Below are 60,948 nucleotides of genomic sequence, written 5' to 3' on the forward strand. Positions count from 1 at the left end.
ATTTTCCTACAAAGCCTAGACTTGACGTTTTTAAAGGGAGCATGATTCCACAAGTCCATCATTATTTCTTTATGGCTTATACAATATTATTTCAATATTGTTTAAGGTATTTTGAAGTGTTAATGAGTAGAGAATGTTTAGATGGTGGAATCCAATCTAGATAATTAGTATTAATTCTTATGAAGATATTTTTTCTTTCAACTTTTTACATTAAAAAAAATGCACCCCCTATGTACACGTAGACTCCCATATGTCAGTTCCAGGTAGTGTCTGACCCAGCTGGCTGTCCTGGAAGACAGTTCACCAAAAGCAGTGAGGGACTTGCAGACAATGTGGAGTGAACCTGATGAGGTCAATCCAATGGAAGGAGCAAGAACAGAACAGAAAGGCTGCAAGTACTTTAGTGATAGTGATACGAAACCAAGGCCAGACTGGCTGATAGTCATAGTCTTTTATTCTCTGGCATTCAAGACTAATACAAGTCTTTATGATTCTGCACCAGTTTATTAAATGGTATAATAGACTACTTCTCTGTGACCTTTTTTTTCATTCATCATCATCTTTCCCAAGATGTAAAACACATAATTTTGATATTTGTCTGATTTGATGTTGGACGTGGGAAAGTCAAAAGCCATCTCATGATAGCAAATATAGCCTGCACATTTCAGTGTTTATGGGTAGAACACAAGTTGATTAGGGCTCATAGAAAGATGATACAATGGGACTTACAAGGCCAAATTTGGGAGAAGGAGGTAATTCCTCCATCACTTCTGGCCAGTGTCAAGTTTATCAGGAACCATAAGCTATTAGGGTGATTGGGGAACAAGGGACTAAACTTGGAAAACTGCAATGAAGGGGATCGGGAGCCTTATTGTATGTATATGCCCTGCAATCAAGCCTAGAGACATCCATATAGTTGCTTCTATGATATGGCAAGCAACAATAAAATGTCCTGTGATTCTCCAAATGAGACTGGTGTGTTTTCTCCATGTTGTGCCAGGCCTCCTAGTTGCCTTGGATGCTCAAAATGGGGTCTTCATACTGGGGTAACCCCTAAAGTCCTATTGCAGAATCGTTCCTGACTGAAAGCTGAATGAAATGGAATGGTTTGGGCAAAAACTTTCTCTTGGCCCTGTGAATGTCTTGAAATGCAGTGTGACTATACATGGTCAACTGATCTCCATAAATAGTTAATACCATCCCCTTTCACTTCAAAACCTATCCTGGATTGGGTAATAAAACATATGGTCACCCTAGTGGTAGGTCTCCCTAACAGACATTAGATGTTTATTTCTGAAAACATTTAATGCAGTTTTGCTTTCTGAACACACGTTGAATTATACTTGTGATTCTGGACACTTAGACTTAGAGAAGAAAGTACAAAACCCCTCAGTCTTTGTTACTAAAAGGTCCTTTGCCGTCTGTATGGTGTGAAGGGCAACTCATTCTCCATCTGCATCTGTCCATCTCAATGGCGAGTACTAGGTGATAAAGTTACATGCCCATCATACCTCTACTGCAGCTGATTTGGGTTCTTTTAGTTTGTTTTCTTTTTTCAAATGTGGAACTTTCCAGGTGTCCTGATTGCCCATCAAAACTATCCCAGAACATTCCCTAATTTGTGGAAATCAAATTGTTTATTGTTTGAACTCTTTATCTAAAGGTCTATCAGCCCCAAATGAAGCTAGATAGACAATCTAGTCTTATCTCTAGCCATAGATAATTTAGTCATTTTTCTAAAAGATACAGAAACTGCTAACACAAGGTTTAGAGGACACCAATAGGTTTGTCTGCCTCTTCCCTCTTTTATAACAATCTCCTGCCCCTTATTCCCACTGTGAAAGCAGCCCTTTTGTTAAATGAAGGCCTGTCCAATGGCCACAACTGATTGGTCTAGAGGCAGATGCTTGACACAGCCTGGGCCAATCAGAGCAAACTAAAGTCCTGCCCAAAAATTTACTGATTGAGTCTCAAAGAGAGTCCTTGATTCTCTGGGTAAGTGAAAGCTCTAAGGTATAAAGCTTTGGAATTGTTGGTGGTTGTGTTCTGACCTAATGGAGGAAGACAGAGAGAGGAAGGAGAGAAAAGGAGAGGGAAAAAGTAATGAATGAAGCCAAAGACAGCAAGAAGCAAAGACTGGAGATGAAGAGAAAGCCCTGGTGACCTTCGAATTCCTGCTGCTTGTCATTTCTGAGCCTAGCTGCCTCCCTCTCTTTCCTGTCACTTGACCATTTATGTCTGCCACAAAACACCCAGATTCCTGCCTATAAATTCCCACTTTGTCCTTAAGTGGAAAGATTTTGCTTTCTGTCACCTTTGATCAAGGAGTCCTATTACAAGAGGTTAATGTATGTGTCCCATTTAAGAAGAATCTTATGACAGGAAGTTCACAGAAAAACTACATAGTTAAAAGCCTTTACTTTACAGTTGAGATGCCCTTGAGCAATCTGCTGCCATTTCCCTCTTACAATTTAGGAATCTAAAGGCAATCTTTTTATATCCCCTCCTCACATTCTATGTATCCCTAGAGTCACTCAACCACCCTCATCCTTTCAACTGTTTCCATCAGGGGAAGTAGCAGATAACTTTTAAAGAAAAGGGTGTTTGACCTCATAATCACCCTGATTAAAATCTTTTTTTTTTTCCTATGTAGGCCATTTCCAGCATTCACTTTTAAACTATCAAGGCCTGATTTTGAAAGACTCTGGACTCCATGCAAAATGTCTTAGCTATGGGCTGAATTGTGTCCCTACCCCTACCTTTAAATTCCTATGTTTAAGTCAACCCTCAGTACCTCAGAATGTGACTATATGTGGAGCTAGGGTCTTTAAAGAGGTATAATTAAGTTAAAATAGGTCACCGAGGTGGGCCCTAATCCAGTGTGACTGGTATCCTTATAAGAAGAGAAAATTAGGGCATAGACATATACAGAATTGAAGATGATGTGGGGATGCAAGGAGACAGTGGTCATCTACAAGCAAAGGAGAGAAGCCTGGAAGAACCAGTCCTGCCAACATCTTGATCTTGAACTACTAGCCACCAGAACTGCAAAAAAAAATAAGTTCCTGTCATTTAAGCTTTTTTCTGGCAGGCCTAGCAAACTAAAACCATCTGCATTAGTCAAGGTTCTCCAGAAAAACTGAAATAATAAGATGAGCTGTAGTCAGCAAGTTTAAGACCCAGAGGAAGAGTTGATGTTTCACTTAGAGTCTGAAGGCAGAAACAAACCCCATGTCCCAGCTGAAAGACAGGCAAGAGGGGCTTCCTCTTACCCTATGGGTTCTGTGCAGGCCTTCATCTGATCGAGTGAGGCCCACCCACATTAGGGAGGGTAATCTGCTTTACCATATATTCAAATGCTATCTCATTCAGATGCACCTTCACAGACACACTGGAATAACATTTGACCAAATGTCTGGACACCCTGTGGCTCAGTCAAGTTGATGCATAAAATTGACCATCATACCATCTTACAAAATGAGAGCTATTAACCACCTAATAGCCCAAATTATTGAAACCAAGTCCCATCCAGGCTGTCTACATGTGTATTAAATGAGGCATAGGAAATAGAGTCACCTCTGACCCCGGAAAGATCCATAGATTATGCTACCAAATTACACAAAGTTCCAAGTGCAACCGTCCTGCCTGCCAGTAACTGTAAATTTCTGATTCTGACCCCATCAGGACGCATCAAAGGTAGCCAACCTGTGGGGTGAGCTCTCATGCAAGGGCAGTGCTTGGAGGCACTTCACTTTTTAAGGTCCTGCTTCACTCTCTTTCCTCTAATATAGTGCAATTTATGAGGAATGAAAGGAGATTCTACATTAAAGTCATCATTCAGCAACTGGAGGTATGCCTCACTGCAGAAAAGGGCAATCCGCAAAGCTGTTATCCATTCCACATGTCCCTGTGGTTTGTCAGCACTCTGTCAGCTCTGCTTATTCCATGTATTTTTGGCAGTCAGCTCCCTTCAGGGTTGGCATGTGTTATGGTAATGGCTATACCAACTGTAGTCCATGAAACATGGCTGAGTGTAACATATGGGGCTGCATAAAGGAAGCTTTGGGTGGGAACTTTGTGAATTATCAGAAAATAATTATACCCGTGCTTTACAAGTTGAAAGTGTCTGAGACTTTGACAAAATGGGAAAAGAGAAAACCAACATCCTTTCCTGCACTCATTACCTTCTTCCCGTTAAATATTCTAGATGTACGTCTTCCATCCCCACACATTAAACTACTTTCTCCATCCTCCAAGTATTTACACTTTGAAACTTCTTTATGAAATAGAAAAATAATCAATTGTTAGAGATGCTCATTTTGTTTTCAGATTCTACACAAGTATATTCAACTCTGAGATACCTGGGTAAATGAAAGATTATTAAAAATAATTGTCAGGCAAATATAGGCAGGGATCAAGGTATACAAAAAGAGAAAGGATGGTTAAACAGGCCATTAGCTCATCCAAAAGATCCTGAAAGAAATGAGATGGTTTCGGCAAAACTTTCCTTGGCGCTATGAAGGTCTCGATATGTAGATGGCGTCTGCATACTGGGTTGTCTGGACAGCCCTGGTTTACTCGCTTGCTCCCTTTGTAATTCTTAATAGAGCTGCATTTTACTCTCAAGATTTCCTGATTTGGATAAGGTAGAGTTGCATTTCCCTCTCAAGGTGTCCTGCTTTGGATAAAATATATGGTGGCCCTATGATTTGTCACCCTCTAATGGAACCCTTATGGAAATTAGGCTCTGAAGCAAAACAATGACCATCCTGATGGGAATTGGGGGCTCACTTCAGACAAGACCCCCTGGATGTCTACACTTTCCAGCTACTCATGGGCCAGATTTAACCAGTCTCAGTAATGCAGTGGCAAGAAATATGTGGTGACCCTGCTAGGTTTCTGACGTGGAGAGAACTATGGAGCCATGAAACAAACCGTTTCATGAAGCTCCACTTCCTCTGTCTTCCCAGTGTGAGGCTCCCTCAGTGGGTACTGCCTTGACTTTTGCTGTCCTCTCTCTCTTCTGAGAGCACTCCCTATTTATACAACCAGAGTCATTACTTCTGTGCATCTCTCTGTATCACCACCCCTTAGCAACATTTCCAGTCTCCCTCTGCAGTTACAGCCCTGCAGCCAAATGTCCACAGGACTTTCCTACTTGAATGTCCCAACAGCACTTTAATTTTCAACTTGCCTACAACTGAACTCACCCTCTCCCACAATACACCCTCCTCTCTTTTTAATGTGTTTCCATTTATCCTCCTTAAGGTTATCTATGATTTTTCCTCCTCTTTTATCTACGGTCCCCAGATAACCCCTTACGACTTTTCTTTAGTGAGGTTTCCCGCACAGGTATCCTTCCTTTCTTTCTCTTCAAGGCTAGCACACTGGCTGTATTAGTCCGTTTTGCATTACTATAAAGCAATACCTGCAGCTGGCTCATTCATAAAGAAAAGAGGTTTATTTGTCTCACAGTTCTACAGGCTGTACAAGAAGCATGGCACCAGCATCTACTCATGGCAGAAGGCAAAATGGGAGCAGGCATGTCTCATGGTATCAGAGGGAGCAAGAGAGAGAAGAGGAGGTGCCAGGCTATTTGTAACAATCAGACCTCACAGTAACTAATAGAGAACTCACTCATTAGTGTGGAGATGGCACCAAGCTGTTCCTGAATGATCCATCCCCATGACCAAAATACCTCCCATCAGATCCCACCTCCAACATGGGATTGCATTTTTACATGAGATTTGGAGGGGACAAATACCGAAACTATATCACTGGCCCAGAGCTCCCCTTCCTCCACTGCCTCTGCCCTCTTCCCATTCCCAAGCAAACTTGTACTTAAGCATATCTTGACCATGACATCCACCTGCTCAAAAAGCTCAACCACAAATTCCATCTGTCCATGAAACAAAGTTCAGGGTTCTTACTCAGGGAGCTGAGAGCTATAACAATCTGGCCCAGCTCCTCTCTGGCATTCCTAAATTCCTGTCTTGCATACAGGAATGCTATGACTTGTGTTAAGTGAGGGGCAGACTGCAAATCACTCTCACAGCCATGACTCCATTCACTCAAATAACAGCCCTGAGAGAATAAGGGATTCAAGCAGGGCCTCAAACCCAGGCCTCACAAAGTCTCTTGTTCTTCTCAGCATAGCCCCCATCAACAATATGTGGGGAATAAAAACTTTTCTTTTACAAGTTACTTAGCTTTAACTATATATGATACTCTTTATTTACAAAGCATGACCTAAAAAGAAAAATAATTACTATTGCTTCCATGCCACATTTTTCTCTTGCTGCTTCACCTTCAAAGTAGAATTCAGAAAAACTCACAATGGACTGAAGAAAGTTTATGTGTAAATAATTCATATTTTTAGAACAGTTTTAGATTTACAGAAAAATTATGAAAATGATATGGAGTTTCCCTATACTCCACATGCAGTTTCCTCGAAAACTAACATCTTATATGGTGCATTTGTTAAAATTAAGGGACAATATTGGTAAACTATGACTAACTAAGGCCCACACTTTATTCAGATTCCCTTAGTTCTTATCTACTGTGCTTTTTCTGTTCTGGAATCCCATCCGGGACACCACACTGGACCATGTCTCCTTAGGTTCCTCTTGACTATGATAAATTTTCAGACTCCCCTTGTTTTTTATGACCTTAATGATTCTGTGTAGTCCTGGTCAGGTATTTTATAGAATGTCACTCAACTGGAATTTGTTCGATGTTTGGCTGATGGTTAGGGTGGTGTTACAGGTTTTTGAAGGAAGACCACAAAAGTCAAGTGCCATTTATCTCACATCGTTGCTCTTAGCATGACTTATCACTGTTGATGTTGGCCCTGATCACCTGGCTGGAGTAATGTTTGTCAAGTTTCTCCACTGTAAAATCCTCCTTTTCCCCACGTTTCCATACTGCTCTCTTTGGAAGGAAGTCACCGTGCATGGCCCACACTTAGGAAATGAGAAGCTATATATTCCACCTACCTCCTTCAGGACAGAGAATCTATATAAATTTTTTGAATTCTTCTCTGTGGGCAATTTGTCTCTTCTTCCCCATTTATTTAATTATTCAATCATTTATTTATGTCAGTATGGGCCCATAAATATTTATTTTAAGCTTTGCATTATGATCCAATAGTACTTTAGTTATTTTTTTTTTCATATTGTTCCAGCTTTGGCCACTGGGAGTTCTTTCAGTTGGCTGTGTCCCTTTGACACATTCTCATCATAATGGTGTGGGTTTTTTCTTTCGCTTTGTTTTCTAATCACTCCCTGGCTTTCTAATGCTACAAGGTGACCCATGCTCATTCTCTGTGTCTCCTCTCCAGTCCTAGAATAAGCCATTTATCCAAAGAGCCTTGGTTCCTTTTATTGGAGAATAGTACTAGAAACCAAGATTTAGGCACTAGGAATGCTCCAAATAAATTCCGATTTATCCAAATCCAACCAAATTTTTAAGGAGTGTTTGAATATATGCTTACTTCTTACACATAAGTGGTAATAAATAGGCCAACTAATTTCCCATCTTATTTACAGACATGGGTCATTTGGGGCCTTTTTATAAGAATGCTTTAATCCTAGCTTCTACTGATTGAATAACCTTAGTGAGGTAAATAGAATTGAAATGGTCATAATAATGATAATGGTTATAGCTATGAGAAAGACATTAAGTACTATATACACATTATCTTGTTGTATCCTAATAGCATCTCAGAGACAGAGGCATTATTATTATCCCATTTTATAGATGATGAAAGTGATGTCTGCCTTGATTGTCATACTGAGAACTAAATGAGAAAACACTTGCAAAGCCCCGAGTATGGAGCATGGAGAGGGAGCTCAATAAATCATTATTTTCTCACTCCCTTCCCTCTAGAAAAAAATAAAATAGGCAAACTTCAGCAACATATTAGCGGTAAAAATTCAGCTCATGGTCTGTGAGATGAAAAATATAGGGGTTATATGAGCTCATTTGTTTTCTTTGTTGCTATATAAATGTGATCTGATTCACAAGAGCCAAAAATCAACCTGCTTCATGAAAGATCTCAAACAAAATGAAGAGGTATTTATCTTGAGAGTCAAGTCTGTTTACTGAGTTGTCCTTTACATCACTCAAATTCTCAGACTTCAGCAAAACTCAGATGACCCTTTAAATGTCTTTTTGAAAATTTTCTTAACTTTTATTTTAGGTTCAGGTGAACAAGTGAAGGTTTGTTTCATAGGTAAATAGCGTCTCATAGGGTTTTGGTGTAAGATGATTTCACTACCCAGGTAATAAGCATAGTATCTGATGGGTAGTTTTCCTGTCCTCCCCTTCCTCCCTCCTTCTCCCCTCAAGTAGGCTCCAGTGTCTTTTGTTCCCTTCTTAGTGTCTATATGTACTTTTTGGAGCTATCTGAATAATCTAAAGCACTTTCCCAAAACTTTAATGTTTGGATTAAGATGGAAGAAACATTAAATAAATCCACAACACCTCCTAAGTTTTTAAAGCTAACGAAATGACACAAAGTTACCAAAATACCTATATAATATGCAGAAAAATTCTGGAAGCTTTGCTTCTCCAAGGGAGTAGTTCCACTATTCTTATAAATCTTGGGCAAACAGGTTGAACCATATGCAAATTTGCAAGCTTTCTTGCACAGATTTCGACAGACTGTTCTGAAAAATAAAAGGTTTGTTTTTCATTCTCTATTGTTTCTTCTAAGCATTCCTTCCTCCTGTTAGTATTTTGGGAAGATGAAAATTGAGAGTTGAAGGAAAAACCAAGGACATGAGTCTTATAAGCAGCAAAGACAGCAGCAGAATTTATATCTACTCTGAGAACACTTTCTAGCCTCTCTACTGCCTTCACTCCAGCTAGAAGTTTTAGTCGCTGCAGACCAAATTCCAAACCTTTGCTAGTGACGTTCTTCCACTTGAAGAGCCTTTGACTTCCTTTCTGCCACTCTGGATCACAGATTACAACTGGATGTAATCCCCATGTACCCTAAAAGTCACCCCCATGTGCAATCTACTTTTGTGTTCAGAACTCCCCAGATTTTACACTTTGAACAAATCTGCAGTACTGCCCATTACAACACAGGTGTGCCCAGTCTCCCCAGCTGAATCATAAGCTTTCTCAGACCTGTTGCTTTCATTCTCTCACCTGCTAAGCCTAGCCTAGATAGTCTTAATAAATATTTCTGAGTTCTTTTCATTGATTGATTATGTCTAGGGGCAGCTATAGCCTTGGTCTTTGGAGAAAAATATCAGAACAAGGCTGCTTCCCTCCCTAACCCTGGGCTGGCAGGGGTTTCAGAAGGCACCTGTCCTCAGTAAAGGCATTCTCCAGGCCAGCATTTTGGGAGCTCCAGAGCTCTGAGATTATTCCTTTGATCAGATTCCTTTGCAAGGGGATAATGGAGCTTAAAATTTTTTTTTTAAATAAAAGAGCATAAAAAGTGAATTTAAAAGCAAATGGGCCAAGGTTTTTCCCTAGGAAGTCTTTCAATTTCACACATAGCAAATTCCTATGGTATGGACCTATTAGAAATGCTTTTTTTAGCCCCTTTATGCATATTTATTATGTTCCTCTATGACTTTGTTATCGCTTAATTTGACACCAAGCCTCTAAAGCCACATCTTCTTTCTTCCCAAACTATAGAAAGGGGCAAAATATTTTAATCATGAAGTTCTGTATAATTTAAAGATTGTCTTCTGTCTGCATGAGTTACAGCAATAATCAAAGGAGGCTGGGGATTTGTAAAACTAAGGCCCTAATTTTTTGACAGATGTTCTGCTTGGTATGGAATTAACCTCTTTTTACATCGTATACATACATAAGAGCAAATTATTAAATATATCCTTAGTACACACAGACAACAAAGAGGCAGAATCCACTAGGTGAGAACTACCCTGCCTCAGTCTTAAGTTCCATCATTCATTAATAACAGAAAAATAAATGATGGGGGTATTCTATTAGCCGCACAGTCTGAATCTGATTGATCCATCCACCTGGTAGTCCTGGAGGGACCAGGAGTCTTGATCCAACTATTAGTTACATTCTCCATTGCAGCTAAATGAGAGATTGGAAACGGCTACCAGGCCCTATATTACCTTCCAATGCCCAGCCATTTAGGTCAGTGCAGTGATTAAACGCAGGGCAACTGGAGTCAGACAGAACTTGGTTTAAATCCTTGAGCAACTACCTGCTAGCTGTATGTCTTCTAGAAAGCTATTTAAGCTCTCAAAGTTTCAGTCTCCTCAAAGTCTGTTTATATGACAGAGACATTAATTACATCTACCTCTAGGGTATTGTAAATGAAGTAATGCATGGACATAATACCTGAAAAATAGCAATTGCTCAACTAAAGAAATTTCTTCTCTGGGAACCTGACTGGTATCTTGTTATCCATTCATTTGTTTTTATGCTCATATAACAAATATTTTTGAGCCACATACAAGTACCATATGAAGAGCACGTAGCAGTAAATAAAACAAGCCTTGTCCCTATCTTCATGGAACTCACAGTCACCAAGGTATACATGCAGGAAACAAGTAAATAAATAAAGTTTGCAATTATATAACTCTATGTGCGTGAAGAAAAAAATAAGGGTCAGTGAAGAAGAGTAATGGAGAGACATATTTAGATAGGGTCGTGTGTTAATTAGGGCCCTGGCAGGAAGAGATGGCAATCTCAAATGTTGTAACTTAGAGAAAGACTGTTCAGTGAAAAAGTGTGTAGAGGATTGAGGGAAACCAGCAAGAAATAGCGAGGGTCCTTGGAGGGAAGCAAAAGAAAAGCTAGCAATTGCTGAGAGTCTTTTCCAACCTCAAAGGATGAGAGGAGGAAGCTGAGGTGGCAGAGAGCATCCTCTTGACAGAAGCTTTCAGTAGAGGTACAGAGGCCACCAACATGACTCTTCAGAGAGGGAGCCCAGGGGATAAACCCCCTGACTTCTCTCCAGCCTCTGACCTTCTGCCCCCAAGAAGAAACTGGAGTCATGAAGAACTGTCAATGCCTCTCTGAACACAGGACAGGGTGAAAAGTGGATTTCAAGTGCATTTAGAAAATATCCAACACAGGCAATCAAGAAAGGTTTTTCTGGGAGGCAGATCTGTAAGTGAAGGACAAACACTGGGGAAGGAGCAAACTGAGAGAAGTCAGGGAAGGGCATTTGAGACAGTGGTGACTGCACGTGCAAAAGTCCTGAGGAAAGAAAGAGTTCAGTGTGACAAGAGACAGAAAGGAGGTCAGCAGGGCAGGAACACAGTGGATGAGGCTGTGGAAGAGCAAAATGAGTTTCGAGGTGTTCTCAGGGGCCATTGATCTACCCAGGTCCTAAATCAAACAGGGACATTTTTCTTCCCACCAACTGAGTGCTGGCCCCTGTTTTTCGACCCCTCCCCTCGACTAGTGTAGGCTAAACACATGTATTTAATGTAAGTTAAAACCTAGGAAACCTCCTGAAACTTCTGTGTGTTTCCATATACCATTCCATTTGTCTGAGATACTGATTCTTCTGCAGCCTACACCCAGTGCTAATGCCAAGATAAAGCTTGACTATCACAGTTCCTTGAAATCAGTATATTGGAGAGAAGGAGGGTTATCTTAAGCATTGCCAGGTATTGACATATTGGAGAGGAGTATTTTAAGCACTGCCATGCTTGATATTTTCAAGATAAAGCTTGAAAATCACCTTTCCTTGAAGTCACCATATTGGAGAGAATGAGGGGTATCTTAAGCATTGCCATTTACATTATCTCCCAATAAATATAATGTAGGCTGCCTATACCTCCCTGCCTCTTTGTTGTTGAGCTTGGCCATGTGATTTGCTTTGGCCAGTGGACTATTAGCAGATGTGATACAAGCAGAGGCTTTAAATGGGTTTGTGTGATTTGGCTTGGTGGCCTGCAGTCCTATGATCTCCCATGAGAACAGCATGTCCCAAGGATGCATGAGTCAACCTGAACCCAACTGGAGTCCAGCTTGGCCCTGCCATATTCAGCCTAGATCAGCCAAACTGCGGCTGACCTGCTGGCCCATGTTTGTCACACAGCATCAGCTGAGATGTTTGTTTCTCAGCAAAAACTGACTAATACTAAGTTTCTGGCAGATGTGTGGGAGACAGAGGCTGGGGCTGGTGAACAAATACAGGCAGGCTGGAGTGATTTCCAGCATATCAGACAACACATACCATTGTGTCAGAAAATGACTGGCTGTCAGCTTCCTGGTGCTTCATCGTTTTGTTTTCAGCAAGTTTGTGCATGTGAGAGGGCTGCACTTCACGGAAAATGACTATTCCAGAGCCAAGGAGATTTTACTGGCATCAGAAATATTGGATTCATGTTTTTCTTTTTAGTTGTTGTCCAAATTGTTAATTCCAAGTGTTATAAAGTGCCAAGATCCTGCTTCCTCCTCAGGGTCCCCATGTGTTGGATAACTGCAGGTATTTGTATACATGCCTTTACACCCTCAATGCTTCTCTTTATAAATCAGACGGGCTGGCCCTTTGAGCATTCTTCACATCACTTTTGCCTGCCCCCTCTGTAGCTCCCAACCCATCTGGCTACATCTGGCTCACACTTCACCAAACTGCTTCAGACATGAGCTCACCAGAGTTCAAGAGAGATACCAGAAACCCTCCACTGGATGTTTGAAACAATACATAACTCAGGTGAAATGCCACATGCTTTCCCTTGGAAACACCTGTAAAAGAAATTGAAAATATATGTAAATTATCTAGCTTCTCCATGTTTCCACTGAGCCCAAAATCCATATAGCCAAAGAAATGGCTCTAATAGCTTCAGAAAAAAAACCATGCTAATGTACTACTCACGAGCTCCCTGAAAAGCCTACTACGCATCAGACACTGTGCCTGGGACTAGGAGGAATATTTTTTAAAACCACCAAATTCCCCCCTTGAACAGTTAATGGATTACAAAAACGAAAAGTCTTAAGCAAAGGCTACTACTGAGGACAATGATTGGCAGTGAAAATTGGCTCATCAACTGGCCAAGCTTTTTACAGTATGTCATTGAATCCCTGAAACAGTACCCATATTATAGTCGGAACGACTGAGTCTTGGCAGCATCTAAAAAGTCACCTAAGGTCAAGCAACCTGTAAGTGGTTGATGTGAGACTTATCCTGGTTCCTGACTCTGTTTGACCCTGAAGACCATGTACATAGCCACTGCCCTTACTTCCTCTCCAAGGTCATAACGCAATTACAGAGCCCCAATAAAAGCATTTACCAAGCAAGATAGCCTTACAGTGGAGAAAGTGGCTTTCTAGGGGAGGAGAGAACCATATATCAAGGAAGATGAACAATGTGCAGGGTATTAGAGAATGCACCAGGTTTTACACATGGAAATGAAAGGAAAAGGAACGGTATTTGCAAAAGCATAGAGTTGAGAAAGGGCATGGACCAGTAAAGGAGGTTACAGAAAAGGATGTGAGGTGTATGGCAACAAAGAGGAAAGGATGATGGAAAAAAAGAGATAAAGAGCTACATTGGTACCAACTAAAAAGGACCCTGGAGCATCTTGCAAATTAAGTGAGTTGTTAGTGCCCTTATAGGAATCATTTTTTTCTTTTATTTTGTCACCTGATCTCTCCCAGTTTGCATTTTTTTGAAAATGAATCTCATTTTGCTGTTTATTACCCATATATTGAGGCTGTCTATATCTCTTGGAATAAATTCTATCCATCATTCTTATTGAATTTATTCCAGCACCACCCCAGTTTGTATAATTTGCAAATTTCATTAACATTCTCTTTGCTTTGTCCTGGAAACCATTAATAACATTGTTGCATATGATCAGGCTTAACACCAATCTCTTTGGCACCCCTACTAATCAACTACCCCTTGCTGGATGTCATGCTATTCATCACCATGCCTTGTTTACAGACCCCCTGAAAATTATCAATCCCTATGACATTGTTCACATCCAAGCCAGTGTCAGTTAATTTCATAAGTAAAATTTTGTGATGTGGTATCAAATGCATTACCAAAATCAAGATGTATTGCAGGGACTTTGTTCCCCTTCACTATGAATTTTAAATAGCTTTCAGGTTGCTCCTGGATGATTTATTCGTGGCAACACCAAGCGGCTTATTCACTGATGATTCCATTACTTCTTAGATGTTCCGGGCTATTTTCCTCCATACACTTAAACTTACTAGAGGTAATCCCAGTATCATTCCTCTTTTGAAAAAATAAGTGAATGTATTTGTTGTTAGCATGGACTTCTATGGTCTCTACAAATATATGAAGTAATTTTAAAAAGCAATTCCTTTTCTCCTTGACTGGCAGCTTTTATGAGGTAGGTAGGTGCCTCCACCAGCCTTGCTGCTTATGGATAAAACGTCATGTTTTAGGGTGCTCCTTCTGGCCTATCTACCCCGTCTATCTTGGAATTTCCTCATTAATTCATCCCCGGGTGCAGATAGTATACACTGTGAAATACTCCAGCCAATGTACCTCACTGCCAGCTAGTGACCCTAAATGCTGCTTTAGGGACATAAATGAATCCAAATGCAGGTGACTAGGTCTAGAAATCTGCTGTTTAAAAATCATAATGTATCCAGAACCTGAGCCCATATAGCATCATGGGGTTTTTTTTGTTATTGTTTTTGGTTTTGAGACAGAGTCTCACACTGGTGCCCGGGCTGCAGTGCAATGGCACAATCTCGGCTCACTGCAACATCCGCCTCTGAAGTTCAAGCGATTCTCCTGCCACAGCCTCCCAAGTAGCTGGGATTACAGGTGCCCACCACCACACCTGGCTAATTTTTTTGTATTTTTAGTGGAGACGAGGTTTCACCATGTTGGCCAGGCTTGAACTTCTGACCTCGTGGTCTTGAACTTCTGACCTCATGATCCACCTGCCTCAGCCTCCCAAAGTGCTGGGATTACAGGTGTGAGCCACCGTGCCTGGTCAGAATGTTTTTTTTTTTGCACTTTCTGCTCATTTGTCCCTGCCTGTGACTCCTCACCTTCACTGCCATTGACAGGGCATTTGACAGAGAATAAGATCTAAGTATGAACATCAACAATTTATATCCAAATGTCCCTTTTGCCTCAAAACAAAAAAGGAGAAAATAAGAGTGGGAAAAGCAAATGAAGAGAGAGAAAATGAAGCAGCCATTGGTTGGACACTCTTGTGAGAAGGAACAGCTTATCATGAATTACACCAAAACTCAAAGTGGGTTTTGGTAGGGCTTCAATGATTTCCAAAAAAACAGTCTGAAATGATCCAAGTTACATCTCCCAAGTACTTTACACAAGCACTTGGCTGCCTGGTGGACACAGATACGGGTTTTCCCATATACATCTGCAGAGATCAAACTGCAGCAGGCATTTGTTAAGAGCTGCCCTAAATGCTTTTTTGAGTAAGCTTCATATATTATTCAGGGTTCCAATATCCTTGATATGGTTTGGCTGTGTCCCCACCAAAATCTCACCTTGAGTTGTAATAATCCCCAAGTGTCAAGGGTGGGGCCAGGTGGAGATAATTGAATCATGGGGGTGGTTTCCTCACACTGTTCTCGTGGTAGTGAATAAGTCTCATGAGATCTGATGGTTTTATAAATGGGAGTTCCCCTGCACACACTCTCTTGCCTGCCGCCATCTAAGAAGTGCCTTTGCTTCTCCTTTGCCTTCCACCATCATTGTGAGGCATCCCCAGCCACGCGGAACTGTAAGTCCATTAAACTGCTTTCCTTTATAAATTACCCAGTCTCTGCTATGTCTTTATTAGCAGCATGAGAACAAACTGATATAATCCAATTGGCTCTATTTCTCTGGTTCTCTTTCTTTCTCTCTCTCTCTCTCCTCTCTGATTTGTTATGAGAAAATGGATCATATAATTATGGAGGCTGAGAAGTCTGACAATCTGCCATCTGGTAGCTGGAGACCCAGGAGAGTCAGTGGTATAGCTGCAGTTGAGTCTGAAAGCCTGAGAACCAGAGAAGCTGATAGTGGAAGTCCCAGTCCCAGAGCAGGAGAACACCATTGTCCTGGCTCAACAAGGCAGGTAGGAAGGGGACAAATCCTCCCTCCCTCTGCTTTTTGTTCCATTCAAGCCCTTAATGGATTAGATGATGCCCGCCCACACTGGGGAGAGCCATGAACTTTACTGAGCCAACTGATTCAAATGCTGATCTCATCTGGAAACGCCCTCATAGGCACACCCAGAAATAATGTTTAATCTGTGTACCCCATGACCCAGTCAAATTGACACATAAAATGAGCTTTCACATTGGCTTTCCTCTACTCCATGATGAACAGCTGTGGGGCCTCAACCCATCCTTGGGAGACTCTGAGATGAGTCAAATATGTTTTTTAAAAATTATGGATACATCTTTATGCATGTATGTAAGTGTGTTTATGTATTCTTGACCTCTAGCTACCTATAATGCACTGTGACTGTGTTCATGGTGACTGAACTTTTGCCAGGGCTGAACCATAGAAAATCTCAAATGAGCCTCTCTCATTCTGGTACGTGAAGTATATGGTTTTCACTTGAACTCAAATCTTCCAGCCTAATTCTTGCCAGGGGACATGGTTGTCCCCATGGTGATGTCTGTGGTCTGGGGCCACTTCTTGATCTGCTGGACTCTCTAGGGCCACCTTGGCACACTCCACACATACTTTGATCCCAGATCCTGTAATGAGATCAAAGTACTTCACCTTCACATTCACCCATTCATTTATTTTTCAGCTGTGTATCAAACATCAACATGCAAGTCATGGTACTAGACACTTCGGTGCTCCCAAAGATGAACATGTTTTTGTGTCTGCCCTCCAGGAATGAGAGTTAAGATGGGAAACCTTACACAAATATACATAAAACACACACACACACACACACACACTGCCAAATATGGTGCAATGGGTATTGCAGACACGAGACTGTGAGAATTCAGAGGATGAAGAGACCACAGCTGGTCTTGGAAAATCCTTCTAGGCTTCATGAGGGAGGTGAATTTTAAAGGAACAATCTGGAAGTTGAGATGGGGAGGAAAGTTTTGCAGCTGGATGGGTGTTGGTCCATGTCGACTCTGGAACCACTCAGAGAACAGTGAGCAGGCGGATGAAGTGGCCTGAACTTGAACAAGTGCCATTACAGGGAATGAGTGGGGCCGGGATCTGGAAGGCCTCGAAGGTCAGGCTGAGCTTGAGTTTCATTCAAGAGGCATAAATGGCTTTGAGGAGGTGTGTAATTTAGTCTGTCTTTAGAATTGACCTGTTGAACAATGTTTCCAAATCCTGTGTAAAGTTTTGCTCTTTATGCCCTTTATGAATTCATTCATGAATGCATAATTTTATAGCACTTTACTAAGTGAAAGGTGGCATAAGGGAACCCATACAAAGACAAATCATATACATGTAGAATTTAACCCAGTTGAACCTGTTTCATTTACTGACATCCCCCTCTCCCTTGCCTTCTAGCAGGACACTCTCCCCTGGCCCTCCTCTGGCTCTCCTCTGGTGTCCTTGAATACCCTTCTCTGTCTCCTTCCTCCTTTTTTGTCCCTCTGCCTGCCTTTATACCTTAGTCCACTCCAGAACTTGCCCCTTGCTCCTTCTCCTTTTACACTTCATTGTCCGTTTGAAGAAGCTCTTCTATTTCCACAGCTTCAACCACCACTTACATGGCAATAACTACTGTCTGGCATCAACCTCTCCTCTGACCTCCGACTGACATTTTCCAATGACTCCTAACTACATCCACCAGTACACACTTCAAAAGCAATATGTTCAAAGCCAAGGTCATTTTCATCCCCTTCCAAAATCTACCCCTGCCTGACCCCATTCTCTGTGTGATTCCCTATCTTAATTAACAATATCACTGCACACTACAGTGTTCACACTAAAGATATGGAAAATTTTCTGAATCCTACTTCTCCTTTAATCCCATATGCTACTGATACTACTATTCAAACATCTGTGGAGTCCATACTCTTTCTCCATCCCAATCTGAGTGTGTCAACATCAGTTTTCTAGAGAGTCAACTGAAGATTTCGAAGAGGGATGACATCCAATCTGCACTTTAAAGAATGTGTAGCCACCCAGTAGAGAAAGAAAAGGGAAAATGGCATTCCAGATATTAGGAGCAGTATAAGCTGGCCCAGTGGTATGATGAAGCAGGGTCCTTGAAGTTTGATGTGGAAGTAGAGATGGGCTTGTGTGTAGGAGAAACAAAGGCTGGGACTACAGAGGGGACAGCAGCCAGGTGAGGAAGTGTCTTGTTCACTAGGCTAAGTAGTTTGGATTTCTGCCTCTTTGTCACTGCCACACTAGTTCTGGGAGGGGGATAATGTCTTCTATCAGAAAAATCATACCACCCAGCTTGTACTGTGACAAGTGTGGAATTCAAATTCACTTTAGATACATGGTTCAGAAATATCAAACAGGGAAATTAACATCAAACTGGTCATGGAACAGTGAAACTTCTGGGTCCTCTAGGAAAAAAAGAAGGTGATTGTCACAATCAAATATACAGCATTTCCACAGAAAAACAACCACCACTGGAAATAAGTTCATAATCAAAACTTTAAAATCCCAAGACATATACCATCCTAAGCAGAATCAGCAGTTGCAATAAACAGTAGAACTGGCACTCCAAGACCAGTAAGTGCCTACAATACCTAAATAACTATAATTGGTATGTTTAAAATCATTGAAGAGAACAAACGAAAAAATTAATAACAAATGTTAGAATAGAACATTAGGTTTTTTTAAAAAAATGGATTTCTAATAGAATCTAATAAGACTGCAAAAATGCAAAACACAGGCAATGAAATGAAAGATGCAGTGGGCAAATTAAACAACAGATTAATGAACTAGAAGGCATTGCTCGGTAACCACGCAGGATGTGCACAGGCATCTAAAGAGATGGGCAATATAAACAAGAGGGTCAAAAATGGAGTGAATTGAATGAAACCATCTAATTTATATCTAATAACTCTAATTTACAGGAGAACATAAAGACAGGGGAAAGGCAATAATGAATTTCCTAGGATTGAAGAAGTTTAAGTTCCCAGATTGAAAAATTAAAGTGACTTCTAATCTTTATCAATAAAAACAATTACAGGAAATTATTCTTTTCAAGCATACATTGATCTAATTTTAAAAATTGTCCCGTACAATTTTGCAAAATGGGATCTCAACAAATTCCATAGACTCAGTATCATATAGACCAAGTTCTTTGCATTTTTTTGACAATTACATTTAAAAAGACAGCAATAAAAAAGAGAGTTAGGCTGGGCATGGTGGCTCATGCCTGTAATCCCAGCACTCTGGGAGGCTGAGGTGGGCGGATCACTTGAGGACAGGAGTTCAAGACCAACCTGGCCAACATAGTGAAACCCCATCTCTACTAAAATACAAAAATTAGCCAGGCATGGTGGTGGGCACCTGTAATCCCAGCTACGCGGGAGGCTAAGGAAGGAGAATCTCTTGAACCCGGGTGGCAGAGGTTGCAGTGAGCCGAGATCACACCACTGCACTCCATCCTGGATGACAGAGCAAGACTCCGTCTCAAAAAAACAAAAAAAGAGAGAGCTAAAGGAATTTGGACTTTATATCAAAAGTGTTTTCTTTGGAGGTGGGGAACCTTGGAAGTTTGGAGCAGGAGAGTGTCCAGATTTCATGTTTTCAAAAGTTCTAGCTAGATATAGGTGGAGGATGGCTCTGCAACTAGAGACCTCATTGGAAGTAAGGAGGAATCTAGGTGAGAATAAATAATCAGGACTAAGACAAGGACAGGAGGAATGGGGAAGGGAAGTTGTATTTGAAAGGTTGTAAGGAGCCAGAAAGTGGTGACTTATTAATTGGATGTGAGGTAAGTGAGGGAAAGGGATTAGAACTCAGGTTTCTGATTTGGGTGAATGGATTTGTGGGTCTTTCATAAAGGTGGCAACCATGGGAACGAGTGGGAATCCTGTCTCACCACAGCTCAGATTCTACATGGTACTATTTCTCCTGCAGCATGTAAGCAAAAGCCCTGAGCACGAATGAGGTCACCAAGGAAAGCATATGGGTGAGAGGGGCAGAGGATACTGGAGCGCCTTGGGAAACACCAACATTTGAGGTCTCAAAATTTAATGTTTCTTTCTTCTTGAAAGAAACTATGAAGAAATAGCCAGATTCATAAGTAAGACCAAAACATAATAGGTGGGGAGAACAAGTGTAAGGAAGGGGGAAGGGGAAAACAAGGCCTATTGTCAAGAGAAGTCACACAAACCAAGAAGAGAGTGTGTCCATTGGATTTTCAACTATGAGAGTCTGGCCAAACTTGGCAGGAAGACTTTCAGCAAAATGTCATAAGTGGACATGGAGTTTGTTTGGATTGAAGAGTAAGTGTGAGGTGGGGAAATATAAGTGGAAATTGAGGCTATTATTTTATGAGACATGGCTGTGCAAGGAAGGAGAGAGACAAGATGGTAGCCTGAGGGTTACCTAGCTCAAAAGAGCAAGGAGTCTTTTACATAGGTAGAACTGAATATAGTAATTTGTTGAAAGGAAAGGATGTAGGGAAGCAGAGAGGAAAGAAAGAAAGAAAAGAAAAGAAAGAAGGAAAGGAAGAAAGAAAGAAAGAAAGAGAAAGAAAGAAAGAAAGGGAGGGAGGGAGGAAAAGAAAGAAGAAAGAAAGAAAGAAGAAAGAAAGAAAGGGCAGGGCAGGGAAGGGATGGGAAGGGAAGGGAAGGGAAGGGAGAAAGAAAGAAAGAAAAAGAGAGAGAGAAAGAAAGAAAGTGAGAGAAAGAAAAAGAAAGAAAGAAAGAGAAAGAAAGAAAGGGAAAGAAAGAAAAAGAAAGGAGGGAAGGAGGGAGGGAAAGAGGGAAGGAAGGAAGAGGAATAAGTGATTATCATTTCATTGAGATTTAGCTCCTGGTAGACTTACGTCTCTGCAGACACATTTGTATCTTTCAAGACAATAGAAAAATTATATAACTCATCTCTAATCTTAGTCTTACCTTGCTTTAAAAAATACATGAAAGTCATCCTATTCCAAGGTTGTCAAATATTACAACATGGGTGGCTGAAAACCTCACTACTTAGTTTCCTTCCAATCTTCTAACCCTTGTTTTATTCTTCATTGTGTTTCCAATAAACATCTTTAGAGCTCTTATTAAGCGGACAGCAGAGTTCAAGCCAGGGAAAGGATAGCACTCCAACCAAAAAACAACATCTCAGCAAATTAACAAAATAATTTATCTAACATCCACCCCTCCCAGAGAAAACTGTGTTGAAGGGATTCAAACATAAAGTGGCCTGCCTGACACTCTCAGTTACAGATTCTTTTGATGGGTAAATGTACAGGGCTTGATTCTTTGCCTAAAGCTCTTTCTATCAAGTATGATTAGCTAAATTCAACAGATAGTCACTCATTAAAGCTCAGGGAATTGTCTTCATTTTTGTTTTGCTTGTTTGTTTGCGTGTTATAAGGAGAGAAGCAGAACAAAGAGTTCACCCCATTTGATAGTGACTGAGTGATATTTATTTATGAATACAATAGGGGCTCAGGGAAGAGATTTTAATGGGAGAAGCAGAAAAATACAGTATTAAAAACACCATTTAGAGTCATGATTTATTTCCCTGATTAGGATTTTCTGCCCTTTCCTGGAGAAAAGCGTTTATCACCTGAGATGCACCATTTGGAAAAGAAAACAGGAGAATGTATTTTTAAACCACAAATTTCCACCATGTTCACCCCTCACATAAATAAGCAGCCCTAGACTTTGCAAGAAATATTAAAGTTCATTTAAATTGCAAATCTGACCTTATTAAAATGGCTTTCTCAAAGAGCCATAAACAAATAGAGAGAGTTGGTAATACTGCCAAACAAAAGAATACATTGTCAACCAGTTCTGTAATTAAAGTGGTAAAACAGAATTTTCACAGTTCTGAATGACTCAGAGATGGACGAAGAAAACATGTTATGACAATAACTTAAGGTGGGGAGAATGTATCCATCTGGAAGGTCCCTTCAATAAATGTCTCAGTACAATTACTCTTTGAAAGTCAATAAAAACTCTTATGAACAGCTTGGAAATGTTATTATATTGTTGCTAATTTAATGTGTTTTGAATGCTTTTCCTTCAACTACCACCTTCCCTCTTATTGTTGGAAGCACAACCATTAAGATTTACTATGTTTGCGGTAAGCATAAAAATGAAACAATTAAGAATAAGCTTAAATCTGTGAATGGCTCAAAAGAGCTGATAAATTTCAAAATTAAAAGCCAAACAAATAGGCTGGGCTGATTACTGAGTTTATGGGAAATCCATACCTGAAGGTATATTTAAATCAGTGGATTGTCACCAAGCAAATGGTTTCCTTTTACTTAGAAAAATAATCCAAAGTGCAGAAGGCCACACAAATCAGATGGGGTTTAGATGGATCTTAACTTGGATTTAGCTGAGTTTAGAAACTGTGGATTTACGGCTAAGTAAGTGCTTCCACAAAGATCCAGGGAAGAGTGATGAGTTTTAAAAAAAGACAAAGTGAAGATGGAGATGGACCACAAACAATTCAAGCTCTCCACTGACTTGATATGAGATCATCAAAAACACAATAACTGCTTTACACTTCATTATGTTCTATTTAGATGTGATTTTTGGTTTATTCATGGATTCATTCAACAAATGTTTATAGAACACGTACTGTGTAATAGACACAGAGCTAGGTACTAAAGATGTAATAGGAATAAAACAGACACTATTCCTGCCCTCACAAAATTGAAGACTAGTTTAATACATTCTGTTTCAGAAAGCAGGATAAGTTCCAACTCATTTTTGAAACATTGCTACTACTATTCAACATAGTATTGGAAGTTCTGGCTAGGGCAATCAGGCAAGAGAAAGAAATAAAGGGTATTCAATTAGGAAAACAGGTTTTCTTCTAGGGTTTTTATGGTTTTAGGTATTACATGTAAGTCTTTAATCCACTTTGAGTTAAATTGTTTGCAGATGACATGATTGTATATTTATAAAACCCCGTCACCTCAGCTTAAACATCTCCTTAAGCTGATAAGCAACTTCGGCAAAGTCTCAGGATACAAAATCAATGTGCAAAAATCACAAGCATTCCTATACACCAATAACAGACAAACAGAGAGCCAAATCATGAGTGAACTCCCATTCCCAATTGCTACAAAGAGAATAAAATAGCTAGGAATCCAACTTACAAGGGATGTGAAGGACCTCTTCAAGGAGAACAACAAACCACGGCTCAACGAAAAAAAAAGAGGACACAAACAAATGGAAGAACATTCCACGCACATGCATAGGAAGAATCAATATCATGAAAATGGCCATACTGCCCAAAGTAATTTATAGATTCAATGCCATCCCCATCAAGCTACCAATGACTTTCTTCACAGAATTAGAAAAAAACTACTTTAAATTTTATATGGAACCACAGAAGAGCCTGCATAGCCAAGACAATCCTAAGCCAAAAGAACAAAACTGGAGGCATCACGCTACCTGACTTCAAACTATACTACACGGCTACAGTAACCAAAACAGCATGGTACTGGTACAAAAACAGATATATAGACCAATAGAACAGAACAGAGGCCTCAGAAATAATACTACACATATACAACCATCTGATCTTTGACAAACCTGACAAAAACAAGCAATGGGGAAAGGATTCCCTATTTAATAAATGGTGCTGGGAAAACTGGCTAGCAATATGCAGAAAGCTGAAACTGGATCCCTTCCTTACACCTTATACAAAATTTAACTCAAGATGGATTAAAGACTTAAATGTAAGACCTAAAACCATAAAAAACCCTAGAAGAAAACCTAGGCAATACCATTCAGGACATAGGCATGGGCAAGGACTTCATGACTAAAACACCAAAAGCAATGGCAACAAAAGCCATAATAGACAAATGGGATCTAATTAAACTAAAGAGCTTCTGCACAGCAAAAGAAACTGTCAGCAGAGTGAACAACCAACCTACAGAATGGGAGAAAAATTTTGCACTCTCTCCATCTGACAATGGGCTAATATCCAGAATCTACAAAGAACTTAAATTTAAAAGAAAAAAACAACCCCATCAAAAAGTGGGTGAAGGATATGAACAGACACTTCTCAAAAGAAGACATTTATGCAGCCAACAAACATGAAAAAAAGCTCATCATCACTGGTCATTAAAGTAATGCAAATCAAAACCACAATGAGATACCATCTCACACCAGTTAGAATGGCGATCATTAAAAAGTCAGGAAACAACATATGCTGGAGAGGATGTGGAGAAATAAGAACGCTTTTACACTGTTGGTGGGAGGGTAAATTGGTTCAACCATTGTGGGAGACAGTGTGGCGACTCCTCAAGGATCTAGAACTAGAAATACCGTTTGACCCAGCAATCCCATTACTGGATATATACCCAAAGGAGTAAAAATCATTCTACTATAAAGACACATGCACAAGTATGTTTATTGCAGCACTGTTTACAATAACAAAGTCATGGAACCCACCCAAATGCCCATCAATATTAGACTGGATAATGAAAATGTGGCACATATACACCATGGAACACTATGCAGCCATAAAAAAAGGATGAGTTCATGTCCTTTGCAGGGACATGGTAGAAACTGGAAACCATCATTCTCAGCAAAGGAACACAAGAAGAGAAAACCCAACACTGCATGTTCTCACTCATAAGTGGCAGTTGAACAATGTGAACACATGGGCACAGGGAGGGGAACATCACCCACTGGGACCTGTCAGGGGGTGGGGGGTTGGGGGAGGGATAGCATTAGGAGAAATACCTAATGTAAATGATGAGTTGATGGGTGCAGCAAACCCACCATGGCACATGTATACCTATGTAACAAACCTGCACGTTGTGCACATGTACCCCAGAACTTAAAGTATAATTTTAAAATGTTTAAAATAAGCTTTTGATGCTTAAGTTTGTCATGCCTCTAAAAGGTGATGAGGTAGGTCTGTTTGTATGTGTGTGTGCACGTGTGCATATGCATCTATATTTTGAAGGCATTTTATTTTTCATATGTATTCTCTAAGATATTAATGATTCCAAGTCCCTTTTGCAGGGAGGAGTTTGTACCTCAGACAAGCTGTAATTCAACCCACAGACTTACATCTCTTGAAAAACCACTGCATTTGCCCACCAGCTCTTGGTAAACAGACCTGCTCCCTGAAGGATGCCATTTGCCAACTTCCTATGTTGTCCCAGAATAAAGAGCATATGAGGCCTGTGTTAGTCCATTTTGAATTGCTATAAAGGAGTACCTGAGACCGGCTAATCTATAAAGAAAAGAGACTTATTTGGCTCACAGTTCTGCAGGCTATACAAGCATAACACCAGCATCTGCCTGGCTTCTGGTGAGGCCTCAGGAAGCTTTTACTCATGGTGGAAGGCTGACGGGGAGCAGGCGTGTCACGTGGCTGACAAAAGAGGGAGCAAGAGAAGTGTGAGGCCCTTTTAAACACCTTGCTCTCATGTGAACTAATAGAGCAAGAGCTTCCTCAGTACTGTGGGGGTGGCACCAAGCCCTTCATGAGGGATCTACCCTTAGGACCCAAACAACTCCCACTAGGCCCCACCTCCAACACTAAGGATCACATTTCAACATGAAATTTGGAGGAGACAATCATCTAAACCATATCAAGGTCAAAATTCTAACATCAAGTTCAAACTTTACAATATACAGTCCTAAGTCAACTTAGATATGTTCCTTAACCTCTCTGTGTCTCGAGTGCTTTATCTGAAGTGAGAAAAATAACTCCTATCCCCTGTGGTTTTTAGAAGAATAAATGAGATAATGCAGGAGAAAGCTTGAGTAAACTGCAATCTGTAGCTGCTGTTGCTGCACCTACCACTTTCACAAACCATCAGAGTTACCACGACTACTACCACTACCTCCAATACTATAAGTGTCATAACAGAATCCATAAGAAACCTTACAAAATGCTCAACTAAATTAGCCCTGAGAACTTTAAACGAGTTCATTTGCAGGAGCAGCCAACTCTCTGACAGTCAGTGCAACTGGAAATTATACAGGTCAACTGGAAATTCATGACAGATCTATAATCCAATGTACCCTATCAGAGCAGGAGGACAATGACTCTTCAAATCACCCAGCTGTAGGTACATGGCTTCTGAGAGTAGCCTCAGATTAGGCCAAGGTTGCAACCAGGTCACATAGCAGAATGAATCTTAAGTGTGTCTGTCTTACACCAGCACATGTAAAGATAAATCGATGCTTTGAAATTCCTGAGTTTTTGGAATATCTGCCTGCATTCATGTGGAGTTGAGCTTTTATTGCTTTATCCCACTCAGTTCAATAATCAAACACTAATTGAGCACCTTCTTTGAACCATGATAGGGAATTAAGTTTTATTATAGGTGCCACAGGGACCCACTGGAGAGTTAACGTGTACACATATGTACCAAGCACATCATGCATTCAATTATCCTTAGTTCCCACAAAATTAAAGATTTGAATACAACAAGGCTACTAAAACAGAAATAGGAAATAGAAAAAGAAGCAAACCCTAAGGCCAATAAACTTACTGAATTTGAGCGTTTCACTTTGTTACATATACAAGCAATTCAGAGCAAGGAATGCATGGTAGTTCTTGTCATTTTTTCTCTCTGTAACACCAGGAGAAAAAGAAAGTTTCACATGACTAATGACTAAAATGCCCCCAGATTCCTCATTCAGAAAGGACCATTTTCTATGTTTGAAATGTAATGAAAAAAATATCCATCAATGCTAAGCGCTTGAGTGTGGCTGTTTCCAACTAATAAATCACAAACCTTGATCAATCAGTTGATCCCAAAGCCTGACCTGGGAGATAGCTGCACTCCTCCATTTTTCCAGTCTCTCCCCCAATTTCTGCACAGTCCTAGGCGTCTCAGACAATTGTCACTGTGGAGAAGTATGGGTGGGGATGAGCTCCCACTTCAATATCTTCAGCTATTTCTATATCTACACACATCTATGGCCCACAGTAATATTACTACATCAAATTACTATCAAATTGTAGCCACCACCCCACCTTAACAATGCCACAACTCTCTCCTCTTAACCCAACCAAATAATGTCAAGACTCAAGGAAACTGAAAGGAACGCACCATTAGAGAAGGTTAAGGAAACTATTTGAACATAATTCCAAGCAACCTGGGGATTAGCATTCAAGTTAGGGGAAACTGTCTCTGCTGTAGCTTGCCCAAGAGCTGTGGGAAGAATAATCTAAGTTAATGATGGGAGGAGGTGTCTGAAAAGATGTCAAGCCCTCCTTGGGCATCAGTTACCCTGGTAAACAGTCTATCCTATTTTCTTCACTGAGGTTATGCATGTTCCCTTCCGCCTACTAATTCCAACTCAGGAAATAAAATCAAGAGACTGGAACTGAGCAAAAACAAGAAGCAAACTTGATTTAAGCTTCAATTTTCCATGTAACACAGCTTGAAAATAGCAAGCTGTATGACTCCTTGTGGGGATAATAAACAATGCAATGCATTTCTCTGAAGGCTTCGAAAAGGGCTCAGCACTCAGCTCTATGTTCTAGAAATTGTGAAGAAAACACCCTTCCCATCCATGCCATTTTGCTCGAACTTATGTAACTTCCTGGAAATGCCTACTAAGCAATACCTAAAGGAAAAGGCTGTGGTCTAGTCTGAAAGTTAGTTGGATAAGCAAGTATCTATCACCTGCAGTATGCATTGTCAGATGCTAGGCAAGGTTGAATTTACAGAAGAACCTGAAACATTCTTCTTCCTAAAGAAGTTAGTTAAGGGTGGAGAAGCAGCATCTGCAAACATAAATACAGAGATTGAAAGAGATGGGTGAAGAATCCAATGCTGGAACATCACACAAGGTCTATATGCCATAAAACAAAGATGGTCAGGAAAGAAGGAGGGGAACAGGAAAGGCATCATGCATGGGCCAGGCAAAGTCTGGGCAGGCTCAGAAGAATGGGTAGTGTTCTGCTGGTGGGATTCCAGGCACTATTTGAGGGCTACTGAACACTGTGCTGTGGATTTGTGATCTATCTACTGTCACGCAGAGTTAGTCTTAGATTTCCGGATCCCAGACACATGCTATTTGTCTGCCCAAGAACCTGTCCAGATCTGTCTCTGGACCACAAAATTCCTACTGACTCAAAAATCTCAGGGTGAGTAGAAATGGGCACACTCCAGCAAATGGGGAATGTGTAAACTGGGAGAAATTATAGGAGACAGTGAGAGCAGGAGAGTTGGTAATTGGGCAGGATGTTTCTAAAACCTCGAAAATATGTCTTTTTCAACTCCATATACCACTCGGAAGAATTTATGTTAGGGAAAATATAAGGCTGTGCATGATGATGTAGCTTTATGTTTGAATATAAAATGAAAATTTGGAAGCAACCAAAACAACCAAGAACTGGAAACCAGTTAAAGAAAATTCTGCTACATTGATATAATAAGGTACTATTTAGCTATTAAAACGGAAACAGGCAAATGTTCATTGGCATGAAAAGATGTTCATGACGGCCAGGCGCAGTGGCTCACACCTGTAATCCCAGCACTTTGGGAGGCCGAGGCAGGCAGATCACCTGAGGTCAGGAGTTTGAGACCAGCCTGGCAAATAGAGATATTTTTGTCTCTAGAAAAATACAAAAATTAGCCAGGTGTGGTGGCTCACACCTGTAACCCCAGCTACTTGGGAGACTGAGGCAGGAGAATCACTTGAACCCAGGAGGTGGAGGTTGCAGTGAGCTGAGATCATGCCATTGAGCTTCAGGTTGGGCAACTGAGTGAGACTCGTTCTCAAAAAAAAAAAAAAAAAGGAAAAGAAAATATGTTCATGACATGTTAAGCATATTGCAAAATTTTATGTATGAGATGATTTTAATTTTGTAATTAAAAAAGTGTATAAAACACAGACACACATCCCTCACACACCTCACTACTATATATCCTTGTGTATCTATCTCTAATTGTAGACATAATAAATCACCAAAGTAGTTATGTCTGGATGGTGGGATTAGGGATGCATTTTATTTTCTAATTTTCTGCATTTTTTAATTTGCATATGACTCACATATATTGCTTTGGATATTAAAAAATGTCAAAAAAATCAAACTCTTCAGGGAAAATAGCAGATGAAACAAGTCTAAGAGCCACAGCAATGGACTCACCATATGATCCTGGGGGGCCACAAGTTGATGTATGACTGTCTTTCAAGCACAACCCCAAGCAAAAAGTGCAGCAGAAAAAACAAATGCATTTCGATTATCATTCAGTTGGCTTGGCCATTTTATCCAAGGCTTACCGAAGATGGCCTGGAAAATAAAGTTTACAGCCATGCGAACTCAGCAGTCTTGACTGTCCTCGAGTTATTGCTGATGAATCAGATAGAGATGAGAACAGGAGACACACAGCAGGTCCAGTCATACATGAAGGCAGCAAGGGGAAGCTTGTATTTGTCTGACTTTAAGAGAGCTTGAATTGCTCCACTTATTCTCTGTGTGAACAAGTAGGGCCTGAGCAGATAATGGCAAGGCCCTTTGCAACCTGGTTGGAGCCTTCTCAGCGGGATGAAGAAGCACCCTCAGAAAAGTGGCACTGTTAGTACACAACTTAATAACAGCTTTTAGGCGGATGACAGGAAGCACATTGAAACTACATTACCTGCTGCATAGGGAAAGAAATAAACAGTTTATTAACTGGTGGAGAAAATGATTATAGAGTAAATAAAAATGACTCAGGGAAGTGGAGATGAGGATGTATTAAGGAAGAAAGAAAGATGTTTCAACCCAAGAGAGTACACAGAAGGAGGTGGAGAAAGGGCAGGCAGCTGACAAGGATGGAGACAGGATACGCTGGCTCTGAATACAATGTGAAAACTCACTCATGGTTTTCTTAATACAACGGCAGGCAAGGCAGGAAATAAAATAGAGCCCATTCATGCAAACATTGTCAGGAAATGCAGAAATTAAGAGTCCTGGCATGGCCCAGCACAGGAATAGATGAATGCCTTTACAAGAAAGAATCTACAGAGGGTTAGAAAAACGCATGAGGCTGACCACTCAGAGAAGCTAAAAGCCTATTTGCCTGCTATGGAACTGGGGAATGTAACCCACAACCAGGTGGAGAAATAGCCCCCCTGGAGCCCAGCTACCTGTCAATGGCTTGGAGCACTGAGGGCTTGCTTTTCTTTTGCATGTGCTTCCATGAATTTCTACTAATCTGGAAGAAATTCTCTAGAGAATTCCTGAAATTCACCTCAAAGACACTGCTTCCCCTCTGCCAAGGGCTCATTATTGCTTTGGGCAGATGGGTGTACAAACTCCTACACTATGTGACATATCCCCAAGTAAGCACTTACCTAAGTCTTTGTTGGTAAATGTAATGATACTCATGCCCAAGCTGCGTTTCCCTCCAGCATTTCTCTCCTTCATTTGGGGGACACCTTGCTTTCTGTACTTCTCTGTACTTTCTCTACTTTTGCCAATGCCTAACTTATAATTCCCTCATCTCCTCAACACTCTTCTGCAACCACCAACCTTTGATAGGGAATTAGCCTGTGAATTAGTGAGAAGACAGGTAGTTTCAACAGGGAGTATCATCCCTATTTAAACCTGTCTTCTCACTAATTCACAGAATACATCCAAGTGGCATTTCCTCTCAGGACACTTCTGTGCCAGCCCCTCCCTGACTCTGAGGAGGGTTCGCCAGTGACCTTCATAAGGTCTTTGCATTACCAGACTGGCAGCTCCTTGAAGTCATGGATTGGGCCTTTGTCCACTTTCACATCTGTCCACCAAGCCTAGAGGCTGGGGCTTAGATGATGCTCAATAAACGTTTGCCAAATGAAAGAGTGATTGAGCATCGACATGGTTTCCTCTCAGGCCACGTTTTCCCTCTCAGGGAAAGGGAGAATGGCTGAGCTATCTTCTTGCACTGGTAGCCTCCAACTCTTCCAGAGTCACTAGGTATATTTCATCTCCACCCCCTTGCTATTAATTATCTGCTTCAGTTGGATTGAGTGCTTACAGAGGCAAGGCCTGGCCTTGGCATAGTGGGTCTGAAATGCCTTGCACTTTAGAAGTTTATAATATAATCCTAAATGTATGACTCACAGTACTCATACAGAGCTTAAACATTAGCTCTTACTAGTGTTTTTTTTTTATTTTTTTAGTAGAAGCTAATATTTAACAACTGTTACTAACACCCTGTGTGTCAAGCTTCCTTGACTCCCCGTTGGACCTTGCCAGCCATCATGATCATTGTGGTCTCCTGGTTTCAAATGGTTAAGCCCTGCTCCTAACCTCTAACACTTCAGTGTTCCTTCAAAAACGGAGTATCTGTAAAAATTATTTTCCCCAAATGTGCAACATTATCATTCCCTTTTCCAGGTAAGAAAGCTAAGGCCCATAGACATGATAGAACTCACAAGAAGGTATGTGGTTAGTCAATACTGAACAAGTATCAGAACCAGTGTCTTTTCAAAATAACAGAATGCCACTCTAACTAAAAGTCCTCTTCCAATTCTTTCCTTGTGAATCCTTTTAAACATTGAAAAGAAAATCTCCAAAAACCAGTGCAATAGCTGCCACAAGACAGAGTAGTTGGTGGTAAGAGCCAAGCTAGTGGCCCAAGTAATAACAGCTCTGTGTTCTGACACTGGAGAAATAATTTTGGGCAAGGGATGCAGCTGGTCTCTTTATAAACTAGTTTATGAACTCCGCACTTGGTGTTACATTGTCAGGAGGAGAAAGAAGGACTTCAAATTGCTTCAGAAGGAAACAGATCAATGCTGAGTCCCTGGGAATGGTATTTGATTTGCTGCATCTTCACAAAAAGAAATGCCCACATGAAGAGTTGTTATCCCTGGGTATTGAAAGGACTTCTTAGGCAGAACTCACACAGCTGAAGAGCAAGCTTGAATGCTTGAGCAAGCTGCCATCAAGCAACTATTTGAGAGGATATAAAGCAAATGTGGCATTTTATCACCTCCTGGCATGACCACAACCCTCCTAGCCAATGAACACATTTCACTCTGCTGCTTTATATTAACAGAAGGAACAAATGATTTGACCTATTGCTATTAAAGCAAGACTCCAACGAAACAGCATGTTCAGTCATGGGCATAAACAAGGCTCTGCATATACCTCCTGTTGTGTTAGTTTGGGTTCTTCAAGAAGTAGATGCCAAAATGGGACTGGACATAAAAGAGATTTATTGGGGAAAATGTCCATGAGGGAAAACGGAAAGGAAGCAGGTGAAGGCTGAGAAAGCTGTCATAACACAATGCAGGTCTGACACTTTTGAAGGAGGATTTAGGTGAAATGTCCTCAACTGCCATGCAGCCTAAGGAAGTTTCCATCAGGCTGTTAGGAAGTCCTTAAGCCAGAGTTGCCCACCAGAGGAGTTCTACATCTTGCAGTAATAGGACTGTATCTGTGTCCCAGCTGTGCTTGACTATTGGTTGAGAACAGCCCAGAGAAAGCATGGAGAAATGACAACTAAGGCAGTCTATGGAGACTGTGGGCCACTGTGAGCCAGAGTTTATCTAGGATATGATTTATTAACTGCCCCCCTTAGGCCCTCTCTCTAACAAGGGGCCAGGGTCTCTGGGTAACATTGTCAACTCAGACCATATGTCTAATTGTCCTCAAAATGTCTAGATCTACCACTTTCCCCACTCTACAGTCATTCAAGCAAATGGCCCCAGGATCCTTTAGGAAAGAGCTAGAGAAATCATCATGGTGAATACTTACTATGGTCAAATGGTTCTAGATCTGAAAATTGACTCAGATCTGGAAACTTCGAAAAAGACTGGGACTTTTTCTCAGGTGAGCACATTTGGCCTCTTTCTTCTGCATTTCTGCCATGTTGTTCTTGTTGATGATGATGGTCTTAGGTAGCATCCTTGCTGGTTTCTGATGTATTTTGCCCTAGAAATGCCAAGTTATTTACCAGCTCCCCCTGTGGCTGCCCCTCAGACCTTGCTATGGTCGCTGTGGCTTGCTGGCTTCCAGGGATTAAGCACTGTACCCTGAACTTCAGGGTTCCATCAAGACCATGGAGATTAGTAAGCCCATCTCTGTGGCCATCTCTCTTGCCATCATTCTTGGCTTACATAGGAACCACCACCCAACTTCTTAGTGATGTTGGCACTCATCTTGCTGGCACTTTCTTGATGACTTTGGTGAAAAGTGTGACCTTTTTATCCTCCCAAGGAACAAGTCATTTGGTAGGTTGTCTGCCCTTACATAACTCACACCTATACGCGTTCCAGCAAACCTGCCTCCTTCAGCCTCTTTATTTCTTCTCCAACCTACTACCAGGGAAGCTCAGACATTTGACTTTGCTCAACATTGATAATTATTTTCTGTAGGATTCTATGAGCTATACTAGCTATACTGGCCATGAATTTGCTCCTGGGGTTCTAACCAGTCTTTTCTGTGCCCCTAAGAAAGTCAATGAATTTCTCTGCTCAGCTAGTCTTATATTCTGACCCCTCAATTAAATATCTTTAAAGCTCAACCCCAGGAATATTTCTCTGGCTCCTGACAGTAACTTTTAGCTAATTCTTGCCACTTTTTTGGGATGTAATGTTTTTGCTCTCTTATTAGGCTCAGCATGTCCCCAACCAGATTATGATTAGACTTAGACTTAGTTATCAGCCTGACAGTCAAAGTGTGGAGGCAGCTTTTGGGAGGGGGAGGCTGGTTGCCTTGTGAAAGAAGGGCCTAGCAGGCACTGTCAGCACAGAGAATGGATCACCTCTGCGAGTTCTGAGAGTTCAGGAGGGATATCTGCAGAGCCAACATTCTCAAGAGCACCCATTGAGATGGTCTCATCCCACATTTCAGGGTCTCAGGTTTTCCCATCAAGGATCTGACCTCAGCAAGAAAAGACCTACCTTGATTGAGCATTCAGCACCTCTGGAGCTTGCATGTCTGACTCTTTCAGAGCTTCAGTCTGATGCTCAGCTGTGTCCACTCCTCCCACACAGGAGATAAAGAACTCTTTTGTAAAGTATCAGGGAAGCATTCTAGCACTCACACTTAATGTTTAACTCCCTGTTAATGGCCTTCAATTTCTCATCCCCTTGCAGGGCATCAATGCAACTTAGCAGCTAACGCTTCTGTCTTTGTAGGCATTATCCCCTATGTCTTTCAACTACCTGAGCCATCACACATGCAAGGGAATTCCTCTCCAACAGGTGGTCTTGTCAGATCACTTTAGTGAAACTTCTAGCAACTGGGCCACCTCCTTGTGCCAGGGACTAGCGATGCCTGACAATCCACTCAGAATGACATCCCATTGCTCATCAGGCAGGGAGACAGTCAGTCCCAGAACCCCATCTTACTGCCTGTTTCTTGAGATCACTCCTGGTGCCACTTGTGTCAGTTCAGATTTACCAACAGGCAGATATCAAGACAGGATTAAATGTGCAAAAGATTTATTGGGAAAATGACTATGAGGAAAATGGGGGTGGTGGGGGGCAGGCAGAGAAGCAGGGAAAGTTATCAGACTGAAGGACAGGTCTTATCTGCCCTGTGAAGGAGAGAGAGAAAGAAGGGGATTTAAGAGGGAAGTCTCAGATCAGACTGCAATGCAGCTCTGAAAAACTTCAACCAGGCCAAGAGGGAGTCTCAAGCCAAAGTAACCCATTATTAGTCATTGCCTGAGGTCAGTCATTGCCTGGAGCAGTCCATGGAAAATGAGGCTCTGTATGAAGTCGGTGGTAGATTTAGAGAGGCTTTAGTCATTGAGTTTCTCTGCAGCATCAACTCTGAATAGTACCTCGTGGATGGTCACCAAACCTATCTGCTACAGAGATTTAATAGAAAATATAGGAAAGTTCCAGGATCAAGCAGAAAACCAGGGGATAACCAAAACTAAAACCAGGCAAAGAAGATACTGGTTCTCATTAAAGGGACTGCTAAAAACATCTACCCCTTGTGGTAGGCAGAGTTCTAAGATGACTCATTCTTGTGTAATCTTCTCCCCCTGAGTGTAGGTGGAACCTGTGAATATGATATCATTCCCTGTGACTAAGTTGCATTATATGGCAAAAGGCATTCTTGCAGATGCAATTAAGGCTACCAGTAGACTCCGGGTTAATCTAAAGGGAGATATCTGAGTGGGCCTAACCTAATCATTGTCCAGGTGGGCCAGAGAATTTTCTCAGTCTGCAGCAGAAAAGAGAGTAATTCAAGATATGAAGGAGATTCATCCACTGTGATGATGTGAGCAGTCTTGTGACAAGGTCCGTGGCAAGGAACTGCAAGCAGCCTCCAGTAGCTGAGAACAGCCTCCAGTAGGCAGCCTGAAAATGGGGACTTCAGTCCTACGCCACAAAGAACAGAATTCTATCAATGACCTGAGTGAGCTTAGACGCAGATTCTTCCCCAGAGCCTCAGGGGAGATTGCAACCACCTTGAGACACCTTGAATATGAGACCCTGGGCAGAGAAGCCAGTGAAGCCACATTGAACTTCTAATCTAAGAAACTATGGGATAATAAATTGGTATTGTTTTAGGGCACTATGTTTATGGTAGTTTGTTACAGAGGAATGGAAAATTAACACACCCCTTCTTCCTTCCTCCCCAAAACACATCAATTAGTTATGTAGGATGATTGAATAAATAAGACAGAGAGATAGATTGTGCATGGGACAATGCTCTCAAAAGCTTGTGTCCTCAAATAAATAGCTCAAGCTGTCTTAGAACTTAGTTTCTTCTTCTTCCTCTTTTTCTTCTTCTTCCTCTTCTTCTTCTTCCATCTTCTTCCTTATTCTTCTTCCATCTTCTTCCTTCTTCCTTCTTCTTCCTTCTTCTTCTTCCATCTTCTTCTTCCTTCTTCCTTCTTCTTTCTTCCTTCTTCCTTCTTCTTTCTTCCTTCTTCCTTCTTCTTTCTTCCTTCTTCCTTCTTCTTTCTTCCTTCTTCCTTCTTCTTTCTTCCTTCTTCCTTCTTCTTTCTTCTTTCTTTTTTCTTTCTTCTTCTTCTTTCAAACAGAGTCTTGCTCTGTTGCCCAGGCTGGAGTACAATGGCACAATCTTGGCTCACTGCAATCTCTGCCTCGTGGGTTCAAGTGATTCTCATGCCTCAACCTCCCAAGTAGCTGGAATGACAGGCATGCACGATCAAGCCTGGCTAATTTTTGTATTTTTAGTAGAGGCAGGTTTTTGCCATGTTGGCCAGGCTGGTCTCAAATGCCTGGCCTCCAGCAATTCACCCACCTTGGCCTCCTGAAGTGTTGGGATTACAGGTGTGAGCCACCATGCACAGCCCCTAGATTTTTTTATATGCAAAAGGTGAGTATGAACCAAAGCAAAAGAATCTATCTTAATAACTCACCTCTATATATTTTTCCAATTCTAAGATCACTAAGACTCTGCTATTCTCATGATGGCATAACTTAATAGATCCCATTTATTATTTTATTATTTATGAAACCCCCTTTCCTAATGTGTATTCATAACAAAAATCACCTTTCTTAAGTTTTTATCTTTGTACCTAGCATATGTATCAATTCATTTAAAACTCACCAAAATCCTGTAATGAATAAATCCCATAAGAGAAAAACCATTCATTCTTACACTTTAACTCATTTGTTCACAAGTATTTATTGAGCATTTACTATGTGCTGGGTACTGTTCTAGGCCCTAGGGATACAACAGTAAATAAGGTTTTTAAACAATCTTTTCACTTCCATGAAGATTATTCTAGCAGGAAAGCCAGACAATAAATGAATAAACAAGTAAATGAATAAGACAGTTTCAGATTTAATTAATGCTAAGAGGGGAATAAAAGAAGGTAATAGGATAGTGAGGGACCGAGGTAGAGGATGGCCACTTTAGGCAGAGAGAGACTTGATTCATGAAAAGATACTATAACCCAAAGTCCCAAGGAAACTGCATTCCAAACAGAAGCTATCACAAGGACATGTGTGAAGACCTGCAGCAGGAAAGGGCCAGGCACACTCACAAACCAGGACCAACGTAAAACTCAGGCTCAGAGGAGCTGAAGAAGTTACCCAGGGTTATTCAGCCAGTAATTTGTAAAACTGGGATTCAAATGTAGGTCTAGGTCCTGCATTCAAACACAGGGATATCTGTGGGATAGGTCCTGACCCTGGGGTAATACACACAAAGCTCTTCAGCAATGGTTTGTATATTAGTCTGTCTTCATGCTGTTAATAAAGACATACTAGAGACTGGGTAATTTATAAAGGAAAGAGGTTTAACGGACTCACAGTTTCACATGGCTGGGGAGGCCTCACAGTCATGGCAGAAGGCAAAGGAGAAGCAAAGTCACATCTTACATGGTGGTAGGCAAAAGAGCTTGTGCAGGGGAACTCCCATTTATAAAACCATTGGATCTCATGAGACTTATTCACTGTCACGAGAATAGCACAGGAAACACCCGCCCACATGATTCAATTACCTCCCACCAGGTCCCTCCATGACATATGGGAATTATAGGAGCTACAGTTCAAGATGAGATTTGGTGGGGACACAGCCAAACCGTATCAGTTGGGAAACTATGGTCCACAGACCAGATTCAGCCCAACAACTGGGCTTGTATGGCCCACGTGCCAAGAATGGCTTTTCTATTTTAACAATGGTTGAAAAAGTCAAAAAAAAAAAAAAAAAAAACAATATTACATGACTTGTGAAAATCATATGAAATTCAAATTTTAACATTCATAAATAAAGTTTTATTGGTACATAGCCACACCCCTCTGTTCAGGAATTGTCTATGGTGACTTTTGGGATGCAACCTCAGAATAGAATAGTTATGATGGAGGCCATAAGATCCATAAAGCCTAGTATATTTGTTACTGGCTCATTACAGAAAAAGTCTGAAGACCCCCTGCTCTGTATCCCCTTATCACACCACCTAAATGAGTAGGAAATATTGTCAACAGTGAACCACTATGGCTTCTGCCATAAAACCTAATGGAAGGAGGTCTAGAAGCCAAGTTTTCCCACTGCTGAAGCTTACAGGCAGGTAAGAGTAGCTGAAGATCAATAAAAAGGGGTTCCTCTCTCTTTGTTCTGTGTTTAGAGTTATTTATGCTACTTTGATTATTATTACTGTATCTTCAGACCCAAAGATGAAATTAGGAGAAGAGAGAAGTAGGATCACAGAACTAGAGAAGAAAATGCACAAGATAAAAAGAGACGTGATCACACTTCAGAAATGGGGGAAGACGAGGCACAATGTTTGTGAGCACAAGGGAGAGAGTTAGAAAACACAGCATTTTCAACGATTCCTTGGGGACCCTCTGAGAGATGACGTGAAATCACACAAATGGCAGGGGATCCTGCCCTCACTACTCATTACTAGTGAGCACAATCATTTTAATGACACTAAACCCCAATTTTCTCAACTGTAATATCTTAAAGGAGGGGTCATTCCTATAAGGTGAGGTGCTCCTACTATTTATTGTCATAACACACTATACATTTACAGGATGGCACATTTAAGTAGATATCCATGTGCCTATTTTCCTCACCAGCTCTGTGTGCTCACCTGGAAAACCCAGCACTTTACCTAGTATCTGCTCATCAGTAGGCAGGTGATAAATATTAGCTGAATGAATACATGAATAAATGAAGGCTATGACAAATTACATATGTATGAAATTAGATGTAAGTGAAAGCACCTAGCCCAGGACCTAGAACATTCAAAAACTCTAAGAAATAACTTCTTTCATCTATGAAGAAGCAAAATCAACTTGTTCCTCCATTTGCTAGCTGTTGCAATTTCACAAGCTTGTCATGCTAAATACCAAAATGCCACCTGCTGAAGTTTCATAAACCCCAGGGAAAAGGATAGAGTCAAAAGCTGTTTCCTTGATAAATTACCCTGGGTGTTTCTTTCAAAAGCTGTTTGCAGATGACATAATCATACATAAAAATAGACTTGTATTCTTGGGCTACCATTCTCAGATACAATGACTTATTTCCTGGAGAAAATTGAAGAGGGAAAATATGTGTCATTCTTTACTGCAATTCCTCATGGAGAACAGACAGTCTCCTTTTTGTTGTTGTTGTTCTTTTATTTTTAACGATAAAGATGTTGAACACAATGATCAAAAATCTGTAGCTTGCAGCGTCGTCTCAGTGTAGGGCAGCTGAAAGTATAAGTGCGGCCACTAAAAGATATTTCAAAATAACTCCTGTTCTCCATGTGCATTTCCAGACCCCCTGTAGACCATGGCAAACTTCTTTAAAATCCCCCTCTACCTCCTCGTATCCACATCCTTTTCCAATTGCAGCTGCTCCCACAGCCTACATGGCTGAGACAGGAGGTACGTGGTTTGTACTTGCTTTAAAGGACACAAGAAAGTCCTGAACGACTAGGGACTTATCTTCCCACTTACCCGCTGGGAGACACTGGGAAGCTATGTAACTTTCCCAAGCCCCAGTTTTCTCATCTACAAAATGGGGGTGGCAGTAGCACAGAACTCTTGTAAGAAAGATGTATTAATAAAAAGCATTTAATACATGGCACTTACTAACTAGGGGTTTATTATTGTCATTACAAGTTATAGTAATGATGTGATTTTAGAAGCAGTCTCATGTCCTCCAGAAATTGCTATCATTGATTGAGGGCTTATGATGTGCTAAGCACTGTTCTAAATGGATTGCTTTTTTATTTTTTTCCATTTTCTGGGTTATCCTTACAATAGTCCTAAGAGAGAAGAAGGCTTATAAATCCCTCTTTACAGATAAGGAAACTTGCCCAACATTACTCCATGGGTAACCAGAAAGCAGAGCTGGGATTTGAACCAGGCTGTCTGGCTCCAGAATGTGACCATTAGCCTGGACAGCTCACCTGTGAATCACCGTGATGATTTCACAATCCAGACACATTCACGGAGACACAAACATCCAATCAGGAAGGAAAGAATGTTTTAGCAATAATAACAGATTTCCTTTTCAAGTTTTTACAGTATTTTTCTCTGATTTCCAAGAAAGTTAGCTCCTCTCCTTTGACAATTTGGTCACATTTCATATATTTTTAATAAATGGTCACTTTACATAAAGAGGAAAAAAGAATTATTACAAATTACTTTGTGTATTCCAACATAATACAATTATGTAAAAACCAAATGCTAAGAAAAGGCACAGAATGAAACACTGAAAGAAAATACTTCAAAAGTTGATAATAATCATCTTTTAAAAGTGATTCCTGATCTAGTTCTCTTTTCAAATTGTCTGTCTTCTCCTATATATACATCACTTTTTTGCAGGAAAAATATTATTTCATAGAATGAATATCACTCATTTTATCAGTTTTTTTGCAGAAATCAGCATTTCCCTTATTATCTGAACCCTACAGCAGAGGCCAATTGTGCTTGTTTAAACACTTCGAAGTTCCCTTAAACACATAAGAAATTAACATTTTCTCCTATTTAAATTCAATAGGCTATTCTCTTCCACTTTTCATATGTGCTAGTTTAAGCCTAACATTTAGAAACTGCTTAAAACCGTTTCTGTGAATGGAAGCCTGCCAAAACATAAAAGTTTATTTTCTGTCTGATTTTATGCCACTGGGCTATTTTGCCCTCTCTTGTCCAGGTATTCTACAAAATTTTTTCATATTTTTACTAACCATTACCATGGTGCTAAATTCTATAAAAACATCAAACTGATAATAAAGACAAATAAACTACATTAAATATCATTCTGCATCAGACCTAAAAGGTGGCCAACTCACTGCACTTCCAAAGCTTTAAACAATCGTTTTCTAAAATGTGCCAAGCATGGTGCTAGGTACTTTCTCAAACAGTTAATATTCTGAGAAGCCTGTTGTATTAGTCAGGGCTCTCCAGACAAATAGAACCAACAGGATATATGGAAGGAGAGAGAAATTTGTTTTAAGGAATTGACCCACACAATTGTAGGGGTACAAGTTCAAAATCTGCAGGGTAGGCTAGCAGGCTGGAGACCCAGGAAGAGTTGCAGTTTGAGTCCAAAAGCAGCCTACTGGCAGAATTCCTTCTTGCACAGGGGAAGGCCAGTCGTCAGTCTCCATTCTATCAAGGCCTCCAATTGATGGGATGATGAGGTCCACTCACATCATGGAGGGTAATCTGCTTTACTCAAAGTCCACCAATTTAAACGTTAATCTCACCCAAAACAACACCTTCATAGGAACACCTGGAATAATGTTAAACCAGATAGCTGGGCACGGTGGCCCACCCAAGTTGGACGCATAAAATTAATCACCACACCTGTGATGCCAGCCAAGGTTAATAAGTGAGCCTCAAAGCAACTTCACCTCTCCTTACTAAACTCTCATAGAGTTGCCATTTGTTAATATTTTCAAAAGCCCCTGTTTAATCTGCTTTTCTCAGAATAAAATTCCTGAACGTAAAATTCAAGCATTTGAAAAGAAAGCTGTCAACAGTAAAATACAGAAAAATCTCATTAGCTAAATGAATTCTGCCCAAGATCAGTCATTTTTTTAGAATCCTGAATTATTATTCAAAGATATACTAGATTATTAAGTACTGCTACACGTTTTAGCTAAAACAGAATCACTGCAAATTAGCAAGCCAATGTCCTTCTTTCTGAATCTGCTTTAACAATCAGATTTAAATGATCAGTAAATAGCACATTGATTATTGATATGGAAATAGATGCCAAATGAATTTTTAAATAATATGTTCTTGGGGAAGGTCAAGCCTGGCTCATGCAGTCTAGCGTTTGTTATTAATGAATGTAATTTATCAAGCCCAAGTTTGGTTTGGAGTAGATTCTACATTAATGATGTCCAAATTATTATGGTTCTTCTAAGTAGTTATTCAAAATGGCAGTGTTTGTCTAACAATTTCACAAGGCTTTGAGTTTTTTGGTTTTTTTTTTTTTTTTTTTACTTTTTAAGACACAATACTTTCCATTAATGTAATTCCAGAGAAGAGGTTGGAAAATGTCCCTTGTCTTCCACAGTGAGAGATGCTGCTTTTAGTGTGGTCAATAGAAGCCCGGAAAGGAGGAATATTTCAGAAGAACATATAAGCGAATGCCTAGCACAGGCCCTGAATAAATGCCTGCTGGATCAGACTCTGAGTCTCATACAAGGACAAGCTGAGGAACAATTTGCAGGTCGATTCAAGTGCAATACTGTTTCCTGATGGGCTCCAGAGAGACAGGACACATTAGGTAGGTTTATCAACTGGGGAGTGAAGAGTTATTCCAACAATAAAACTAGATTGATGGAGTCTCCTTCTAATTCGTTACTAAAATTCCAAAATTCCTCCACAAACATGACTTTGTTCATGTGTAGTTTTGAGGTCTCCCTTTTTTATCATCAGAGAGATAGTCAAATAAACATTTTTTTGAAATCCTCTAGTGCATTTTACATAGGGGACCTGTCCAGTCTTACTGCTGCTTCTCTTTGACATGTCACCATGCTTACTGCTTCTATCTGATGGCCACTCATCTTCCCTTTAAGATTCTGTTTTTTAAAAAGCTTCAAATTAGCCAGGCATGGTGGCTCACACCTGTAATCCCAGCACTTTGGGAGGCCAAGGCAAGAGGATCACTTCAGCTCAGGAGTGAACAACATGGTGGGCAACATGGTGAAACCCTGTCTCTACAAAAAATGCTTCCATCTTAAATGGAAGATGAGTAGCCATCAGATAGAAGCAGTAAGCCTGGTGACACGTAAAGAGAAGCAGCAGTAAGACTGGACAGGTCCCCTATGTAAAATGCACTAGAAGATTCCAAAAAAATTTTTATTTGACTATCTCTCTGATGATAAAAAAGGGAGACCTCAAAACTACACATGAACAAAGTCATGTTTGTGGAAGAATTAGCTGGGCATGGTGGCACATGCCTATAGTCTCAGCTACTCAGGAGGCTGAGGTGGGAGGATCACTTGAGCCCTGGAAGTCAAGACTGCAGTGAGTCAAGATCACACCACTGCACTCCAGCCTGGGTGATAGAGTGAGACTCTGTCTCAAAAATAAAGAAATAAATAAGTCTCCAAATAAATAGCATGTAACATAATCTTTGTAGGTGATTAAGCTCATCGCAATTTCAGCGTACCCATTCTTCATCCTTTTTGCCTGTAGCCACATTATGTGATGATTCACCTTGCATCCTCCCCATAACTTGTGTTGGCCGAGAACCTGGGATTCTGGTTGCTAAGAGAAGGATCTAGAAAAACTGAGGGTGTGGCTTGAAACCCTCTGCCGTGATTCCACCTCTGGATAGGGATCAAAGCTGAACACCTTTGAACATATGGACCAGACATTTATATTTGTTCAGAAAGGTCCCAAAATTCAGGAGCAAGTATTTCCTGGGTCCCTCTGAGGTGAGGAGCAGAAACCTCAATAAGCCTTAATAAGTGGGTTTGGAGGCCAGGAAAGCTTGGTTTCCAGCACCTGCTTTGGCACTTAGCAGAACAGATTTCTTTTTTCTTTTCTTTTCTTTTCTTTTTTTTTTTTTTTTTTTTGAGATGAAGTCTTGCTCTGTTGCCCAAGTTGGAGTGCAGTGGCATGATCTCTGCTCACTGAAACCTCCGCCTCCCAGGTTCAAGCGCTTCTTCTGCCTCAGCCTCCCAAGTAGCTAGGATTATAGGTGTGTGCCACCACGCCTGGCTGGTTTTTTTTTTGTTTTTTTTTTTTTCAGTAGAGACAGGGTTTTGCCACGTTGGCCAGGCTGGTCTTGAACTCCTGACCTCAGGTGATCCACCCACCTCGGCCTCCCAAAATGCTGGGATTACAGACATGAGCTACCATGCCCAGCCCAGACAAGGTTTCTTAAGCAAATTGGAGCCTCAGTTTCCTCACTTGTAAAATAGGATAACTAATTCCACATGCCTCAAAGACATAACTAGAAATAACGTGAACAAGTCACTGAGCACAGTGGCCATCACATAGCAGGCACTCTGTAAACGCTGGCTTCTAAATATGAGAAAAAGAAAGCAGGCTGGCTATAGAATTGAGATAGTTTGAAACAATTGAAACAATGACTATAGGTCTAGATATCAAAAAGAAAATAAATAACTTATTTCCCATATAGACACAGCTTTTTCATAAGAAGTTTAACACATGCACTTCCGGTTTTAATAAAGAGGAGAAAAACAGCTATTCAAACTACATGCCCATGAATTCAGCTCTGCTCAGCTTAGCCACAGCCATGATGACTCAGAAAGGCCAGGGCCCCTAGGGGGGCTTTCTGCACAAGGAGCATGGAGAAAGATGCACATGTTCTCCCAGGCAGGGGACAGAGGGGTCTGGAGATCCCTGTTAATGCTGGTGCCAAGGCTCAGTTCTTCACAGTTTTCTTTCAGGGCACCCACCTCTCTACTTTAACTGATGTTCCTTCACTCCACAAGGGATTGCTAAAGAGCCCTAGCAACTCAGTACCATGTCACACTAAAAGACTTCCAGCAAGAGAGCTAAGAACGTTAACGACCATGCCTACTTGAGCCTCTGCTGATCATCAGGATACACACGCCTGCCCACCTACTTCTGACATCATAGCTAAAAGAATCATCTGGCAAAGGATCTCCCAAGAGGGAAGTTTCCTGCACACTCTCAAATGCTGGACAGTTGATTATGCAGAGGTGAATGCTGAAATTTGTTTGATATATTTATGGCACCTACTTGTGTGATGCCTTCAAAGAATGCGATGAGCAAATGCCACAGGCTTCCTCAAAAATGCATGATGGACTCAATAAATAATTTTCTATTTATTTGACATGTATTGGCTTCCCAGAGGCTTACAGTATATGAAAGACAGGCCACCTGAATTTGAAACAGTATCCTATTGACGTAGTTTGAGTTATTGCTTAAAAATTGTTTTAGCTATGTTCTATCCCCCCAATGCAAGTCAAATAAAAGAAATGGGTATGGAGGAACTACACACCTGGATTTTGGCAAGTGCTTGAGGATTGATGGAGAAAAATATCCATTTCTTCCTTGTGAGACAGAGAAGCAGCATTGCAGAAGGGAACTGCTCTTCCAGAAGTCTGACCTTCCATCTTGTAGGAAGGGTCCCACTCCTCTAAAGGTTTAATGGCATCCAATTCGTTTGGGGTGAATTTAATACACTGTATCATCCAGTACATAAAGGCTCTATTTTGATATAGGTGACGGTTATGCAATGGATGAGTAACATCACTTCAGAACACACATCAGGTTTTTCCATTGGAACCACCTGCACCAATAGTTAACATAAAATTCTGAAGAGGAAGCACCAGGCAGAGGCATAGATGTGCTTCCTCTTGACATCTTGTACCAATATGCTACGACCAATTGAGGAAGCCGTACCTCATCTTCAAATGGCTGAGCTTTCTACTGCAGCTCTTAAAAAACACTATTTGTAATTGTAACCAGATTGTCCCTCCACCAAACACACCATAGAATCTGGTAATAAAGGTAATGTTCTTCTATAAAACAACGGTTTCATAAATGATCAGAGCCTGGCCCAGGGTCCTAAACACTTACCTACCCCTTAAAGTGTTGAATTAGATTAAAGTGCTATGGACACTTTAATCTAACATAACTGATGTAATGTTTCAAAATCATAAATGCAGGAGGAGGGATATTAAAGCTGGATCATGGAGAGAATGGAATAATGCAATAAAAGCTGGCTCAAACGGTGAGTCTGTGATACTTGATTTATTGTTTTAATATAATGCTGTAAAGGCCATGCTTGAATATACAGCAGTGTTTTATTTATCTAATAGTCGTGATCCTAACAATGGGTGTTTAACAATGGCTTTAGACTGAGATGGTGGCACACACAAATGAAGCTGGTTTCAGGATGCTCCCCAAGAAAGGTAACACAGCAGGAGGGAGGAGAGATTAACAGGCTGTGTTTCAGGGGTACCTGAAAGACCCTCTGAAAATATAATTCCTCACCTCTCCAGCATAGCTCCACAGCATTAAGAACTGCCCCAGCCCTACAAAGCTCAGGAAATTGGACATAAGATGAAGGTCCTGGAGAAAAATCACAGCCCACAGGACTGAACTGAACTGACGACTCTGGGTCCTCTCTGAAGCTACCTCCACCAGAGGGGGAAAGAGGGTCACAGGAAAGGAGGAAGAGATCAGCACCTATGGGTGCCCTGTCTCCCTGAAGACCCAGCTCCCCATTCCTGAAATATGCCAAAGACAATGCTATGAACCACAAAGCTGAAGTTCAACTTCATTCTGGGGATATTTTCAAGTTGTTCTATATTGAGAAATTAGGAATTGGGCTTGATATACTGAGTGACATCCTTCTTTTTTACAAAAATCAAAATCTACCATCCACGAGCTATTTCCACCATCAGCCTGACCAATGGTGGGGTCCTTCACTGCTTCCTCAGCAGCATAACACGGTGCCTAGGAGAAGTTCTGGGTCCAAACCCTCTTCTATTCCCTACAAGTCTTGTGACCTCATGCTGATTAGTGGCAACTCTCTAAGCCTTAGCTTCTTCATCCTTACAATGAGATTAAGAATAGTGCCCACTTCATAGAGGATTAAATAAAATACTATATATATAAGTAGCAATGTTGGAACAAGAGTGGCTCAGGATTTACAATCAAAATTCAATGCTTCGCTTTAAAATCGATTCAGTGGGAGAAATTTTTGCTTTGCACTTGGTAGAAGTCCTGTATGAAGCATGGCTCACAACTCAAGGGCCTCAGATAATAAAAAGTCCTCCAGTCACACCTCAAATGCAGCCTCAACTCAGAAATGTAAAGGGCCAGTTCCAGCAAATAATCACATATGACTTGACTTCAAATCTTCTCCCTTCCCCAAGCCAGGATCCATTCCACAGTGAACCTGATTTTCCTAGAAGGTCCTCTTGGGCAGAGCCCTTTCAAAATGACCCCAGACACAACATTGCAGCCACAATACACACTTCTAACTCAACATTCATATACTCTGGCCTGCTTCCCCACTTCCTCCTCCCTCACTACTCTCCTTCCCTCTTCCTTCACACTCTTCCTTTGCAGACCCAATCTCAATGTGTCCTCAAAATGTCAGCACACAGCACCCTCCAAGTAGTCTCACTGAAGTCCCTCACTGGAGGAGAGGAGGGGAAGGAATTTGGCAGCAGCTCTTCACAAAGAAATCCTTTTCACAAATCCATTCTTTCTATTATTTTATATCCTCTTGGTGGCTTTTCATGCCTTGTAACCCCTGTTCCTTTGAAAATCTGCCATTTGTTCTGGGATCTCCTTTAGAATTTCATATCTACAGTATCCTGCTACTGCTGTTGAAATTTTCAGTTTGCCTCCTATCACATGTGTACAGAGTAATTAGCACATGTCTGGCATTCAGTAAGCTTCTAATAAATCCCAGAGTTATAAAAATTATTAAAATAATATTAGTAAATAAATGAGTGCTTAGTTTAAAAAGACTATTTTTAAATATATTAATAAATCCAGAGTAATAATGCCAATACTAAATGACAGTACATAGAAAGCATAATAATGTCAAGTTTTAAACACTAATCAGGGCATGTCTTCTCCTTGCTTAAAGCCCTCCAATGGCTTCCCACTGCACTTAGAATGAAAATCTCCTCCTCGTCATTCTCACCCTGGCCCCTGCCCACTTCTCCTACCACTCACTTTTTCCTGTATTTCCTCTAACCTCATTGGGCTTTTTATACTGTTATTTCTCCAACACCTCAAGCTCTTTCCCATCTCCAAGTCTTTGCCCTCCCTGCTCCCACTCACTTAAACACTCCTCCCTGATCTTTGCTCTCACTTAGATCCCAGCCCAGAGAGGTCCAACCTGACCACCCAGTTGGAACAGATTTTGATGCCCCAACCCAATCTCAGGTAAACAACCTCATTCTTATGAAATATTCTCTTCATAGTATGTATCACAATCTGAAAAATCTTCTCAATTTTTCCGTTTGCTAATGTTATGGACTGAATGTTCATGCCTCCCTCAAATTCCTATGTTGAAGCCCTAACCACCAATATGATGGTATTTTGAGGTAGAGCCTTTGGGAGGTAATTGGGGTTCTATGAGGTCATGATGGTGGGGCCCTTATAATGGGATTAGTGTCCTTATAAAGAGTAGAGGAAGAAAGGTGAGAGCTTTCTCTCTCTCCACATGCCATGTGAGACCACAGCAAGCAGGTAGCTGTCTACAATCTACAAGCCTGAAAGAGAGAACTCACCAGGAGCTAAATCTGCTGGTGCCTTGATGTTGGAATTCCCAGGCTCCAGAATTTTGAGAAACAAATGTCTGGTTTTTAAGCCACCCAGTATTTGGTATTTTATTATAACAGCCTGAGCTGACGTAAGCAGATTGTCATCTGTGTCTTTTTCTCCCTCAAACAATGAGTTCATCCTCTATAATATCTATCTAAAGAAAAACTCCTTCTCAAATGTGTAGTAATCTCCTAAGCATATTAGACATGATAAGATGATAATTATAACTATTAACATATACTGAGTACTTACATGAGAGTCATAAATGATCTTATGGGTATTAACCCCATTTAACACAACCCTACTAAGAAGATATTATTATGCCCATTTTCTCCTGAGAAAACTAAGGCATAAAAAAGGTTAAGTAAACTAGGCCAAGGTCATATAGTCAGTAAGTTATGGCATCAGAATATGAACACAGATGGTCTTGCCTCAGAACCTGGACTCATAACTACCATGTAGCCTACCATCTTGTATTTCCAACACTCTCTGAGCACAGCAGAGGTTCTGCCAATGGAAAGCCCATTGTCTCTAACTACCCAGGCATATTCACCTCTTGCCACTCTACCCTCTCCCTGCCTTTACAAATTTGCTGCAAAGCTACAGATTTAAGACTGAATTTTTACATAAATGCACAGAGTAGTCATAAATCTATAAATTTAAGACTCTAAATTTTTACCATTCAAATTCCTTTTAGCTTAATCATCATTTTATGATGTTTCTCTGAAATATCTCTATCAACATCTGCTTGGTACTGGCTTAAATGCTAGACTACAAAATCTGCTAATTGCTTACTTGTGGAATCATTCACACATGTGTTGCTCACCCCAGGATGTGACTTCTGTACCAAGTCAACATGAACTTCTCTTGCTTTCTTTGTCCTTTCTTTCCTCTTATTATACTTTTCTTTTTTTTCTAGAGACATGAAGGGGAGACAGGGACAGAACTGTAGGAGGTGGGCTCCAAAACATTTATTTCTGAGCCTTATAAAAATAATAATAAACAGCACTTATTAAGGACTTCTTGAAGAGATATAGTATAGTGTATTGGTTAAAAATATGGGCTCTGGAGACAGACATACTTTGAACACTCACTTCAGACCTTGAGCTTGTTACTTCTCCTCTCAGTGCCTCGGCTTCCTCATCTGAAAAACGAAGATACATTCATACTAGAATATTTGAATATTAAGTGAGTACATATATATATGTATATATATATATATATATACATATACTATTTAAAACAGTACTGGCATAAAAATGTTATATAAATGTGATGGCTCTGCCAGGTTGGGGCAAAAGATTGCAAAAAAGGGGATGCCAGAAGAGGGGGTGTCAAAATAATTGTACTGAGAGAGGGGGTCAATTAACCTCTGGACTAGTACAAAGTGTATGAAACATAATACTAAGAAAATGCATTTATAGCCAAGCATGGTGTAGTCCCAGCTACTCAGGAGGCTGAGGCAGGAGAATCGCTTGAACCTGGGAGGTGGAGGTTTCAGTGAGCTGAGATTGTACAATTGCACTCCAGCGTAGGTGACACAATGAGACTCTGTCAAAAAAAATGCATTTATAGATAAAAAGATTTGCCTAGTTGAAATGAAACATCACAGTGCAGGGCACAGAGAAAGGGAAGTACAGCATTTTCAATTTGAGGTGGTACAATATTCCTATTGTCTCCCATTTACAATCATGGATTCTAAGTGTCCCTAGGTTGTTGCTATTAAGCATATAGCCAATACAGGAATCATGCTCTACCATGGCTGACACAAGGTCCCAGCCTTTGCTTGAACAACTCAGGCCATGTGGTAGGCTGAATAATGAGCCCTCCTAAAGTCCATGTCTGAATCTCCAGAACCTGTGAATGTTGCCTCAAATGGCAAAAGGCACTTTGTAAATGCAATTAAGTTAAGAATTTCAGAGACAGAGAATAGCCTGGATTATACAAGTGAATCTAAATGAATTACAAGTGTATTAGTCTCACACTGATATAAGGACATACCCGAGACTGGGTAATTTATAAAGGAAAGAAGTTTAATTGACTCACAGTTCCACAGGGCAGGGGAGGACTCAGGAAACAATCATGGTGGAAAGGGAAGCAAACATATCCTTCTTCACATGGTGGCAGGAGAGAGAAATGAGTGCCCAGTGAAGGGGGAAGTGCCTTATAAAACCAACAGATCTCATAAGAACTCACTATCATGAGAACAGGATGGGGAAACCACCTCAATGATTCAATTATCTCCCCCTAGTCCCTCCCATGACACGTGGGGATTATGGGAACTACAATTCAAGATGAGATTTGGGTGGGGACACAGCCAAAGCATATCAACAAGTGTTCTCATAACAGGGAGGGAGAGGGAGATTTAACTACAGAAATAAGAGACTGATGATGGAAGCAACAAGCTGGTGTGATGAGAGAATGGGGTCACAAGCCAAGGAGTGCAGGCTCCAGAAGCTAGCAAGGGCAAGGAAACTAGAGCCTCCAGAAGGAATGATCCCTGTCAATGTCTTGAATTTAGTCCAGTGAGACCAATTTTAAACTTCTAGCCTCCAGGACTTCAGGAGAATAAATCTGCACTAAATCACTAAGTTTGTGGTAATGCATTATTGCAGTGAGAGGAAATTCATATACACCAAAACTCCATTGTGATTACTGTTGACACAGTGGTCCTCCAACGGTGCACCTAAGATATGCTTATGCTTCGAAACCTAGATATTCAATAGCTAAATTTGAATCATGAATAAAGTTATTGTAGGAAAAAATATAGTAGCTCTCAGTTTTTGAGGACATATTACCATTATGCTTTTCCATGTATCAGCTCATTAAATGTAATCCTCACAACAATTCTCTTATGATAGGTGAGCAGACAGGTTTAAAGAGGCTGAATAATTTGTCCAAAGTCAGGAAGCTAACTAAGTAGCCAAACAGAGGTTCAATCCCAATTTGAGTCCAAAAATAATGACATTGAATTGAACATATAAAAATATATCAAATTTGAGTTTTCTCCCAGTGGTTTTTCTTATATTTGGAAGGGTCTACTATCATTTGTTTGCCAGCATAGGCTAGTGGCCATAGAAATGAATGAGAAACAACAAACAATATTAACAGAAAAATTCAAAATTGTCAATGCCTATGATCAAACCCCTTCTTTAAAAACACTCAGGATTTGGATTTGTAATTGTGATGTTATATTGTTTTGTAGAACATGCCATTTAGTTATATCCATATTTCTAAGGGTAGTAAACTTGAAACAATTAAATATAGAGTGTCTTTTGAGGTTGCCTCTTATATACGTGTCTGTTATTATTAGCAGATGCCAGGCTATGGTAAGCATTTAATTTTCACAACTATCCTGTGATATTGGTAATTTTTATTTTTGCATTTTACAAATAAAAAAGAACATTTAAATAATTTGCCTAAGATCACCCAGTTTATGAGAGGCAGAGACAGGTCTGGAACTAACAGCAGTCTGATTTCAAAAACTGTGCTTTTCTGCACCCCACTGAGAGGAGAATGCCCAAACTTTAACCCCCCCACCCCCACCAAAGCATCATGCAGAACATTCCATTCCATCCATACACAACCTTTATGACCCCTTTTGAAGTAACATAACAACCTATTTTATGGAGAGCATGGAGAAAGGCTCTCCATAAAAAGGCAAAAGGAGAGAACCATTTGGTTAAATTTTGTGGTGTTGCGCAAAGAACACAGTATCTTCTAGATATGAGATATCTAAATGGCTAAAACGTTGCCCAATTGTATTGAACCCAAGTGTGTTTACATGTGACCTCAACTCCCTTCCTTGGATCTGTCTTCTGGGGTCACAGAGAACAAGCGTACTCTCCTTTCATCCAACAGGCCTTTTATGTCTTCCCAAGTTTATGTTTGTTTCTGAGCTAAACGTATTCCTGTTCTTCAATCGCCCTTGATGTGACAAGGTTTGTTTTAGGATATGCCAAAATCAGAGATGACTCCCTAACTGATTTTAGTTGTGTCATCTCGGCAAGACAAAAGCCTCAGGACATAGAGAGAGTGAGAAGGAGACAGGTCAGAGATCTTGTTTTTGGTTTTATTTTCCTTTAGTTATACTATTCAAGACAGTGCAATGTAATATTTAGCTTTTCCAGCCCCTGCTTCCAGCCCCTGGCCAAAGGAGTGATTCGTTGAATGAAGGGGAGTCATGGCCTCCTAAACTGACACTGATCACTTACACATAGGGGATGACACAGAGGGGTGTCACACCCCACAGCCAATTTGGTGGGCATGACCAGGAAACAGATTTACGTGAGGAGGAGTACCTTTTATTTCCTCCCCTGGGGCAGAAACATTTCTACCTCATTTAAGTCATTAACATTTATGTCTAGTGTTCCGAATGCTAAGCACGTGGGATTTATTTATATCCTACTGCTCAAGGTCGGGGCCGAGGTCTCATTACAAAAATTCAAAAAATTGCAACTTCAGGCATAAAGGGTTAAGGGGCAGATCTTCACAAACTCCACACAAGCCAGCAAGCACAGTACCCGGGCAAACAAGTGCTACTTAGCATGGGACTGCCATAATCTTCCTGTGGGAAAAGGCACACAAACCTCATCATGAGTCCCCTAAGCACACAGACAATGGTCATACTCAGTTAAATCAATGTGTTCCCATGAAAAAGGAAAGATCATTCGTTTTTATTGAGCCTCAGTGGGGCCTTCAGGCCTCCCAAAGGAATCTGACCCTATGATCCACTGTAGCCATTTCTGTCTTCACCATCTTGGTTCTCCTCTAGTTAATTCCACTTAGAATGGCCTGATCACAAAAGCAATAAAGTCAATAGATTTATTATAAAATAATAAATGACTAACAGCACACCCTTTCCTAGGAAAGATAGCACAACAGAAAGACAACCCCCTCAAAGTCCCGTAAAACATATTTGTGCTAAAAGAAAAGGCCGTTCTATGGCTCTGTATTTTACCACAAAATAGCCTATTTAAACACATCTGGGCCCAGGATGAAGAGTAACACTCTACAAGCCAGTCACAAGGCTCCTGATGAGAAATTCAGGACTTCTGAGAATATGTTTTGGGCTCCTGGTGGATTTTGGTGCCCTTACCCCTTCCGACCACATGATGGCGCCCTGTGCTCCGGTGGAGCAAGTAGAGTCAGGAAAGCAGGGTTCAGAGTCAGCCTCCGCTTATTTTCAATCTGGGATTTGGCACAAACACTTTACCCTTCTGAGCTTTGATGACCTCATCTGTGGAAGGGTTATTATTATTCCTCAGGATAATAGTTACCTACTGGGGCTGTTGTGAGAATAATGAGGTAACCACTAGGACGCACAGCATAGCTCGTGAAACAGGACCAAGGAGCTGCTTCCGCTCTCTCTCCCACGGGCCCTTCCAGTTCATTCCACCGGACTGGCTTTTTCTTGTCCCTGGATCCGATTAGAACAAGTTTTATAACTCTTCTGGATACTTTCAAGTAATCAAAGAAGGCTTGATTCGGAAATTCCTATCTTCTATCCAATGGAATAAATAAAACTTTCCGTTTGTCCGTTCTCACTCACACCCTCTCCATGCTCACTGCTGGCCCAAGCAGGCTGGCTGCCTGCCCAGGAGAAAGTGGTGTTTGACCTCTCTTTCTCCACCGTGCACATTCATCCTTTCTCCTCAAACTAGTTAATCGTGGTTTCTTACCCTTCTGGATGAGAAAGTATGGAGATAAGAGAAGAAAAGGGGTCTCCTCTCAGGATGATGGGGCATGCGCCCTCACGTTCTCTCCCCGGCTGCTCCTTGAGCCTCTGAGACGTGCTCCCCCGCCCCATCGCTGGGCTTTTTTTTTTTTCCTGTAGTTTCATTGACTTGGGCAAATTCTTCTCTTCTGCCTGACACTTCAGGATCCTACTTCAGCTTTGTAACCCTGGAACCCCGCCCCCTCCCCTAAGGAGGCTGCCATCTTGCTCAGGATCTAAGATGTCCAGCACTGTCTCAGACATGGCCTCCATCTTCTCCATGGGACCCACTTGCTTTGCCTGGAGAAACACTGGGAGTGTAGCCCATCCCAAGGCAGCAACATCTCTTCTTCACTCCATTCTCTTAGCAACCACACAGCCTCTTTCACTCTGGATTTCTGGAGCTGAGTCAAGTGCTGGTCTGTGGAGCCCACCAAACATCCAGAGACACATGCTAGGTTCTCTGGGTAGTTTCCTCACACCCCTCAATATGGACCTGAGGTGAAAGAACCCACCCTTCAACTTACGGGAGAGATTCACCATACAACTCCCACCTTTTTGTCCATCTTTCTAACCTACTAGAGGCTGGAGGTCAGTGCTTGGGTGTGGGGCAATATCCAGTTTTGGCTCAGCTCCTTTTGCAAGTCTCAGTTGTGGTTTTGCACCTCACTTTGGACTATAGGCTCTGTTAACTTGAGTGCACAGCTGAAACTGTGAAATTATAAAATAATAAATGACTAATGGCATGCCCTTTGCTAGGAAAGATAGCACAACAGAAAGACATCCCCTCAAACAAAGTCTCCTAAAACATATTTTAGGGGACTGGAAGACCTTCGCGTTAATATCTCTTTACCATAATAGTAGCAATGGTAATAGTGGCAGCGAGTGTTTATCTGTCATTGAGATGCATCGGGCACTGTACTGAGTGGTTTATGGGTATTTTCTTATTGAATCCTCACTACAATCCTCTGAGGAAACTCTGATGTTTGCATTTAACACAGGAGGAAACTGAGGCTCAGGGAAGGTCTTGATTAAGCTTGGGTCACAGACTTCACAAGGGGCAATAGTAGGATTACAAAGTAGGTCAGTCTGATTCTAGGGCCAGTGTCAGAATCTCTGTCCACACACCAGAATGCTTGTGCAACCATCAAATCAGTCATTTATTTGATAGGCTATGAAAAAGCCTTTTGTAAAACTATAAAGTATTCTTCAATTATTTATATTGTTATTGTAGTTATAAAAAAACAATGATTTTTATTATTCCATTCCATTAGTATGGCTTTAGGCTGCTTATATAAGATACATTAAACACGCTAAAAAGATTTAAATTGAGGCTGGGGATTGGGAGGTGACAGAGTAAGTGTTACAGTGGCCATTAAAATGTCTTAAACATTAAGGTACCTAAAAATGTAATATTTAACTGAATTAAGATCGCCAAATTAAATTGGCTGTTTTCCCAAGTGTGATCTCTGGTAATTGCCACTTGATTGAATAGGGAACCAAACAGACAGAATTGTAGACAACACAGTGATGTTCAAGCCCTCCCGCTACCCCCACCACCCTCATTAGGTACAAGTAGCTTTACCAATTGCTCAGAAAACAGAACATCCATGCTCTGCTTTAGAGTCATACAAATATCAGGAATGTTTGCATATGTTTCCCCACCACTTACAAGGATTTAAAAAGAAACTTTTCCATAAGAACATAACATGGATGAAACCAGTCATATGATTAACAGGTAACATGTAATGAAATGTTACTCTGTGCCAGGCACTGGGTTGAGTACTCCACAAGAATGCCTTATTTTATTTTATTAATTAATTTATTTTTTTGAGACACAGTCTCACTCCATTGCCCAGGCTGGAGTGAAGTCACAGGATCTCAGCTCACTGCAACCTCTGCCTCCCAGGTTCAAGCAATTCATTTGTCTCAGACTCCTGAGTAGCTGGGACTACAGTTGCCTGCCATCATGCCCAGCTAATTTTTGTATTTTTAATAGAGACGGGGTTTCACCTTGTTGGTCAGGCTGATCTCGAACTGCTGACCTCAGGTGATCCACCCACCTTGGCCTCCCAAAGTGCTGGGATTACAGGCATGAGCCACCACGCCCAGCCTAGAATAACTTATTTTAACAACACTTTTTTTTTTTTTTTTTTGAGACAGAGTCTCACTCTGTTGCCCAGATTGGAGTACAGTGGTGCGATCTGTGCTCACTGCAACCTTCACCTCCCAGGTTCAAGCGATTCTCCTGCCTCAGCCTTCCCAGTAGCTGGGACTACAGGCACGTGCCACCATGCCTGGCTAATTTTTGTATCTTCAGGAGAGACAGGGTTTCACCATGTTGGCCAGGCTGATCTCGAACTCCTGACCTCAAGTGATCTGCCTTCCTAGGCCTCCCAAAGTGCTGGGATTACAGGCATGAGCCACTGCACCTGGCTTTTCAACAACACTTTGAAATAACAACACTAAGTTTTCTGATTTACAGAGGGGGCTTAGGACAGTCACTGTGGTAGGAAGAATAATTCCCCCCAAAGATGTCCAAGTCCTAATCCCTGGAACCTATAAATATGTTTCTTACATGGCAAAAAGACTTTGCAGATGTGATTATATTTAGCCTCTTGACATGGGAATATTATACTATATTATACAGGTGGGCCCAATGTAATCATAAGGATCCTTAAAAGATAGAAGAGGGAGGAAGAGAAACAAAAGAGGGAAGAAGGTCAGAGTCAAATTCAGAGAGAGATTTGAAGGTATTACACTGCTGGCTCTGAAGATAGAGAAAGGGACCATGAGCCAAGAAATGCAGGTGGCCTCAAAAAGCTGGAAAAGGCAAGGAAACAAGATTCTCCGTTAGAACCTCCATAAGGAATACATCTCTTCTGACACCTTGATTTCAGCCCAGTAGAACACCTAGAACTGTAAGACACTGAATTTCTTGATGTTTTAAGCCACTGTATGTGTATAATTTGTTACAGTCGCAATAGGAAACTAATAGTCACCTTGCATTAGGAAATGGTGGAGGTTGGATTTGAACACTGGTGTGTCTGACTCCAAATTGCATCCCATGTTTACCAGTGTTTGGGGTTGAATTGTGCCTCCATTAAGTATTGACCCCTTAATCCCCAATATCTGTAAATGTGATCTTATTTGGAAATAGAGTCTTCACAGATTATCAAGATAAGATGAGGTACATCCTTATCCAGCGTGATTGGTGTCATTATAAAAGGGGGAAATTTGACTGGTACAACGAGAAGACATTGTGATGAGACACAGGGAGAAGGTGGCCATCTACAGCCAAGGAATGCCTGAGGCTCCCAGAAAGTTAGGAAAGATGTCTTATTATATCCTCAGCCTTCAGAGGGAGCACGGCCCCGCCAACTCCTTGATTTCAAATTTCTGGCCTCCAGAACAGAGGTAATGAAATTTAGCTGTTCTAAGTCACCCAGTTTGTGGTGGTTTGTTGCAAAAGCCCTAGCAAACCAATATACCCACTCGGTGAAGTAGCCTCATAGCTGTTTGAGTCTACAATCTTTGATAGACACTCTCCACATCTAACATTAAGATGTCTTAGTTCGTTTTTGCTACGTTAACAAAATACCTGAGACTGAGTAATTTATAAGTAATAGAAATGTATTTCTCACAGTCCTCGAGGCTGGGAAGTCCGAGATCAAGAAGTTGCAGATTTAGTGTCTGTTGAGGGCCTGGTCTCTGCCTCCAAGATGGCACCTTGAACACTGTGTCCTCACATGGCAAAGAGACGGAAGGGCAAAAAGGGCCTATGCTACTTCCCTCCAGCCCTTTCATAAGGCACCGAACCATTCATGAGGGATTTGATTTAATCACATCCCAAAAGCCCCACCTCTTAATACCACCACAATGGGGATTAATTTTCAATGTGCGTTTATAAAGAATGCCATCATTCAAACCACAGCAGGAGGCTTTTAGTAATAAATTAAAAACTACATTCCCTTATATCCTGTGGGTTTTTATTTTATAGAACACTTTTCACAAATATTAACTTATCTTATTCATACCACACTCACGTAAGCAAGCCAAGGATCATCTCTCTAGAGTGGTTCTATGGTATGGTAGTCCTGTGGTATGTATATAGTGGTTTCACACACCAGTCTTAGGCTGTCTATGTCCAAATTCTGCCCCTGTCAGTGATTCAGGAAAGTTACCAACTTTCTACATGCTTCAGTTTCTTCATCTGAGTAATAAGAGTAATAATAATAATAGTACCTACCTCATAATTGAGAGGGTTACATTAGATAGCATTGGCTAGGTGCGGTGGTTCATGCCTGTAATCCCAGCACTTTGGGAGGCCAAGGCGGGCGGATCACATGAGGTCAGAAGTTCGAGCCCACCCTGACCAACATGGTGAAACCCCATCTCTACTAAAAATACAAAAATTAGCCAGGCATGGTGGTACATACCTGTAATCCCAGCTACTCAGGAGGCTGAGGCAGGAGAATCACTTGAACCCGGGAAGCGGAGGTTGCAGTGAGCTGAGATGGAGCCAATGCATTCCAGCCTGGGTGACAGAGCGAGACTCTGTCAAAAAAAAAAGAAAGAAAGAAATTAGATAGCACATATGAAGTGCTTAGCCTAGCCCATTGTATGCCCACAGAAGACCCTATTTTGTAGATAGAAAAACTGAAGTTCAGAGAAGTTAAGTGATTTACCCAAGGACATATGACTGCTAAGCACAACCAGGACTAAAACCCAAGTCTTCTAAATCCCAGGACTGCACTCTTCACTATAATATCTTGTCTCTCCCTTTCCTTTCATAATCATGATTCTTTTGTGCTCTGGGTTTAAATCAAGCTGAATCTTTTTGTCCTTTAAGCAATTATAAATGTAATTCCTCGTGCCATGCCCACTCCAGTCATTCAGTAAAGATTACAGTTTCTATAAACCACAAAGTCTTCTTGTCCAAATTCTTTTACGAGAACCTTTATCCCAAGAAGTAACTCATCTTACTGCCTAACAGCAAAGCAGTTCTGTCAAGATGATACCTTCCCTAAATAAAACACCAAGGACATTTAAAGATAGAAGACACAGCAGCCCCCACCAGCAGCCACCAAACTGCTGACTCCCCCAAGTCTACTGTGTTTTGTTCCTGGGTTAGCTTTGCTTAGTGAGACAGACCCTAATAGCTTACAGTTATTGTAAATAAATAAACTGAGTGCCCTGTAGATTGCAAAGCTGCCTTGGGACCTCACTTCTGCCTCATTATATTTGTTGCATTTATCCAACCATCTCAGAAAGTGGTTCTCCTTAAAATTATGGGATGCAGAATAAAAAACCCATCAGGATTTAATGACCATATTTCAGTGTCTTATTCCTTAAAGGAACTTGGCTTTTTCAGCATTTTTGCAATCATTCGAACTAGGAGGAGATTGAAAAGGTAGAGCAAGTTTTGTTTTTTAAAAAAAACTACCACAAACCATCCATCAATGTTAAACTATTGATAGGGAGAATGGAGAAGGGATGGACAGCCATGAGTGAGGAGGTTTGGAGAATATTTAAAAAAACAATCTCTCAGTCTAATAAAATACAATTAACTGAATTTTGTGAAGGCTTCTATAAAAAATACACAAAGAATCAATATTAGGCATAAAACCCAAAAGTGGGTTGTTATCTCTAAACCAGAAAAAGCATTTCATTAGTCTGGAGGATTTTATACTCCCATTGGGAAAATTGCTTTTTCTTCACACCCCTCTTTTGCTCACTACAGAAACTCAATTGAAAAGTCAATCATCAAAGTCACTTAGCAAATGTCAAAAGGTGCTGCCTCTTTCTAAATATATTTGCTTCCTGGTGGAAAATTCAGGCCCTAGAAACCCTGGCACCTTTTCTCCATGTTGGCTCACAATTTTCCATCATTGTGCTGTTTTTTACTCTTTACGGTTTGTTGTTGTTGTTTGTCTATTTTTGTTGTTGTTGGAAACAGAAAGCCCATTTTATAAGGTTGTGGGCAACAGCTTTTCTCTTTAACATTTCAGTGTTCTTTCACAGTCACCGCACCCGTGAGAGCACCCATTGCCCAGGTTATAAACAAGCATCACACTCCAAACCCACTCATGGCAGCAAGAAAGGCCTTCTCACATTTTATCCTTGGACATGCCTGTTGCTTAATTTACACTCTGCCCGGTAACAATGGTGGTTTCGTTTAAGACCTTACCAACCACAGATCAACAAGGCATACCCCCTCCTTCTTCAACTCACTAAAACACAAGTCGAGCAGATACACACAGTGCACAAAGGCCCTGGGAGCAGAATTTGAAGATCAGGCACAAACAGTCCAAGCGGGAGCTTATAGAAGCATCTGAAAACCTCAAGTCATAAATGACTGAACTGGAAAGAGCATGATATAAGAGTACTGTCTGGGTACCAAACCAGGCTTCTAGTCAACAGTAGCCACAGTAAAATGGCAATTTACTGGACCTCTGATGTGCACTTGATATATGCTTTACCACTCTACCTCTGGATTCTCTTTTTACTGGCTAGCTATGTACGCTGGGGCAGACTGCCTCTTTTTTGAACATAGGGTTGTGAAATTCATATATGATATATCTGAACATGCTTTATTAACCAAGTACTTTAAAAAGGAAAGAATTACCTTGCCAAATCTAGGAGGGTGACTTGTGCTGCTGGTTGTCCAGTCTGTGTGTATATTCAATTATCTAACTAATAAATTAACCAGATTGACTGTCTACAATTTCTCATTTACTCTATCTTGGCTATGTGGATGTGTCCTAAAGATGACAGATGGTGACAATAGCAGACAGCTGCAGTGGGGACCTGGTTCCCTCGTGAACATGGCTGGCTTCAGTCTTCTCTGAATAATCCTTAAACTTGGAAAGTCAACACTGTTGCTTTCCAGCCCAAACTTTTTGGCTGTTTGTAGACCACCCAGCTGTTTTCAAAAGAACTTTCCATAATCCATAGGATAGATATCTCAACCTTGAAAGGACTTGTGAAGAATTTACTTTGTACTAAGGTGTGCACTTCATATATGAGTCATAATACATTCCACTAGAGTGCAACCTCCG

The 60,948-nt window shown here is 40.9% G+C and overlaps 1 long non-coding RNA gene across 2 annotated transcripts; it reads right to left on the reverse strand.

The window, feature by feature from the left end:
* Nucleotides 1-48,916: 48,916 nt before the first annotated feature.
* On the reverse strand, nucleotides 48,917-58,664 carry LOC134728991 (uncharacterized). Of its 2 annotated transcripts, XR_010109828.1 has the most exons (3): nucleotides 58,327-58,664; nucleotides 49,266-49,315; nucleotides 48,917-49,086 (listed from the first exon to the last, which is right to left on the reverse strand). It is a non-coding gene; the product is annotated as an uncharacterized LOC134728991 (long non-coding RNA). The 2 variants fall into 2 exon arrangements; XR_010109827.1 differs by lacking the exon at nucleotides 48,917-49,086 and having other exon boundaries at nucleotides 49,119-49,315.
* Nucleotides 58,665-60,948: the final 2,284 nt, after the last annotated feature.

Source organism: Pan paniscus, chromosome 15 (assembly GCF_029289425.2).
Source record: "Pan paniscus chromosome 15, NHGRI_mPanPan1-v2.0_pri, whole genome shotgun sequence".
NCBI lineage: Eukaryota > Metazoa > Chordata > Mammalia > Primates > Hominidae > Pan > Pan paniscus.